Source organism: Cervus elaphus, chromosome 20 (genome assembly GCF_910594005.1).
Source record: "Cervus elaphus chromosome 20, mCerEla1.1, whole genome shotgun sequence".
Classification (NCBI taxonomy): Eukaryota; Metazoa; Chordata; class Mammalia; order Artiodactyla; family Cervidae; genus Cervus; species Cervus elaphus.
The window spans coordinates 63,358,368-63,430,456 of NC_057834.1; the positions used below are offsets into that span (position 1 = coordinate 63,358,368).

The 72,089-nt window shown below is 35.9% G+C and overlaps 2 long non-coding RNA genes across 3 annotated transcripts; one reads left to right on the plus strand and one right to left on the minus strand.

Moving 5' to 3' along the window:
* Positions 1-31,696: 31,696 nt before the first annotated feature.
* LOC122677970 lies at positions 31,697-44,468 on the minus strand. 2 transcript variants are annotated; one of them, XR_006335971.1, is made up of 3 exons: positions 44,435-44,468; positions 40,888-40,983; positions 31,697-33,010 (listed from the first exon to the last, which is right to left on the minus strand). It is a non-coding gene; the product is annotated as an uncharacterized LOC122677970 (long non-coding RNA). The 2 variants fall into 2 exon arrangements; XR_006335970.1 differs by lacking the exon at positions 44,435-44,468 and adding an exon at positions 43,085-44,429.
* A 9,969-nt stretch (positions 44,469-54,437) lies between these two features.
* LOC122677969 lies at positions 54,438-55,782 on the plus strand. The gene is made up of 3 exons (XR_006335969.1): positions 54,438-54,762; positions 55,349-55,446; positions 55,724-55,782. It is a non-coding gene; the product is annotated as an uncharacterized LOC122677969 (long non-coding RNA).
* The last annotated feature ends 16,307 nt before the right edge of the window (positions 55,783-72,089 follow it).

Genomic DNA, 72,089 nt, shown 5'->3' on the forward strand with positions numbered 1-72,089 from the left:
TGAGTGCAGAGGGATCAAGTCTGAAAGTTGTCAGTGAACACAAGGCATCAATAACAAAAAGAATGATAGAAAGTGGTAATGGGGATTGCTAGTGGTGATAGCTTGGAACAAAAGAAACCTGACTTTTATGCCCTGGTGAAATCAGAAATAAAATTTTAACAGGTAATTTGTAACAAGAGAATTGTGACTTCTCTGCCTGTATTTTAGCCCGGAAAGAATAAGATGAAGTAATATTCTATGAAGGAATTGTAAATCTAGTAGAAAATAGAGTAGAATGAAATTCTGGGGGTTGGGGCGCAGGGAATTGTGAAGGACTAAGGGAACAGTAGGAGAGTGGTTAAGGAGAAAGGAGAGAGAGTAGTGTAAACATGAAAATGTGGGAAAATGAGAAAATCAGAGGGGCTAACAACCTGGATGATAGCAAGTGTGATATGCATAAGCACAATGTACTGAATGACTGGGTACCAAATAGTCATAAAAATAAAATTATTTTCATGTGGGTGCTGGCTGAATCTTCTCTCGTTGGTGAAAAGTTGGGGATGCTAGAGACATGATCATGCCATATATAAATAACTGAGACCAAGGATACAGAATATGTTAGATATTTTAAAATTGTTTTGGGAATACAAGGATAGCTATACTCAAATAATTAAAATCACAGTTAAAATGTAAATATGAGTTTTTCAAAACTAAGTTTTTATTTAATTGCAGTGATCTCAGAGAAAAGATAATTAAAATGGTGCTGGAAACTTGCTTCTTTGGTAGAATGAAAGATTTGAGATTTCCACTTAGCTGGCTAAATTGTCTTATAAACTTCCATTTACCTTTAAAAAATATTGATCATTTCAAAATCTTGGGCACAAAAAGTTGCATTTTAATTTTAGAATAATATATGAAAAATTGAAAATATTGCAAGCATTAAAATATGAGCTTTTTAGATAGTACTTAAAACTTTAATTAAGAGTATAATCCAGAGCTGATAGGTTTTCTTTGTCATCGCTGAAACAACACGTAGGCAGCAAGTTGCATGTGGCTCATAAACACATCTGGAGACTTGTCATTCACCTGCCTGGTTCAGGGAGTCTTGATGACTGGCAGCTATGCAGGCATCAGAATGAAAGCAATGGACTATCATCCAGATGTGATACTCATTTATTAAAATCTCAGCCATTTGCATTTTTCTTAAAACACATATTTAAGATATTTATTGGCAATTGGAACATGAATTTGTAAGACTTCTAAAAAGATATAAATAAATCTTAAAGATTAAATTATTCATTTGGAATTTTTTTTAACCAAGTAGTTAAAGGCATAAACAAAAGAGATTAGCTCAACATTCAAAAAGCTAAGATCATGGCATCCAGTCCCATCACTTCATGGCAAATAGATATGGAAAATATGGAAACAGTGAGAGGTGGACCATAAAGAAGGCTGAGTACCAAAGAACTGAAGCTTTCAAACTGTGGTGTTGAAGAAGATTCTTGAGAGTCCCTTGGACTGCAAGATCAAACCAGTCAATACTAAAGGAAATCAACCTTGAATATTCATTGGAAGAACTGCCGCTGAAGCTCCAATCTTTTGGCCACCTAATATGAAGAGTCCGCTCATTGGAAAAGACCCTGATGCTGGGAAAGATTGAGGGCAGGATGAGAAGGATAGAGACAGAGGATGGCATGGTGGGATGGCTTCTTCTCTCAGGAGTATGCTTTCCCCAGATGTGGGCATGGCTTCCTTCCTTATCTCCTTCAGATCTTTAATAACATTTTTATGAGCAGTTATTTGAGCACATTGTTTAAAATTGCAGGCTCTTACTCTGAAATTCCTTATCCTACTTAACTTTTCTCCATAGCAAATATTACTGCATTGTCTAACAAAATTCCAGTTTACTTATTTCATTTATTATCTGCCTCTGTAAACTATCATGAAAGTTTCACTAGGAGAAGTGCTTCTTGTTAGTTCACTGTTGTATCTTCACCACCTAGAACAGTGCCTGGCATGTGGATTCTGTCTGATAAATGTTTGTAAAAATTAGAATTCAGAGGCCCATTTTCAGGATGATAATTCTGGGGGAATTTTTCATATGTCAAGAAAATTATTAGAGATGTATTAAGCACTTGCTATTTGTTTATATTTTCATACTTTTTATTCAAAAAGATGATTTTAATAATAATTGTAAGATTTAAGTTGAGCATGAAAGGAGCTGGGTTTTTATGTCTGCTTTAATCTTAAAAATTAGCATGACATGAATTTTATAGAACGGGACAAAAATATAATAAATACTTGCAAGATCAAGTTTAAATAATGTTGCAAGATCAACATTAAATTTTATCAGACCCTGAAAATTTTGCCATATTTGCTCTTCACAACTTGTAAAAAATTACAGATATAGTTGAAACATCTTGAAATATCAGATGATCCCAGTTTTCTCTACTATATTCCCAGACTGACTACTGTCCTGAATTTAGTATTTGAAATTTCTGTGAATTTATATACATATGTATAAGAACATATGGATGTCTCCATCTATTTCTACAATATTGTTTTATGTCTTTTCACACTTTATATATGTGATGCCATAATTCAAGTCATATTCAACTTGCTTTTCCCCTCACCATAATTCTGTTGGTAAGGTATTCATATGATAATACTGATAGCTCAATTAATTTTAATTGCTATGTAGTATTTTACAGTTATGCTAAAATGAATTTATTCATTCTCCTATTGATAAACATTTAGGCTGTCTCTAATTTTTATTGTTATATATTTCTATAGTTACTTTTTTGTATACCCGTCATTGTGAACAAGTGTGAGAATTTCTCTAATGTACCTAAAGGTGTAAATTTTAAATCAAAACTTATATACATTTTTCACCTTCATTAGATACTATTAAATTATCCTTCAAAGTTTATATTGATGAGTACACATAAAAGCAAGTTTAAGCATTTTTGTCCAGATCCTTTCACTAGTTATTATTGTCAAACTTAAAATTTTCTAATTCGACATGTGTGAAGTTCTGGCTAACATTGCTTTATTTGCATGTCCCTGATTAGTCTTGTTGTTGAGAACCTTTTCATTTTTGATGGACTATGTAAGTTATCTCCTCAATGAATTATTTGGTAAATAACCCTAACCATTGACCTCTAGATTAGTCTTTTTCTTATAGATTTATGTGTTCTTCATAAGTTTTGTATATAGCATTTTTGAAAGTTTTGTGGGGTGATCATCCAAACCAGACAGTTTTTTAAGAATGCAAGGATTTACCCTTAATAACTGTATCAGTAATAGAAGAAAATCAGGATGACCCTGGGCAATCTGTGTTCTATGGTTACCTAGTTATAAGCATTGGCAACTAGTGCTTCTCTTTTAACTTTGTTGATAGTGCATTTCACTGAACAGATGACTTTAAAGATAATCAAATTTATCAATTTTTAAGCTAGTCACAAAAATAAGCACTGTATAGTTAAACATATATGAAATACCTAGAATGGTCAAATTCATAAAGACAGAAAGTAGAATGGTGTTTTCTAGGGGATGGGAGGAGAGGGGAATAGGGAGTTTTTTGTTCAGTGGGTTAAGAGTTCCAGATTTTCATTATTAGAAGTGTCCTAGAGATGGATGGTAGTGATGTTTGCATAACAGTGTGAATGCACACAGAGCTCTACACTTAAAAATGATTAAATTTAATTTTATGTATATATTTTACTATAATAAATGTAAAATTAAAATCAATAAATTATTATAAAGAAAAAATTACTAGTTTTTAATTAGTTGATTACATTTATATTACCTCATACATCTTTTTTTCCCCCCTAGGGAGTATCCAAGATATTTTTTAAAATGTAGTTTTGTTTTAATTACTGTGAATCTTCATTTTATTCTCACATTGATGGTAATTTAACTGGACATTAAATGTTTAGTGGATGATATTTTCTTTTGGCAACTTTCTTGTGGTCAGCCTAATGACCAGTTCTTTGTGGAAAATATCTTTTTGATAACGTTGCAGTTTCTTTCAATCTTAGATGGTTTTATTATAATATTAGTTTAGATTTAGATTAATTTAATGGGCTAGGAATTAAATTTTACTTCAATCTGAGGATTGGGTCTTTTTGTAAAAGTCTTGGAAAATATTTTGCTGCTATTACTTTAAAGTTGTTTCTTCATCAGCTTTCTTGTGGAATTTTTGTTCGATAATTTGAATCTTCCTAATTGACCCCACACTTCTCATAGTTGTTTTTTGTTTCTCTAGTCATTCTTTTGAAACCTTCTTCAGAGTGTCTATAAGATTATTTTCATCTGGAACAAGTTCATATTTTTAGCTTTACTTTAATTTTGATTTAACTTTCCATCTCTCTTTCCAATGGAAAATTTTTGGATTTTGTGTTTATTTGTACTTGATCCTTGGGACCTTACTTATGTAATGCTGCTTTGGGTTTTCTGCTTCATTGTAATATGGTAGAATCTCAAGATCTGGTCATATAAATACTGGGTAGTTGATTAAATTCCTGGGTCATAAGGCTAAGTCTTTTTCTTCTCATTATGCTAGATAGAAAGATTTCCTTGAAAATCTAGCCCAAGGCAGTGTAACAGCAACATTTTCCCCCAGGCATCCCATAGTTGTTCTGGTCTCAGGCAGTGAGTTTACCTTTTGTCTTCTATTTTGTATTGAGAATTTTAACCTTCGACACCACCTGGTTACAAACTATTGGGCAGCGCTGCCTGCTTCCAATCTTGAAATCCTCCCAAGCCTATGCTTTCTCCCAGGTCATTATTTTGTATTTCTATATTATCCCCATGTTCCACTGGATTTATCCCTTTGTTTTATTGCTATTGCTATGTGTTTTGAGTGAAAACAGTGTATTTAACCAGGCATTTAACATCTTTACCAGAATCATTTGTTAAGTATAATTAAAAATGGTCATGATACATTATAGATGGAAATGGAAATAAAGATTATGGCCTTATTTCCCAAGGTTGAAAACTATTATAAAACAGTTTAAGAGTTAAATAAACTTTCAAATAAGGGAATCCACTGACACCTTTTCTTGAATATGCATCCCATCTTCTAATCATTATAGGTTTTTTGACTGTTTTATTACTCTCTGAAGCCTTTAGTTAAAGTGGATATTGGGAGTCCTGGGAAATGAGAAATAAAATGAGGCAGGCTTATCAGTAGACAATTTTTATAAAATATTTTTCCATTTAATGTATCGAAAATGTCCCTTAGTATTTGACCCCAGACCTTATGTAAATCCTCACACTACGTTGTGTCCTGTTTGTAACAAGGGAAATGAAATATAAACAGATTTTGAAAAAAAAAATAGGCATTTCTCAGAGACATTCCAAAATTCCCACAAAGTTTAGCTCTTAGGAAATCAAACCGCTGAAACAATGACCCAGTCTATTATTGCTCTAACTGACCCAGTTTTCCTGAAGAAATATTCCTTAAATGATGAAAATAGACTATTCTGCTTGTTAATTAATATGAAGCTCAGTGAAATAATATGGAATATACTATGCAAAACTGTGTAGTTAAAAGTTAAATTATCATTTGTAGGTCTTTAGTGATCCAAACTGCTTATTTTTTTTTTTTTGAGTTTTGTTTATTTTTGTGTGTATGAATAAAAAAAATCTTTGGTACATAATGATTCTGAAAAGTCTGGCATAAAAGATAGATGATGTCAGTTCATAAAGGATGTAGAGGATGTCTAAGTTGCAATTTTCTGCTAACTATGCCATAATTTGCAAGGTTACATAAATAGTTGACATTTATTGAGTATTTAATATCAGGTAATATGCTAATACAGTTCACATGTTATCTTAATCTTCCAAACAATCCAGTGATATTTGTTTCAATTTTTGAAATGAAAATACTGGGACTTAGAGAGAGTAAGTAACTTATCCATGAATGTACACACCTTGTAGATGATAGATTCAGCAATTATTTAGATTTACTCGAGCAGTTATATTTATATTTATTATATTTTATATATTTATATTAATATTATTAATATTATATTATATATTAATTATGTTAATATATAATATATTATATAATATAATATATAATTATATATTTTAATATATATTTTAAAATATATAATAATATATATAGTTATATATTATAATATATAATATATATAATATAATTAATATTAATATATTATATATATTTATATTAATATATTTATATTATAACAGTATAATCAGATTAGAAAAAGAACAAATGTGGTTATATGAATTTTTGTTATTCAAATATTAGAATAATATTAAGAAAATAAAACTTGAGAATAGGAATTTCTTCAAAACTGATAGAAACATGTCTGAAGAACAGAGGAGTCAGCTTAAAGTAGCTCCTATGAACCATACGTGGGGTCACTTGAGCATCAAAAATTATAATTACAGTGAAAGACAAAGAAAAGGGGGAGGAAAAATAAAGGAAAGCTCATAGAAGGATGCCAGTTAATAGATGTTGAAGGAATGATAGAAAATCATCATTTGCAAGTGTTATCAGTTCAGTTCAGTCGCTCAGTCGTGTTCGAATCTTTGCGCCCCCATGAATCGCAGCATGCCAGGCCTCCCTGTCCGCCACCAACTCTCGGAGTTTACTCAAACTCATGCCCATCGAGTCGGTGATGCCATCCAGCCATCTCATCCTCTGTCGTCCCCTTCTCCTCCTGCCCCCAGTCCCTCCCAGCATCAGGGTCTTTTCCAATGAGTCAACTCTTCACATGAAGTGGCCAAAGTATTGGAGTTTCAGCTTCAGCATCAGTCCTTCCAATGAATATTCAGGACTGATTTCCTTTAGGATGGACTGGTTGGATCTCCTTGCAGTCCAAGGGACTCTCAAGAGTCTTCTCCAACACCACAGTTCAAAAGCATCAATTCTTCAGCGCTCAGCTTTCCTCACAGTCCAACTCTCACATCCATACATGATCACTGGAAAAACCATAGCCTTGACTAGATGGACCTTTGTTGGCAAAGTAATGTCTCTGCTTTTTAATACACTATCTAGGTTGGTCACAACTTTCCTTCCAAGGAGTAAGCACCTTTTAATTTCATGGCTGCAATCACCATCTGCAGGGATTTTGGAGACCCAAAAATAAAGTCAGCCACTGTTTCCACTGTTTCCCCATCTATTTGCCATGAAGTGATGGGACCAGATGCCATGATCTTAGTTTTCTGAATGTTGAGCTTTAAGCGAACATTTTCACTCTCCTCTTTCACTTTCATCAAGAGGCTTTTTAGTTCCTCTTCACTTTCTGCCATAAGGGTGGTATCATCTGCATATCTGAGGTTATTGATATTTCTCCCAGCAATTTTGGTTCCAGCTGGTGCTTTTTCCAGCCCAGCGTTTCTCATGATGTACTCTGCATATAAGTTAAATAAGCAGGGTGACAACATACAGCCTTGACATACTCCTTTTCCTATTTGGAACCAGTCTGTTCTTCCATGTCCAGTTCCAACTGTTACTTCCTGACCTGCATACAGGTTTCTCAAGAGGCAGGTCAGGTGGTCTGGTATTCCCATCTCTTTCAGAATTTTCCACAGTTTATTGTGATCCACACAGTCAAAAGCTTTGGCATAAAGTGTCATGCTGCTGCTGCTAAGTCATGTCAATTGTGTCCAACTCTGTGCGACACCACAGATGGCAGCCCACCAGGCTCCCCCGTCCCTGGGATTCTCCAGGCAAGAATACTGGAGTGAGTTGCCGTTTCCTTCTCCAATGCATGATAGTGAAAAGTGAAAGTGAAGTCGCTCAGTCACGTCCAACTGTTAGCAATCCCATGGACTGTAGCCTACCAGGCTCCTCCATCCATGGGATTCTCCAGGCAAGAGTACTGGAGTGGGTTGCCATTGCCTTCTCCATAAAGTGTCATAGTAATAATCATTTCAGGTAAGGTTTATCAATGAACACTAAAAATAATTGGGTGAAAAATTTTGGGAACAGAATATTCATACAGGGTCAGAGTATTACTCCAGAGATTACTTGTTAATTAAAAACAGAAAAGAATCATTTTCAATGGAGAGATTTTAAGCATATCACCTTAACCAAATGATTGAAAGGAGTATCATCAATGGTGAGAAAATATGATAGTAGGTATATTATGGTATGATTATACGGAAGTACACAATATCAGTTAAGAGATTTTTTGGAAAAACTATTTAATGTGTATATAATCAAGAAAAAATGATTAGTCTAGCCTGCAAGATTATCTACTAAATGACTTGGTCAGATTTTAAAAGGCCAATATCTAGGTAAGGAATATGTGTGCTCCTTCTACTGTATTTTTTTAAGATTTGTTTATTTCTTGGCTGTGGTAGGTCTTTGTTGCTGCAAACATCATACTTCATCCTTAAAAATACAGTAGAAAGAGCACACATATTCCTTACCTAGATGCATCTTTTTTGATCCATTAAAAGGTAATTGCCTGATATATATATAGCATATACCATTTATGTGCTTCTTCTGAAACATTTTATCTAATATTTCCTGAGACCTTGGAAATGTGTTCCGTCCCACCTTCTACTGCGGCCACCGACTCTGTACAGACTCTTACTGCTTCATGTGGGCCCAGCATGACAGTTTCCTCAAAAGATCTGTTTGGAACTCATATCTGTACTTCCCAGTGGTCTGGGGAAGTTAAAGCCCCCTGGGGTAAACTTTCACTAATATGGCATGCAACCATAAATAAATGCTGGGAATGACTCTAGAACACAGAATCTCAGAATGGGATTTTGGAGCTAGATCACTCAACACTGTGTAAACAGTAAGAATCCTGCTGCGGGTGGGAAGCGGAGTGGCTCTAACCCATGGGCTGCACTGCCTCCACACCCGTTAAGGATTTCATCCGTGGTTAATTGGTGAAAGGTGACATTGGGACAGGCAATATCTAGTGGGCTAAATACTAGAGAGGCAATGAAAATTGTAAAGATTGTAGCTTCTGTTACAAAAACTATGGGGGGAGAGGGAGTTGAGGAGAGAGAAAGAGTAGCAGAGATTATGCCAAAAATAAGGCCTAACCTCTAACTGTAAAGGTGTCAGAACTGCAAACAGATGTAATGTGCAGCTTCCAAACCTTTTATGTAAAAGTTAGACATTGGTAAGATAAGAGAAAGACCTTGACTCTGGCATGAGGATATTGGAATGAATGACCTTGAGAATATTGTACATATAAATTCCTCTGAAACGACTCTACTACAAAGCCACAGTCATCAAGACAGTATGGTACTGGCACAAAGACAGAAATATAGATCAATGGAACAGAATAGAAAGCCCAGAGACAAATCCACGAACCTATGGACACCTTATCTTCGACAAAGGAGGCAAGGATATACAATGGAAAAAAGACAACCTCTTTAACAAGTGGTGCTGGGAAAACTGGTCAACCACTTGTAAAAGAATGAAACTAGAACACTTTCTAACACCATACACAAAAATAAACTCAAAATGGATTAAAGATCTAAATGTAAGACCAGAAACTATAAAACTCCTAGAGGAGAACATAGGCAAAACACTCTCTGACATAAATCACAGCAAGATCCTCTATGACCCACCTCCCAGAATATTGGAAATAAAAGCAAAACTAAACAAATGGGACCTAATGAAACTTAAAAGCTTTTGCACTACAAAGGAAACTATAAGTAAGGTGAAAAGACAGCCCTCAGATTGGAAGAAAATAATAGCAAATGAAGCAACAGACAAAGGATTAATCTCAAAAATATACAAGCAACTCTTGAAGCTCAATTCCAGAAAAATAAATGACCCAATCAAAAAATGGGCCAAAGAACTAAACAGACATTTCTCCAAAGAAGACATACAGATGGCTAACAAACACATGAAAAGATGCTCAACATCACTCATTATCAGAGAAATGCAAATCAAAACCACAATGAGGTACCATTACACGCCAGTCAGGATGGCTGCTATCCAAAAGTCTACAAGCAATAAATGCTGGAGAGGGTGTGGAGAAAAGGGAACTCTCTTACACTGTTGGTGGGAATGCAAACTAGTACAGCCACTATGGAGAACAGTGTGGAGATTTCTTAAAAAACTGGAAATAGAACTGCCATATGACCCAGCAATCCCACTTCTGGGCATACACACTGAAGAAACCAGATCTGAAAGAGACACGTGAACCCCAGTGTTCATCACAGCACTGTTTATAATAGCCAGGACATGGAAGCAACCTAGATGCCCATCAGCAGATGAATGGATAAGGAAGCTGTGGTACATATACACCATGGAATATTACTCAGCCGTTAAAAAGAATTCATTTGAATCAGTTCTAATGAGATGGATGAAGCTGGAGCCCATTATACAGAGTGAAGTAAGCCAGAAAGATAAAGAACATTACAGCATACTAACACATATATATGGAATTTAGAAAGATGGTAACGATAACCCTATATACAAAACAGAAAAAGAGACACAGAAGTACAGAACAGACTTTTGAACTCTGTGGGAGAAGGTGAGGGTGGGATGTTTCGAAAGAACAGCATGTATATTATCTATGGTGAAACAGGTCACCAGCCCAGGTGGGATGCATGAGACAAGTGCTCGGGCCTGGTGCACTGGGAAGACCCAGAGGAATCGGGTGGAGAGGGAGGTGGCGGGGGGGGGGGGGTCGGGATGGGGAATACGTGTAAATCTATGGCTGATTCATATCAATGTATGACAAAACCCCCTGAAATGTTGTGAAGTAATTAGCCTCCAACTAAAAAAAAAAAAAAATTCCTCTGAAACTTGTAGGCCAGCAGAAGAATCTTCCTCCTGCTCACCAGAAGAGAACTGTCTTTTTCTTGCCTGGAGGTCCTGTGATGACTTTACCTGAAAGCAACTGCTTGTTTAGTTCAGTTCAGTTGCTCAGTCGTGTCCAACTCTTTGTGACCCCATGGACTTCAGAACGCCAGGGTTCCCTGTCCATCACCAACTCCTGGAGCCTACCCAAACTCATGTCCATCACATCTGTGGTGCCATCCAACCATCTCATTCTCTTTCAGCCCCTTCCCCTCCTGCCTTCAATCTTCCCCAGCATCAGGATCTTTTCAAATGAGTCAGTTCTTCGTATCAGGTGGACAAAGTATTGGAGTTTCAGTTTCAGCATCAATCCTTCCAATGAATATTCAGGACTAATTTCCTTTAGGATTGACTGGTTGATCTCCTTGCAGTCTGAGTGACTCTCAAGAGCCTCCTCCAACACCACAGTACAAAAGTATCAATTCTTCAGCGCTCAGGTTTCTTTATAGTCCAACTCTCATATCCATACATGACTACTGGAAAAGCCATAGCTTTGATTAGACAGACCTTTGTTGGTAAAGTAATGTCTCTGCTTTTTAATATGCTGTTTAGGTTGGTCATACCTTTTCTCCCAAGAAGCAAGCATCTTTTAATTTCATGGCTGCAGTTAGATGATGCTTATAATTCACAACCCTTATTGCTTCTGGGCTGATAGCAAGGAGCAGATCTCAGCACAGTCTGAGTAGGAAAGTACAGTCCCAGCTCCACTCCAAGAGAAGTATTCTATGCATCAAGTTGAAGGGCCTGGTTAATGGTATGCTGGTAAAGGGTCCTGCTGGTATGCCAGCAAGGACCAGAGAAAAATATCTGGGGAAGGATACTGAGGAGGTTGAGTCAAGGGGGTAGATTTTTAGGATTGTCAAAGCAGGGTTTAATAATTGTGGTCCACTCATCTGTGATCCAGAATTCAGTGTTTTGGCAAGACTATCTGGATTTAGTCATAATAATGCGTTGAGATGTTTCCTTGAAGCTTGGGCATATATTAGCCGTATACTTCTCACTCCCAAGTCCTTGCACTACCTGATAAAGTGGAGGCACATAATTTTTTAAAAACTATTTTTTTTTCATCAGGTTTGCTTTCTAGGATAACCAGGCTAAGATAAGTTGTTTGATGCTTTTTCATGGATTTATGAAAATACTTTTCATTATGGATTTATATTTTATATTTATATTACACGTATGGGTTATAGTGTATGTAACATACATACTATATGTTTTTATCTATTTTAATGTATAAAATATTTATTTAATATATCCGTTTTCACTTTTGCTTTTTAAAAAAGTGCAAATATTTCTTTCTTCTTAAAAAACTTTATTTTTTGTGTCATTGAACAAATATGTCAGTCATCACTATACGGATGAATCATGCCATTTTAAAAAATAAATTTTGAGATGTCCTTTCCACCCTTGGAATTCTGGTTCCTTGTACCTGAGTATAGCACTTCTTGAAGCACATAGATTTTGATAAAGTAATATTTTTCTTTATAAATCTACTAGAATAATATGTTATATATTGTTACTTTTGGTTTTTAGAAGTGTTTCTTAACCTGTAGACCTTCTTAATTTTGCACATAACGGCTTAATTTTTCCACATATGGTATAAGCTAGAGGTTTACATAATGTCATTCTTGCACTTTTGGAAGATTTTTTAGTGGCATGTTGTACAATATATTTTCTATATGTTCTATGATTACTTGAAAAGAAGTTTTTTTTTCTTTAATAAAACTCTTTTATGAGTTTTGTTTTAAATTATTGACCTTAGACTGATAACGGAACTAGAGAAGTGTCTACTGCAAAAGTTAAGTTTTCCTTGTATTTATATTTTTTATTTTTAATTTAAATTTTATTTTTAATTTAAAAATGTTTTATATTTTTACAATATGAAAATTCAAAATTTTTATAGCTTTGATATAAAACTAATTTTTATTAATACACAAAAGTTTCTTTTCCTTATTTAGTGTTTTTGGTTTGATTTCTGTTGAATCAGCTATTAATTTGTTTAGTTTTGATTTTTTTCCCTTAAATTTGTTTAAATAGGTGCTATAATAGTTAGCTATGAACAGGATAGAGGTATGTTTGGTAGGGGCTTCCCCAGTGACTTAGCAGTAAGGACTCCACCTGCAATGCAAGAGACACAAGAAATATGAATTTGACCCCTGGGTTGGGAAGATCCCCTGGAGGAGAAAATGGCAACCCACTCCAGTATTTTAGCCTGGAAAATCCCATGGACAAAAGGAGCTTGGCAGGCTACAGTCCATGAGGTCACAAAGAGTCAGACATAATTGAGCACAGAGGAATGATACGCATGATAAAAAAGAAATTAGACATAATACCTTTAATATCTCACTTAAGAGAATTCAAATTAACATCACCAAATAGTATAAACAGACTTATTTCATAATAATTACTGCTAATAAAGTAAACCCATGTGGTCTGAAGAGTTTTGAAACAGGTATGTGGTTTTTAAACTGTATGTTAGGTGAATTTTCCAACAATATTCTTAGAATATTTACAGCTAATTTCTGAATGCATATTCTGGTAGACTGCCTCTAAGTTTAAAGTAACAGCTTTAATTGCTAACCTGAAAAAAGAGCAATAAATACAACAAAGAGTCCAAAAAGGTTGGTAACTCAGGGAAATGAGTCAATTTTAGTTCAAATACTTTTATGTAGGGAGACTTTAAAAATGATAATTCATAGTTCAAGCAGGTAGATGGCTAAACTCTCCTTATTATAAGTTGGCTGTAACTCAATCTCAATGTTGATTATGCCCACTATACATATAATTATATATTCCCTAGTTTTATAGCTTTGTTTTCTCCCTTAGGCAGATGATCTGCCTCTTATTCAGTAGTTTTAGAATCTTTATTTTTTGGGTCAGCAGTAAAGGCTTGAATTTGGATTTCACAACAGTTTTGAATTAACTTGGAGTGCCTACTTGCTGCCAAGACAAATCACTTGGAATGAAAAGCAGATGTCTTCATTGGTTCTGTCACCTCAAAACCCCAAACTCTCAATTTAATAATGAAGAAATTGATGTTACTTTTGACTTCAAATCTCTCATCAATAAGTAAAAGTGGAAGATACTGTTGTTAACCTCAACTTGCTGTTTCCCAACATTAGTGGCTCCCACTGGTTATTATGCCCTTAAATTACCTTTCTATGATTCAGTTCAGTTCAGTCACTCAGTCGTGTCTGACTCTTTGTGACCCCATGGACTGCAGCACGCCAGGCTTCCCTGTCCATCACCAACTCCTGGAGTTTACCCAAACTCATGTCCATTGAGTAGGTGATGCCATCCAACCATCTCATTCTCTGTCATCTATAATTCTATGTTTCTATGATTATATAGTCGTTATTTTCAATTCTGCCTTCATATACTCTATCTACTAAGGAGCTACTTGCCACATCCTGGCAAATAAATGGCTAGTGAACTTTTGCTTTTGAAAACTTTGATATCTCCAAACTATATCATAGGAGACACGTCCAGTTTTACTTTCAGGATCTTAAATATGGCCTTATGGTCAAAAGTAGACATGAATTGGGCCTGAATTCAATTGAATGTCATTTAAATTATCCCAAGATGTTGGACTTGACAGATAGGAGGGATTTGAAAAGTGTCAGGAGAAAACAAAACAGTAAGTAGTAAATCCAACCAAGCAGTGAAATACCCTGAAGAAGGGCTTAGGAGTTGATGATTTAAATTAGATGGAAGTTATGCATTTATAACTTGAATCTATGGGATGTCAGCTGTGAGATCATCCTTTTTCTCAGTAAGGTATAAAGCTATTAAAAAAAAAAAAAGATCAGAGGAATAATTAAAATCGTATTTCCTGGTAAAATTTTCTTGGTCAAAATTTCATTTTATTCAGCTAAAACCATAATTCCTTAGAATGAAGTGATTGGCTCTTTAGTGTATAAGCATTCACAAGGTCAGGAAGAACCCCTGGAGAAGGAAATGGCATCCCACTACATTATTCTTGCCTGGGGAGTCCCATGAACTTAGGGGCAAGACAGGTAGGCTTCAGTCCATGAGGTCACAAAAGAGTCAGACATAACTTAATGATTAAACAACAACTCATAGCCCTTGGAAGTTAGAAAGAAGTATAGAGGGGATGAAGTAATTAAACCCTTCAGGATGGCTGTTTTCTAGTGTTTGCATTGCTTTAGAGAATGTGGCAATTAGAATATCTAATTACTGGCCAAATGACTCTGATACTCTAATTGAATATTTCATTTTAAACGTGATTATAAATTTAGCATTGTAAAAGAACATGGCAAAGTTTCTAATGATATTCTAATATTTGAGAAAGTGTAATATTCACCATGCTTTTATTGGCCATAATATGTTACATGAATGATCTTCATTGGCAAGAATGTATTCACTTGTTAAATAATTTAAGTAGTGAAAAATATGATATTTTGGATTTATAAGTGTGATTGCACTTATTTATGAGTGTTTCATTAACTAGGTTTGAAAATGGATGATTTCAAATTTTCCATTGGATTAGTCAAGTGTTCTCTTGAAAATTATACTTAAAATTTTCCAGATTAATATTTTCAAGTTAACATATTTTCTGCTGCTAGTATAGTGAATTACTGCAAATTCAGTGCCTTAAAAGAACACAAATTTATTATCTTTCAGTTCTTGAGGCCAGAAGTACATGTATTTTAGGGACTAAACGCATGGTGTTGGCAAAGCTGTGTTATTTCTGGAAGTTCTAGGGAGAATCTATTTCCTTGAGATTTCCAGCTTCTGGAAGCCACCTGCATTCCTTGGACAATGCCCCCTATCTCCAGCTTCAAGCCAGTAGCACAGCATCTTCAAATCTCAGTCAAACTACAATCCCTTTTCCTATTTTCACATCTCATTCTCTGACTCTGACCCTCCTGCCTCCCTTTCTTCAGGATCATCTGATTACATTGGGCTCATTAGATAATATAGGACAATCTTTTCATTTTAGATTTCCAATTTAATCAACATGGGAAAGTCGTCTTTGCCATTTAATATAGCATACTCATAGATTCTGGGGATTAAGATGTGGGTATCTTTGAGGTTATCTAACTTATAAAGGACAGAAATGACAGGGACCTAAGAGAAGCAGAAGATATTAAGAAGAGGTGGCAAGAATACACAGAACTGTACAAAAAAGATCTTCACAACCCAGATAATCATGATGGTGTGATCACACACCTAGAGCAAGACATCCTGGAATGTGAAGTCAAGTGGGCCTTAGGAAGCATCACTATGAACAAAGCTAGTGGAGGCGATGGAATTCCAGTTGAGCTATTTCAAATCCTGAAAGATGATACTGTGAAAGTGCTGCACTCAATATGCCAGCAAATTTGGAAAGCTCAGCAGTGGCCACAGGACTGGAAAAGGTCAGTTTTCATTCCAATCCCAAAGAAAGGCAATGCAAAGAATGCTCAGACTACCGCACAATTGCTCTCATCTCACACGCTAATGAAGTAATGCTCAAAATTCTCCAAGCCAGGCTTCAGCAATATGTGAACTGTGAACTTCCAGATGTTCAAGTTGGTTTTAGAAAAGGCAGAGGAACCAGAGGTCAAATTGCCAACATCCGATGGATCATCAAAAAAGCAAGAGAATTCCAGAAAAACATCTATTTCTGCTTTATTGACTATGCCAAAGCCTTTGACTGTGTGGTTTACAACAATCTGTGGAAAATTCTTAAAGAGATGGGAATACCAGACCACCCGACCTGCCCCTTGAGAAACCTGTATGCAGGACAGGAAGCAACAGTTAGAATTGGACATGGAACAACAGACTGGTTCCAAACAGGAAAAGGAGTACGTCAAGGCTGTATATTGTCACCTTGCTTATTTAACTTATGTGCAGAGTACATCTTGAGAAACGCTGACCTAGAGGAAGCACAAGCTGGAATCAAGATTTCTGGGAGAAATATCAATAACCTCAGATGTGCAGATGACACCACCCTTATGGCAGAAGGTGAAGAAGGACTAAAGAGCCTCTTGATGAAAGTGAAAAAGGAGAATGAAAAAGTTGGCTTACAGCTCAACATTCAGAAAACTAAGATCACGGCCTCCGGTCCCTTCACTTCATGGAAAATAGATGGGGAGACAGTGGAAACAGTGGCTGACTTTATTTTTCTGGGCTCCAAAGCACTGCAGATGGTGATTGCAGCCATGAAATTAAAAGACACTTACTCCTTGGAAGAAAAGTTTTGACCAACCTAGACAGCATATTAAAAAGCAGAGACATTACTTTGCCAACAAAGGTCCAAATAGTCAAGGCTATGGTTTTTCCAGTGGTCATGTATGGAGGTAAGAGTTGGACTATAAAGAAAGCTGAGCGCCGAAGAACAGATGCTTTTGAACTGTGGTGTTGGAAGAGACTCTTGAGAGTCCCTTGGACTGCAAGGAGATCCAAGGAGTCAATGCTAAAGGAGATCAGTCCTGGGTGTTCATTGGAAGGACTGATGTTGAAGCTGAAACTCCAGTAGTTTGGCCACCTCATGCAAAGAGCTGCCTCATTTGAAAAGCCCTGATGCTGGGAAAGATTGAGGGCAGGAGGAGAAGGAGATGACAGAGAATGAGATGGTTGGATGGCATCTCTGACTTGATGGGCATGGGTTTGGGTGGACTCCGGGAATTGGTGATGGACAGGGAGGCCTGGCATGCTGCAGTTCATGAGGTTGCAAAGATTCGGACATGACTGAGTGACTGAACTGAACTGAACCTATTACAATCTTGGACATATGAGAAGGAAAGGCTTTCAAGTTTATAACTTCGATAAATTTCAATGAATTATAATAACTCAACTAACTGCCAATTTTCTTTCTGTGTACAAAATCCATTTTCAAAATCACCATAAATTCACCTTAGTGGCTCTTAGTTCACCAGACACTTGCCTTTCATTTGACTAATATCTCTAATTATTTTCTTTTTCTGGTGCTAGCTTTTTATACTATTCTTTATGTTAGTAGTCACCAATCTTTGGCACCAGGGACCAGTTTCATGGAAGACAATTTTTTCCATGGACACTGTGTGGGGGATGGTTTTGAGATGATTCGAGTGCATTACATGTGTTGGGCACTTAATTTCTATTCTTATTACATCAGCTCCACCACAGGTCATCAGACATTAGATCTCGGAGGTTGGAAACCCTGCTTTATATCCCTCCTCTCTGAGTTCTATGGACACTGGGAGTATAGGACCATCTCCCCAAGGTGCTCATCAGAGTGGATGATTACTCTTGATGCTCACTGACCTTTTCAAAAATATATACCTTATAGGAGGATTCCAAGCGTCTGTGAGCACTGAATTTAAATTTATTCATATTTTTTAACCCTTTGGCTACATTTTGGTGATTCTAATAGCAGTAAGATAATTGAATTAAATTACCTCATTTTTAAAATATGAGTGAGGTATAAATTTAAAAAAAAAACTAATAGTGTGAGTTCTATAAAGCATGACTTGAGAATTTAATCATTCAGGTACATTAAAAGCAGGGCTTGCCTGGTGGTTCAGTGGTCAATCAGCTTTCTTTATAGTCCAACTCTGACATCCATACATAATTACTGGAAAAACCATAGCCTTGACTAGACGGACCTTTGTTTGCAAAGTAATGTCTCTGCTTTTTAATATGCTGTCTAGGCTGGTCACAACTTTCCTTCCAAGGAGTAAGCATCTTTTACATGGCTGCTGTCACCATCTGCAGTGATTTTGGAGCTCTCCAGTATAAAACCAGCCACTGTTTCCACTGTTTCCCCATCTATTTACCATGAAGTGATGGAATTGGATGCCATGATCTTAGTTTTCTGAATGTTGAGTTTTAAGCCAACTTTTTCACTATCCTCTTTTACTTTCATCAAGAGGCTCTTTAGTTCATCTTCACTTTCTGCCATAAGGATGGTGTCATCTGCATATCTGAGGTTTTTGTTATTTCTCCTGGCAATCTTTATTCCAGCTTGTGCTTCATCCAGCCCAGCGTTTTTCATTATGTACTCTGCATAAAAGTTAAATAAGCAGGGTGACAAGCCTTGATGTACTCCTTTGCCTATTTGGAACTAGTCCGTTATTCCATGTCTAGTTCTAACTGTTGCTTCCTGACCTACATACGGATTTCTCAAAAGGCAGGTCAGGTGGTCTGGTATTCCCATCTCTTCAAGAATTTTCCAAAGTTCATTGTGGTCCACACAGTGAAAGGGTTTGTCATAGTCAATAAAGCAGAAGTAGATATTTTTCAGGAACTCTCTTGCTTTTTCGATGATCCAGTGGATGTTGGCAATTTGATCTCTGGTTCCCCTGCCTTTTCTAAATCCAGCTGGAATATCTGGCAGTTCATGGTTCATGTACTATTGAAGACTGGCTTGGAGAATTTTGAGCATTACTTTATTAGCTTGTGCTGCTGCTGCTGCTAAGTCGCTTCAGTCGTGTCCGACTCTGTGCAACCCCATAGATGGCAGCCCACCAGACTCCGCCATCCCTGGCATTCTCCAGGCAAGAACACTGGAGAATATAATCAATCTGATTTCGGTATTGACCATCTGGTGACGTCTATGTGCAGAGTCTTCTCCTGTGTTATTGGAAGAGGGTGTTTGCAATGACCAGTACATTCTCTTGGCAAAACTCTATTAGCATTTTCCCTGCTTCATTCTGTGCTCCAAGGCCAAATTTGCCAGTTACTCCAGGTATTTCTTGACCCCCTACTTTTGCATTCCAGTTCCTATGATGAAAGGACATCTTTTTTGAGTGTTAGTTCTAGGACTTGTAGGTCTTCATAGGAGAGGTCAACTTCAACTTCTTCAGCATTTCTGGTGGAGCATAGACTTGAATTACTGTGTTATTGAGAGTACATCATGCAAAGTGCCAGACTGGATAAAGCACAAACTGGAATCAAGATTGCTGGAGGCATATCAGTAACCTTATATAAGCAGATGAAATCATCCTTATGACAGAAAGCAAAGAAGTACTAAAGAGCCTCTTGATGAAAGTCAAAGAGGAGAGTGAAAAAGCTGGCTTAAAACTCAACATTCAGAAAACTAAGATTGTGGCATCTGCTCCTATCACTCGTGGCAAATAGATGGGGAAATAGTGGAAACAGTGACAGACATATTTTGTTCTCCAAAATCACTGCAGATCGTGACTGCAGCCATGAAATTAAAAGATGCTTCCTCCTTAGAAAAAAAGCTATGACAAACCTAGACAGTGTATGAAAATGCAGAAACATTACTTTGCTGACAAAGATCAGAATAGTCCAGACTATAATTTTTCTTGTAGTCATGTACAGATGTGATAGTTGGACCATAAAGAAGGCTGAGTGCTGACGAATTGATGCTTTTGAACTGTGGTGTTTGATAAGACTCTTGAGAATGTTTTGGACTGCAAGGAGATCTAGCTAGTCAGTCCTAAAGAAAATCAACTCAAGCTCCAGTACTTGGCCACCTGACGCGGCAAGCCAACTCACTAGAAAAGACCCTAATGCTGGGAAAGATTAAAGGCAGGAGGAGAAGGTGATGACAGAGGATGGGATAGTTGGATGGCATCATTGACTCAATGGACATGAGTTTTATCTAGCTCTTGGAGATGGTGAAGGATAGGGAAAGACTGGCATGCTGCAGTTCATGGGGTCCAAATAGACCGATGAGACTGAGTGACTGAACAACATGTGCTCTCTACTTTTGCCTTCAATAGTTATTTGGAATTTAAGTGGTCTATTTTAAATCCTACTGGTACTTATCTTTTAGCTTGTTAAATGCCTACTTAGACACATATTTCTCTAATTATTAGAGTACAATAAATTTGCCTTCCTAAGGCACAATAAGAAGTTTAAAATATGTCTGCCTTTCCTTCAAGATGCTTTACTCCTTTTGTATTAATATGAGATCATAGAGACAGTTATTATTATGACCTTGTAATTGGTCTCCTTAACATCTTATAGTCTATTACCTATCAAACTGCAAGTTCAGTTCAGTTCAATTTCTCAGCTGTGTTCAACTCTTTGCGACCCCATGAACCACAGCACACCCTCCCTGTCCATCACCAACTCCCAGAGTTTACCCAAACTCATGTCCATTGAGCCGGTGATGCCATCCAATTATCTCATCCCCTGTTGTCCTCTTCTCCTCCTGTCCTCAGTCTTTCCCAGCATCAGAGTATTTTAAATAAGTCAGTCTTCCCCATCAGGTGGCCAAAGGATTGGAGTTTCAGCTTCAACATCAGTCCTTCCAATGAACACCCAGGACTGATCTCCTTTAGGATGGACTGGTTGGATCTTCTTGCAGTCCAAGGGACTCTCAAGAGTCTTCTCCAACACTACAGATCAAAAGTAACAATTCTTCGGTGCTCAACTTTCTTTATAGTCCGACTCTCATATCCATAGATGATTACTAGAAAAGCCATAGCCTTGATTAGATGACCCTTTGTTTGCAAAGTAATGTCTCTGCTTTTTAATGTGCTATCTAGGTTGGTCATAACTTTTCTTCCAAGGAGTAAGCGTCTTTTAATTTCATGGCTGCAATCACCATCTGCAGTGATTTTGGAGCCCCCCAAAATAGTCTGTCACTGTTTCCACTGTTTCCCCATCTATTTGCCATAAACTGATGGGTGGGATGCCATGATCTTAGTTTTCTGAATGTTAAGCTTTAAGCCAACTTTTTCACTCTCCTCTTTCACTTTCATCAAGAGGCTCTTTAGTTCTTCTTCACTTTCTGCCATAAGGGTGGTCTCATCTGCATATCTGAGGTTATGGATATTTCTCCTGGCAATCTTGATTCCAGCTTGTACTTCATTCAGCCCAGCATTTCTCATGATGTACTCTGCGTATAAGTTAAATAAGCAGGGTGACAATATACAGCCTTGACGTACTCCTTTCCCTATTTGGAACCAGTCTGTTCTTCCATGTCCAGTTCTAACTGTTGCTTCCTGGCCTTCATACAGGTTTCTCAAGAGGCAAGTCAGGTGGTCTGGTATTCCCATCTCTTTCAGAATTTCCGACAGTTTACTGTGATCCACACAGTCAAAGGCTTTGGCATAGTCAATAAAGCAGAAATAGATGTTTTTTTTGGAGCTCTCTTGCTTTTTTGATGATCCAGCTAATGTGGGCAGTTTGATCTCTGGTTCCTGTACCTTTTCTAAACTGCAAAGTAATCCTTTTTTCTGGCTTTATTGAGATGTAATTGATATATAACATTTTATAAGTTTAAGGTGTGCAACATAATGGCTTGATATATATTGTGAAATGAATACCACAGTAACACCTCTTCACCTCACAAAATTATTGTTTCCTTTGTGAGATAAAAACTTTTAAAATCGACTCTCCAAGAACTTGCAAGTATATAATGCAATATGGTTTACTATAGTCACCATGAAATGATTCATTTTATGAATGGAAGTTTGTATGCTTTGATTCACATCTCACCGTTTCTCCCACCCGCAGCCATTGGCAACCACCATTCTACTCGCAATCCTTTTCAAATCTAAGTTTGATTATACCAGTACCAAGCTCACATCTCTGCATTTGTTTCCAACTGTCATAGACTGCAATCTAAAGGGGTGTACCCAGGGATTGCCTAGTGCTATGCTGACTCTGAGCACCTCACCGACAGACCTCTAGAATTCTTCCTCTCTCTGCATTGCTGTTACACTTGCCTCCTTGCTGGAATATGGCAAGCTCTCCCCCACCTTCAGTATTTGGAACTTTGCAAAAAATTCTTCTTAAGACTTTTAAAAGCTTTCTTATCACATTTCAGCCAGGACCTCGCTCCTTAGAAAGGTTTTATTGAGCCCACTTGTCTAAAATCGCGGCTCTGTCTTATCTCTGGACCCTCTTCTATGTTCTTAGAGTGCTGGTCACTATCTAAAACTCTTTGGTTAGCACCTCACTCCTCTGTTCGAATGTAGCTCTAACAAGGCAGGTACAGACTCTCTTGTTTACTCTTATTTCTCTGACACTTAAAAGTGTTGAACATAGTAGGTCCTCAGAAAATTTTTGTTGAGGTTTCATTCATTTATGTTAATCCAATGTTTTTAAGTAGTATCAGTGCTCAGAAGTAGTATTTTCATTTTGATTTATATTTTTATCACTTGAATTGTGTCACTAATTTTTTTCTTTTCCAAGAAGAGTGCTTGGCTGCAATATATTCCAAGTCCTTCTAATGTGGGAATGTCTTCAGTTGCTTTCATGTTAGAACAATAAATTGGTTGATGTGGAATTCTCAGTTCACAAAACTTTTCCACTAAAATTATTTGTTGTCTTCTGGCATTCAGTTATGTAGAAGAGAAATTTGAGGACAGCCCAACTTTTGTTCTTTCATAGGTTTCTGCCTAGTGCTAATACTTTATTTTGGGCCACTTTTTTCATTGCTTTTCTTAAATTCATAAAGTTATTCCTTTTGATTCATATACTTGAATAATATTCCGGTTCAGAAAATGTTTTCTTTTATTTTTACCTTTTTAATAGTGAAAACTATTTTTTTTTTTGTGAGATTACATCAATAAAAATTTTAGGAAAACATTTGGTTGATTCTGAATGTCAGGGTAGACTGAGAATGCAGATAAAAGGCCAGGATTTTTATTAAAATTTTAGCTTCATGAAATCTTAGAGCCAGTTGACATAAATTTGCAACTGGAGCAGTCAGCCCCATACAAGAAGATGATGTAGTATGCATACGTAGGTTGTAGGTGGGTTGTAGGTTGTGATACACTCACTCAGAGCCAGCCTCACCTTGGCTGCCAGTCTGTAGGTGCTGCTCACCTGGCCGACTCCTCTAATTGCTGGAATCTTGACTGAAATAGCTGAGAGATTCATTTTCCTGGGGACTTTAAGCAGACCTCAAGAATACAACACAGAATTTTTATATTCACCTTGCTCTACATTAGATCCTCAGAACTTATTCAGCTCATAACTAAAAGTTTGTACCTTTTGAACAATATCTCCCCACCTCCATTCTTCCCATACTCAACCCTTTTCTACTCACTACTTCCTTTTTTGAATTTGACCTTTTAAAAAAAGATCCTCATATAAGCAGTTGCATAAACTATTTGTGTTTATCTAGTGTATTTCACATAGCATACACCCCTCCAAGTTTATCCAGGTTGTCACAAATGGTAGGGTTTTCTTTTTTTTTTTAAACAACGCTTCATTGTATATATGCCATGTTTTCTTGATTCATTCATATGCCAGTGAGCAGTTTGTTTCCATATCTTGGTTATTGTGAATGCACTGAGCATAAGGGTATAGATATTTCTTCCTGATAGTGATTTCCTTTGGGTTTGTACCTTAAAAGGAAGACTGTTGGATCGTATGGTAGCTCTATCTTTACTTTGTTGAGGAATCCCCATACTGTTTTCCATTAAGGTTATAACAGCAGTGTACAAGGATTCACTTTGCAACACACCCTTGCCAACGTCTATTCTGTTTTGTCTTTCTAATAGATATCCTAAAATATATGAGATAATATATAATTATGCTTTAATTTGTATTTCACTGATGATTAGTGATAATGAGCATTTTTTAATATGCATGTTGGGCATTTGTATATCTTCTTTGTGAAAATATTTATCAGGTTCTTTGCCCATTTTAAAATCAGGTTATTTTTTGCTATTGAGTTATAAGAACTCCTTATATATTTTAGATATTTTCTTATCAGATATATGCAAAGATTTTCTCACATTCCAATAGTTGCCTTTTTATTTTGTTGATTGTTTCATTTATAGTGCAGAAATCTTTTCGTTTGATGAACTTGCTTATTTTCATTTTTATTGCCTGTGTTTTTGGTATTATAGCTGAAAAGACCAATGTCGAGGAGCTTTTTAGTAACGTTTTCTTTTAGGAGTTTTATGGCTTCAGGTCTAGTGGTTAAGTCTTTAATCCAGTTTAGTTGATTTTTGTGTATGGTGTAAGATAAAAGTTCAATTGCATTCTTTTTCATGAGGATATTTAGTTTTCCCAACATCACTTATTGAATGACAATCCTTCCCCAGTATGTATTTTTTTTTGCCTTTGTCAAAAGTTGATTGTATATGCATGAGTTTATTTTTGTTCTCTCTATTCTGTTCTGTTGATCTATATGTCTGTTTTAATGCCAGTACTGTCTTGCTTTGATTACTAAAACTTTGTAATACAGTTTGAAATCAAGATATATGACACCTCTAGCTTTGCTAGTCTTGTTAAAAATTAGGGATCTTCTGTGGTTCCAAACAAATTCTAGGATTTTTTTCATTTCTGTGGAAAATTTCATTGGAATTTTCCTAAAGATTATTATACTGAACCTCTTTGGGTAGTATGGATATTTTAACAATATTAATTCATCTATTCCATGCATATGATATCTCTATCCATTATTTATTTCTGTCTTCTATGTCTTTCATCAATCAATGTCTAATAGTCTTCGGTGTATGGATTTACCTCCTTGATTAAAATTATTCTTAAATATTTTATTCTTTTCAATGCTATTATAAATGGATTATTTTCTTTATTTCATTATTAGTATATAGAAACACACCTGATTTTTTATGTTAATTTCTAGCTCTAACAATTTTCTAACAATTAGTTTCAGCAATTTTTTAGTAGAGTGTTCAAGATTTTCTGTATAAAGATCATGTTATCTGCCAGCAATTTTACTTATTCCTTTTTTATATGGATAATTTTTCTTTTTTTTCTTTCTTTATTGCTCTAGCTATGTTTTCAGAAATATGTTAAATGGAGTGACTAGAGTGAGCAACCTTCTCTTGTTTCTGATCTTAGAGAAAGAATTTTCAGTGTTTCATTGTTAAGTATGATGTTAGCTATGGATTTGTTATGTATGGTCTTTATTGTATTGAGGTACAGGTCTTCTGTATCTAAATAATTGAGAGTTTTTAATCATGAAAGGATGTTAAATTTTATTAAATGCTCAAAAGAGCATTAGACCCCTTAATAAAATCTCTATTGTGATGATCATGTAATTTTAATCTTAATATCATTATGTGGTGTATCTCATTTATTGATTTGGTCACCTTGAACCATCCTTGCATCCCAGGGATAAACCCTACTTTTTCACAGTGTATAATCATTTTACTTTGCTGCTGAATTCAGTTCAGTTTGCTAATATTTTGTTGAGGGATTTTACATGTACATTTATCTACACATAAATAGTAGATATTTCTAAAATGGGATATTTCTATTCTTATAGTATCTTTGTCTGGCTTTGGTATCAGTTAAGGACTGAACTTTTCAAGTGAGTTTGGAAATATTCCTTCTTCCTCAATATTTTGAAAGATTTTGAGAATTAATATTAATTCTTTTAGGCGTGGTAGGGTTTACCAGTGAAGCCATCTGGTCCTGGGTTTTTCTTTGTTGGGAGATTTTTGATTACTAATTCAATCTTTTTATTAGTTATTGACCTGCTAAGATTTTCTATTTCTTCATAATTCAGTCTTGGTGGGTTGTATCTTTAGGAATGTAATAATTTCTTCTAGGTTACCCAACTTGTTGACATATAGTTGTTCATAGCGATTTCTTATGATACTTTGTATTTCTGTGGTATCAGCTAAAACTTTTAGTTAAACCAACTAATAAAAGAGAGAGAGAAGACTAAAAAAAGGTCAGAAAATTTTTTCCTGTTTAGCTTTTTTTTTTTTTTTTTTTGCTTACTCTCAGTTTTTCAAATTTCTTACCAAGGTATACTCATAATTTTAAGATTTAGTAACTAATCTGTCAGTTACATTACTTTTATAAATTTATTCTTTTTAAAATTCCCTTTAGAAGAAAACACTAACTGACTTTTCCACAGTGTCAATTCTACTTCTCTTATTTCCACATGGATGTTAATTTAGCAAGGTAGTTAAAATGTGATTTTAATTAGCTATTTAATTTAATTTTCCACTAATTTGGTCAATTCCACTTTCTCTCCTTGTCTAAATTAATTTTTCCCTATGAATCCCAATATCTCACAGAGGCATATTCTTTGCATATTTTTCAATGGATGAATGAACACTTTCTAGAATAATTTTTATTTCCTATAGGTTATGGATTTCAGAAATATGCATTTATTTAGAATGTTTAGGATGATATATTTTCCATTATGCTACAAAAACTTATAAAAGGTCTTGCTTTTTTTCTTTATTTTAATTCAGATTTTTATCAAGAAAGATACATCCAGAAAAATAAGCCTATTTATTCAATGTAATATGACCTAACATGCCCACTTCAATAACTAATTTATATCATGGATTTTTCTAGGTGACTTTTCTTCATTGAGGTGAATGGTTACTTTTGTTAAATATAGAGTTCCTTACTTATGATACAATTTCACATAGAATAGTAGTTCTTCATGTAAGTGTTGTATATAACAAATACAACTGATATATATGTTTTGACACTTCATACATTTCCCCATCCCTACTCATTTCAATAAATGACCATTGCCTGAGCCAACAATCTTGGAGCTGTCAATGATTCTTTCCTTTACCTCACAGTCTATCTACTTTCCTCTTCATTCATTCTGCCAGAGCTTCTTTGCCTCTGTTTCTTTCTGTATCCTAATTTGGCTAAGGCTATTACTTAGAACTTTAGGGATGGAATACTAATGTCTTGCCACAAAAGTAGATTTTAAGAAATGTAGTTATATCACAAACACAGAACAATCTGAAAGACAAGATTTGAGAAAAAAAATGTAACATCTTTATTATTTAATGGATATTAAATTATATTAATTATTACATTTAAAATTACATAGCAAAAGACAGGGGGAATAGCAGGCCAATAATTAGCAAGCCAATTTACTATTATCACATAGCAGTAATTTTCAAACCAATGAAAGCATAAAACTATGAAACCATATGGTATGTATATTATAAGGTAACCTGTTCCATTCTTTTGAGTTGCTACTATGGCTTTTGAAACAGCCACAGGAAATAAAAAGGCTACTGGAATGCAGACTAGGAAAAAGTATTCCCACTAGGCTTTGCAAAATGAAAGTTAGAATCCCTAAGTAGAAACATATTTCTAAAAAATAAGTGTTCTGTTCTCCATAGCCAAGATAATTCTGTGAAGAACGAAAAATATTTTATACATTTGATGACATTTTGTGTTATGTTTAAAAATATGCTAGAGAAAATGAACATTGGCACAGAAATTATAATCACTACCTGAAGTTCAATGTAAAAATCAATACTATTATAACAACATAGTGTTTTTGGCCCTTGAGATTGAACTGTGCAATTATATGGCTCTTGAGGTACACCATACTAGCTTCCCCCATTATAAAGGGGGAAAAATCTGTTTATCCTGGTTATCTATTGCTGTGTGACAGACTACCCCAAAATGTAATGGCTTGAAACAAAAGCTGTTTTATTTGTACAAGTTTCTGTGAGACCCAGAATTCAGACCTAGCATAGTAGAGAAAGTGTGTTTTTGCATGTGTTATCGATAGGAGTTAGAAGATCAAAGATAGCTTCTCCAGTCACATGTCTTAATTTCACCTAGGAAAGATTAAACTGGCCTGGCTGGAACAGTTCAACTAAGGGTTAAATGTCTAGGGTCTCTGTATTTGCTGTCATCTGGATTTCTTGGTTCATTCCTATGTAATTTTGAGGCCCCTTCCTTTCCACATGGCCTCTCTATGACCCCATTATCTCTCCAGCATGTTGACTAAAATTTTTCCATGGCAGCTCAGGATAAATGCAAAAGCAAAACCTACAATGCATAAGGTTAGGCATGAAACTGACACAGTATCACTTTCACTGAATTACATTGGCTTAAGCAATAAAAAAGTCAATAGGTAGGAAACTACACAAGGCTATGAATCCCAAGAGGTATGAAATTTTCGGAGGACAATCAAAGGAATGAGTGAGTGGGTGAAAGTCACTCAGTCATGTCCAACTCTTTGCAACCCCATTGACATACAGTCCATGGAATTCTCCAGACCAGAATACTGGAGTGGGTAACCATTCCCTTATCCAGGGGATCTTCCCAACCCAAAGATCGAACCCAGGTCTTCTGCATTACAGGTGGATTCTTTACCAGCTGAGCCACCAGGGAAGCTCAAGAATACTGGAGTGGGTAGCCCATCTCTTCTCCAGCAGATCTTCCAGACCCAGTAATCAAACTGGGGTCTTGTGTATTGCAGGCAGATTCTTTATCAGCTGAGTTATCAAAGGAATAGTCTTCTACAATTCATCCTCTCGTTTCTAATAGCTTACAGTCAACACACAACCAAAATACACTCTCCCAAGATACCCAGAGACTTACCCAATTATGGCATCAGGTTCAGTTTTATAGTCCAAGATCTTGTCTTCTAAACCAGGTCCAGATGTGAATGAAAGGTCTCTGTTATAACTTTGCTCACTCTGAAGACCTGTGAATTGAAAAGACAAGTTATCTCTCTCTTCCAAGCAATTGGAATGCCTCACTCCCAATAGACTGTGAGGAGTTTGGGGTTGTAAATTGAAAATCCACTCTGATTTGAAACATTGGTTAAATAGATTTAAATTTATAAGAATAATTAAGACTGTAGTGGATGCTAAAGGTGCTTCTTTGAGATCCTTTTTACTGGGCTAGTACCTCTATCAATAAGCTGCTTGTGAATGTTGACTTAGAGCTATCCAACAGTATTTGGACTGGCATCTCCAGATGGTCCAATATGTATCAGTAGATCTACAGTCATGTGAGTTTTTGGAATTAGTGCTTCCCATCCCTGAGACTATAGGATTTATGATTTTAGGCTCAGTTCCTTTAAGAGGGACAGTTTTGTCAGGGGACACAGTAAGAATGCCACTGTACTTAAAACTATGGCATTTGCCAGTGACTTTATGGACTCCTGATACTAATAGAATGAAAGAAACAAAAAGCAATTATTACTGTCAGGAGTAACTGAAGCTGATATATATTATAAAGGGGAGGAGTAGCACTTTTACAAAGTAACAGGGGCAGTGAGGAATGCATTTGACATTCAGGTAATCTGTTTGTCATCTACCCCCAGTTGTAATTATTAATAGATGAATATAGCAACAAAGATCTAACAAGGGCATGTATTAATAGGTGAATATAGAAATCAAAGTCTAAGATCCCTCAGAATGGAGGGAGGGTCAGTGTCACTATTGTTGTTCTCTCAGTTGTGTCCAACTCTTTGCAACCCCATGGACTATAGCCTGCCAGGCTCCCCTGTCCATAGAATTTCCCAGCAAGAATACTGGAGTGGGTTGCCATTTCCTTCTCCAGGGGATCTTCCTGGGTCAGGGATCAGCCTGTCTTGCGTCTCCGTATGGGCAGGCAGATTCCCTACCACTGAGCCAGCAGGGAAACCCCAGTGTTGCTGTAGTAGATGCTATTATTGTGTCTACCAGATTCTGCTCTCTTCATCTCCCTTCTTCTATAAGCATCCCATTCTCAGGCTCTATTTTTAAGGTAAAAAAGAAAGAGGCAGGCAACTCTTAGTTGAAGACCAGTTTTACCCTTTATTAGTTGGATATTTTGTATAATTCACTAGATTTCTTTAAGTCTGTTTTGTCCTCAATTTCAGAAGTAATTTTCTCATACAGCTTTTGTGAATATTAAGAAAATTAATTAAAATAATTTTACTGGAAAAATGGTATAGTTGGGAAATGGCATACAGAATAATTATTCAAAAATTTTGACTAACGTCATCCTTTTTTTTTCTTTTTCTCTTGGGAGTTACATATCAGTTATTAATTTCACAAAAAATTGTTTCTGTAAGGACATTAGCTGAAGTTGATTCTCTTTCTATACACAACCAAAATACTAACTGACAAATGGAAGCCGTATTTCTTCTTGAGAAATATATTGTTGTTACAGATATATGTATCTGTCTTTTTCATCAGCCCTTTTGTGAAGGGCCCATTGTTATTGACACATGTTATTTAGCTTTAATGTGTGTATTTGAAATAAAATGCTTCATATAAGTTATATTTATTATTTTTATTTTCATGTATGCCTCTCCAGATATATGTTTCTATGTAGTTGTAGATTCTATAGATTAGCTTGCTTGCTGAATGATATGATTATTTTTACATTATTTTATCAGAAATTTAGGTATCTGAGCTTGAATCAGTCTATCCATTTGATATCTATGTCAAAGAAAACTCATACTTTTAAATCTCAACAGTCTCCTTATTCTTGAAAAACTTGACAGTAATGATTTGACATGTGTCTCATATGAAACATTACTACTTAGGTAGCTTCCGGGAGTAAATAGCTTTGTAGATCACTATGAAATCAAGCGAAATATTAAAAACAGAAATTCTTAGCTAAATAATGGAAACATGACATAACCATATTCAGCTCATACCCACTACAAGGCAGAATTTGAACAAATTTTATAGTAATTAATTTAGCCTCTACTCCCACATTCCAGTTTAACCAAAATATTTTTTAAAAGAAATAGGTAAATCTTGTGCTTATAACATGCTGAATGAATCACAAGCTATTAAAACTACCTACTAGAAATATAGTAGTTTATATAGAATGGTCACTTTTTCCCAGTGTCTAAGCCAGTTCTTGGGAGTGTCATTAGATTGTTTTGGAAGCTGTAGTAGACTTAATATTAAGTCATCACTTTACTGCAGCAAATGGCATTTACTGTGGAAATTTTAAAAAGTACATCAAAAAATCACATCTCATTTATTTGTAAAGAAGTGGCACATAAACAAGAAGAAACTGTTCAGTAAATAATATTCATTTATTAGGTATAATGTACAGTGTTACATACAATGTATTATATTTGCTCATAATTCATTTGTTGAATAAATACACATGAATACAATTAAATAAAATTTTATGTATCAGAAACTAAATATATATTTTGACAATTTGCAGATAATAGAATATTCAAAATAAAATTGAATGCTTTGTTATAAAGCAACTGAAATCCTGAAAATGGATATTAAAAAGGTAAACTCAATATAAAATGGACAAAGTGTATACACAGTAATAACAGAGTATTGTTAAAGGGTAACCAAAAAAAGATATTTCAGTTGTTAGGGAAATATAACTAGAATAAAGTAACATTTTAGCATATTGATCTTGTAAAAATTAAAAGGACAAATTATCTTTGTGACTAGAAAATTTTTAGAAACATAAATACTTTCATACATTGCTGATGGGAATATGAGTTGCTTTACTTTGGACTAAATTAAAGATAGCATCCATTAAAACTAAAATCACAATCACTGAGCTTTGACTCCCAACTAATACAGTAATAGTACAGGCCTAGACCCCCACCGTAAATTATAAACTGGACATATATATTAAGCAAAGATTTATAGACATTGTGAAACAGAGAACTTAGCACTTTGTTCTCTGAAGAAGAGAAACACACAGGCTATGCAGATATAATTTCTGTCTAGCAGTAGTTTTTAGACTATGATATACAATAGTGGAGCCCAGGAAAACACAGAGGTCTTATGGAACAGAGATTGTATTTCTGAGTTTCTGAGCAGTTGGAATTTGTGGGGTAGAAAGAAGAAATCTTTAAAGAGAAGAATTTCCAAAAGTACTACATAAGTATTTGACTGAATACAAAAACGGACATTATGATGACAGCGATGTTGAAACACACATAGAGTTTAAAACATATATTAAAAATATGGTTAAGGCTTAAGGAAAAAGGGACATACTCTGTGGAAAGTTGAGAAATACTAGTAAAAATATGGTATCTACCAAAAAAAAAAAAAAAGAATGGCATTCTGGAAATGAAAATATAGGATATCTGAAATGAAAAAAACCATGAGTGGGTTAAGAACACTTTGGAGTTTGCAAAAACCAAAACCAAAACAGTGACTTTAAAATCAGTTAGCTTCAATGACATGGGACAATAACAAGTGGTCTAAGTTACATGAGTTCTGGGTTCCAAAAAAAAGATACAAATAATCCAGAGTAGGTATCAATTACTTACAAGAAATCTTACCTGAAAAATTAATTACATTTACATTCTAGAAAAGTAGGAGGATAAAATGTGTCTTAGTTGTGTGGAAAATAAAATAGTTTATGAAACTGAATCCCACTTTTTCATGTACCAGGACTCCAATCACACAAAATACTTGTGGTTTCAAAATACCCTCTCTATTTTTATTTATTTTACCATTTCACGTTTCCCCTTGTTTTCTCCGAGTAACTTACTTGTGCTTCAAGATACAGTTCTAAATATTGGGCTTCCTGGTGGCTCAAAAGATAAAGAATCCGGTTGCAGTGCAAGAGACCTGGGTTTGGTCTCTGGGTCAGGAAGATTCTCTGGAAAAAAGAACAGTAACCCACTCAATTTTCTTGCCCAGAGAATTTCGTGGACAGAGGAGTCTGGCAGGCTACAGTCCATGGGTTGTAAAGAGTAAAGCATGACTGAGAGACTTAGCAGGCACAATGTTTGGCAAATAAATATGCTTTGATCAGCTGCATTATGGAGATGAAATGTGTTAAAATATGATCATAATTGTCCATTAAGATCAATAATTGGCATTTTTGTAGATGAAACACTAGATGGTCATTAACACAAGAGGTTTGAAAGGTTAAAAAAAAAAGTGGCTGTAGTGGGATGGGCAAAGTCATGGACCCTTTGGAAGCAATTAGCTCTAAATTTTTAAACCCAGCATACCTGGATTGTTTATTTGCTTTGCTAAAGGTTAACTGTTCACATATCAAAATGGGTTAAAAAAAAAAAACCAGAAAGTGATAAATAAAATAAAGTTAAATGTAGGGAAAATACCCCAGCCTAAAGCATTCATTTCCTTAAGTAAGAGTCCCTTTAAAAAAAAAAGTTACTTTGGTCTTAAAATAATTTGAAAACACATACTGAATTTATTCAGCCTTTTTAGAAAAAAACAATTGTGAGAATCTTGCAGAATTATTGTACTATTGCATATGACATTCCTCCCCGTTTTGCAAAAATTCCAAAATATTGACAACAAATGAATTTTCACCAGAAAGATAACCCAGACCAGTTTTAAGAGTCTGAAATCCACGTAATTCAAATGAATGAATTATGAATTCAAGTGTCAGTTCAACTCTTTCAATTGCTGCTTTTAGTTGTCTGGGAGTGTGCTGACTGTGGTGTTTATTTTAGTATGAGTGTAGCAAGCTAAATATTCAAATTGCTATCATTTCCCAGAAAAAAATGAATATGGAATGGTGAATAATAAATGAGTCTAAATGCAGTAAACCTTAAGACAGAAACATTTGCTCTCCACAAATAAAGATGGTAAATGTGGTAGAGTTTGTATATATGGAACAACAGTTCTTTCAAAGTTTGCACAGGTCCCTCTCTCTATTTCCATGAATAGTTCCATTCATTTCAGTGTGACCCGTTTATATGTGTGCATGTGTGTGTGTGTGAGTTCTGGAAAGCTAGGCTGTTCTACCCGAGTCCAGCTGCATGTAGCAAATGTTTGGAGATGTCTAAATTTGTATAATTCTGTTCAGTACTTTGTAATGAAATAATTCAGCCCAATGTGTGAAAACAGAAATAGAGGGGGGAAAAGAGCAAATAAATCATGATAGGATTTCTGTTCAAAGTAAAATACAAAATGGCAAGTTAGAGACACATTGATTAGTGTTTTGTTCTCGTCTTAATGAAAAACTTAAAATATCACATTTTAACACTTTAGACAAGAAAGTCTGTAGAGAAGTGAACAGATAAATCAGCTATTTCTCAGCTCAGATAGTTCTATCATGAAACTGAAGCTCATGTTTTAGCTTTAACAAACTGATTTTTTTCTTCTTTATACTGGATACCATTAGTCATCATATTAAGCTTTGAAATTACACTTTAATTTTATAATTTTGTGAAAACTACATAAAAATTAACAGCAAAATAGATTAGATAAACTGTGTGGTTTAGTGTAAATAATATTTTACCTATGTATAATTTTATTGGATTACATGACAATAATAATTTTAGAAACTAAAATCTATAAGCAAGAATTATTTTTGAATTATCAGAAATTTGAAGCGGAAATGGGTAGAACTAGGAGTCAGGTCCCAAATATTCTAATCATAACAACTACTTATTGTCATAGTGGTCTTTTGTGAGGCACTTCTCGTAGTTAGAACTAAGTTTCTTACTTATAAATTGAAGTTACTGGCCCACATTATTTAAAGATTATTTTGTCTCTGATATTTAGGTACCACAGTTTATTTCTAATTATTTTAAGAGAAATGTGCAAAAATAATCAGAAAATAGACTTTCAAAAGAAAAGGTCAAAGTTCCAAGTACTTAATTCATTTAAATTATGTTTACAGTATTTTAACCAGATTTTTTTCCCACAAAATCATAAAGATAATTCTGTTCTTCCAGATGTTCCAAATTATCTTATGAAGTTTTTGTCTCATGCTTAACTTGGATGATAATTTGAGAAAACAGAAACACAAAATTGAATGGATAAGGCAAATTAGGAAGTGCATATAGCATTAAAGTTAATGCCTTAAAGATATTCTCTGAAATTTTTACACAACTTATCTGTATAGGTTTGGTGAGATATGTAGATGTCAAACTTTATGGGGAATTAATAGTATAAAGCTGTTAGAACTTATTGTAAGGGAAGCAAAATTAGGGTCAGAGGGGATGCTTTCAATTTTTTTTTTTAACTTGGAGCCATAGTTAGAAATATGTTTACATTACAATGTAGCTTACACATGTTGTATGTGTATTTATGTTTGTGTGTCTCTTTCCCTATCTATCTATGAAGTACCTATTTCCATTAATTCTAATATGTACTTTTAAAAAATATTTTTTAACAGCTCTGAAATCAGGATAGCCTTTACAGGATAGGCCATGCAACCTAGATATTGTTGTCATTGCCAAATAATGAGTATCAAAGCTTGCCAATTGTCTATATACACACATATAGATATATGTAACCAAATCACTTTGCTGTGCACTTGAAACTAAGACAATATTTTAAATCAACCATACTACAATTAAAAAAAAAAAACCTTGCTGATTATATATCAGTGGCATGGAAGAGCATCCTAGAGATAATACTGGAGAGTTCTTAACGTAATATTCCATTAACAATTGTCTTGAAGGTGTACAGGATGACGTGTGTGTGGGAAAATAGAAACATGGATTATTCTCAGTTGAGAACTAATTCAGAATAATAGGAGCTTGCAGTCAGATGTGGTAATCCTTAGAACATAAAGAAAATGCAATAAATAGGGTGGCCAGTAGCCACATGTAACTTGAGCTCTTGAAATATGGTTAACATGAATTAAGATGTGCTCTAAGTGTAAACTATAAGCTGAGTTCCAAAACTTAGCATTATTTTCAAAACTAGTACTTTAACACAGTATTTCATTAACTTTAAAATATGATTTCATATTAAAATTAATGCCAATTCCATTTAATTATTCAAATGAGGCTACTATAATTGTTTTTAGATTGCATATATAGCTTGCCTTACATTGCTTTGTATGGTGCCTGCTTAGATGTTTGCATTACAACAGTCAGAGATTCATAGACTGTATGTGCTTTTCAATATGTCTGCTCCTTCCCTGTGATAACTACAGGTGTGAATATACTTTTGGTGGGAAAAGAACAGGAAAATAATAGACTAATTATCTCAGTCATCTTTCCCTCCTAATATTCACATATTGGTGTCCAGTGTTAACGTGACACTTGCGACAACAAAAGCAGGCCTATGGAGAGAGGTTGCATGAAGAGCGAATGAGCCTAGAATCTTGGAGGGCAGTGCTCACTTGAAAGTTGATATTGGAAATGAATAATAAACTTGGGCAGGCAAATCCACAGACAGTAGGGAAACAGATAAATTGGATAGGCTATGTGGGTGCTCAGATCTAATTGGTCCCATTTTATGCAGGAGTTTAGAAACAGTTTTTGAAATTCGTACTTCATGGAATAATTATAATCCTAAAGAAGTATTAAATGAGTAACTCTTACAAAATAATTGTTCTTTATGATTCTAAAGTGTTAAATTTTAGAAGCTATTTCAGAGCATAGAAGGAAATAGACTCCAGAAAAGAGTGATATAGATAATTCCTTCAGAGGAAAACGTATACTTCAGTTTTAGGAAAACGAAACCTTCAAAACTGATACCCTAGTTATTCCTGAGGGTTTGTGTATGTTGACATATGTCTAAACAATGATAAGAAACCCAAATTGCACTGTATAGACCCACAATTAAGATAAATGGACGTAAGTGACTTAGTTGCTAATCTTTGTGTCATAATCATGAAATAGAACAAAACTAGGGAAGGGGCTGCCCAGGTGGTATCAGTGGTAAAGAACTCACGTGCCAATGCAGAAGATGCAAAAGACACAGGTTTGATCCCCAGGTCTGGAAGATCCCCTGGAGGATGAAATGGCACCCACTCCAGTAATCTTGCCTGCAGAATCCTTTGGACAGAGGAGCCTGGCAGGCTACAGTCCATAGGATCACAAAGAGTTGGACACGACGAGAGCAACTGAGCACACACGTAGAAAGCAACAATACAGAGAAACAGCTCCATCAACGTCCCATTCTCTTCTGCAAAATCAAAGCCTAGTCCATGAAATTTTAATTTGAAAAACTGCTTCAATGATTTAAATTTTAATAATTATTGTGACATATTTTTTTCCTAGTGTACATGGAAGTTTTTAAAAATAAATTAACTTAGTGGAGTTGTTGCATTCATGGGTGGAATCACTCACACCACACTGTACTTCTTTATTTCACATCTACTCCATAAAACTCTCTTTCACAGAAAGTGCAAAGCTTTCTCTTTCCCTACAGTTAAAATAACAAAGTCTTCTCTCCTTAGAAATGTCGACTTCCCTGAATCAGATAAATATCTAACATATCCAGAGGAGAAGAGACTATTGGGACAAAATGTAAAACTGTTCCAATATTATTTTTATATCTAATGAACACTGGCATACATTTTGCTATCTTTAATTTCCTTGGCAAGTTATTTAAATATTTCTTCTAAAAAGAAAGCATTAGGTTTTATTACTCCACTGAATGCAAAATTATATTCACACTCTAGAGAAAGAGCTGTACTTTAAAAGTTCAGCAAGTCTAAAAAGTAATAGAAACATTTTGATATTTTCTACAGCATATATACATTCCACTTTAATGGAATAATGATAAATCAAAGCATGGTAATTATTTGTTAAAATAATACATACTTTAAAATATGAAAATCTAGAAACTTTATGATAGAACCTAGACTTTATGTATAACCTATAACTTACTATTTAATAAAATAGTTATCCCTCATATTTGCCTTTTGTAAGACAGAATTGTCATATTGTACATAAAAGGTTGAAACCTAGATGAGAGCTCATTATACATTATACAGTGGCTTATGGAAAAATCAAGACTGCAATGTACTGTTCTACTTTGGCACTGAGATTTTTTCAGTGTATATTACAAAATGTTGCTTTACGTATCTTTAAACTGTATGACTATCAAAATAACTCTCACAGAAATAAAAACTAATCACCTTTAATTAAATAATCATTTTATGAAATTTGATAGCCTATTTAGCTTACAGTCTGGAAGTTAGAGTACCTAACACTGAGCATACAAATATCCGTAACTATTAGAAAATACAGACTTGCTGAATCTGTAGAAGATATATTCTTACCAGTGATGTAAGTCAGTCACAATGAAATTAACTGTATTATATTGTAAATAACATCTAAACTACTAAAAATAAAATCAGATAATGTTTATGAATTATTTAAAGTTTTGAGGCCATTTTCAGAAAACTGGAGTTTAACTGTGAAAAGAAAGTTTCATTTCAAGTAAGATAAAGGTTAGAAAATTATTTTCACAGTTAATAACTATGGATCCCTTTTTAAAAATTCACTAAGGCCATTTATGTAACTATTGATAAAGACAATGCCAAGACTTTACTGAAAGATATTCAGTTCAGTATAGTCACTCAGTCATGTCCAACTCTTTGCAACCCCATTGACTGTAGCACGCCAGGCCTCCCTGTCCGTCACCAACTCCCGAAGTCCACCCAAATTCATGTCCATTGAGTTGGTGATGCTATCCAAGCATCTCATCCTCTGTCGTCCCCTTCTCCTCCTGTCCTCAATCTTTCCCAGCATCAGGGTCTTTTCAAATGAGTCATCTCTTCTCATCAGGTGGCCAAAGTATTGGAGTTACAGCTTCAACATCAGTCCTTCCAATGAACACCCAGGACTGATCTCCTTTAGGATGGACTGGTTGGATCTCCTTGCAGTCCAACGGACTCTCAAGAGTCTTCTCCCACACCACGGTTCAAAAGCATCAATTCTTCAGTGGTCAGCTTTCTTTATAGTCCAACTCTCACATCCATACATGACCGCTGGAAAAACCATAGCCTTGACTAGACGGACCTTTGTTGACAAAGTAATGTCTCTGCTTTTTAATATGCTGTCTAGGTTGGTCATAACTTTCCTTCTAAGGAGTAGGCGTCTTTTAATTTCATGGCTGCAGTCACCATCTGCAGTGATTTTGGAGCCCAAAAAAATAAAGTCAGCCACTGTTTCCACTGTTTCCCCATCTATTTGCCATGAAGTGATGCGACCAGATGCCATGATCTTGGTTTACTGAATATTGAGCCTTAAGCCAACTTTTTCACTCTCCTTTTTCACTTTCATCAAGAGGCTCTTTAGTTCTTCTTCACTTTCTGCCGTAAGGATGGTGTCATCTGCATATCTGAGGTTATTGATACTGCTCCCGGCAATCTTGATTCCAGCTTGTGCTTCATTCAGCCCAGCATTTCTCATGATGTACTCTGCATAGAAGTTAAATAAGCAGGGTGACAATATACAGGCTTGATGTACTCCTTTTCCTAGTTGGAACTAGTCTGTTGTTCCATGTCCAGTTCTAGCTGTTGCTTTCTGACCTGCATACAGGTTTCTCAAGAGGCAGGTCAGGTGGTCTGGTATTCCCATCTCTTTCAGAATTTTCCACAGTTTATTGTGATCCACACAGTCAAAGCTTTGGCATAGTCAATAAAGCAGAAATAGATCTTTTTCTGGAACTCTCTTGCTTTTTCAATGATCCAGCAGATGTTGGCAATTAGATCTCTTGTTCCTCTGCCTTTTCTAAAACCAGCTTGAACATCTGGAAGTTCATGGTTCACATATTGCTGAAGAGTTGCTTGGAGAATTTTGAGCATTACTTTGCTAACGTGTGAGACGAGTGCGATTGTGTAGTAGTTTGAGCATCCTTTGGCACTGACCTTTTCCAGTCCTGTGGCCACTGCTGAGTTTTCCAAATTTGCTGGCATATTGAGTGCAGCACTTTCACAGCATCATCTTTCAGGATTTGAAATAGCGCAACTGGAATTCCATCACCTCCACTAGCTTTGTTCTTGGTGATGCTTCCTAAGGCCCACTTGACTTCACATTCCAGGATGTCTGGTTCTAGGTGAGTGATCACACCATTGTGATTATTGTGTTGTGTAGATCTTTTTTTACAGATCGTCTGTGTATTCTTGCCACCTCTCCATAATATCTTCTGTTTCTGATTTCCTCAAAGATATTAGTTCCTCAAAAATGTACAGTGATGGAAATAATCTCTTCAACTCCCATTTCATTTTCCCCAGTCTATTATGGACCAGTTTTTCCACAAAATAATTTAAAAAAAGCAGTAATTCTAGTTATTCACTAATCGGAATTAAAATTAGAAAGTATGTTAGGAAACGTCATACATGTCTCAGTTCATTTCTATCTCGTAGCATAGATATGCAACTTAAAGGAAAAAAAAATAGGCCAAGGAGACCAACACCCTCTGTGTACATAGTCAAATGTTTAATAAACATTTTTTTCTTCCCTTGTTACTTCATTCAATACTGTAAAATAATTAAGAATAATTTATTATACAAGTTAGTTTATTAGGTTTTAGGAATGAAATATAATATGGCATAAATTCCAGTATATCAAAGATTTTTTTTCCTTCAATTGCACTATATTCTCAAAGCCCAGCAAAGTACCTGGGATATGGTAGAAGCTCAATAGTAATTTACTAAATGAATAAGGAAAGAAATAATTAAATGTATAGAAGAGATATAAAAGAATGTTTCTAATATTAAATGAGATAATCTACTAAAAAGGATTAGATGAGTGCCTGCAATAACATAAATATGTTATAATTGTTAAAAATTATGATTACTCTTACTTTTATTCTCCTGTGTAAATGACCCTCCTTCACATTTTCCTTTGAGTACCTTCTACTTAGTGGCTTCTTTGGTGGCTCAGCCGGTAAAGAATCCGCCTGCAATGTAGGAGATGTGGGTTCAATCCCTGAATGGGAAAGATCCACTGGAGAAGGAAATGGCAACCCACTCCAGCATTCCTGCCTGGGAAATCTCATGGACAGAGGAACCTGGGGGGCTACAGTCTCTGGGGCTGCAAAACAGTTGGAGATGACTTAGCATCTATACAACAAACAACAGCTTTGTACTTACTGCTTAGTTTCTGTTTACGTAGTTACTGTTTACAATTTCTTTCCTATTTTTATAACCCTAGTTGCCTCCCTAACCATCTGTGTAGTCTTGCAGCCCTAGCTCCTTTAATGATTTATGTTTATCCTTTTATATTTTCTAAAGCAAATTCTTGCAAAGTGACTATTACTGGCTAGGCAGTTTGGCCAAACCTCTCCATTGCAGGCCATCTCAAGATTGAGTATCCTTAAGACAGAAGACCATCCTTATCTAATCAGCAAAACTTGGGAATTATGTGCGTTGTGTGATACAGAATATTCTGTCTTTATCTGTTACACAGATTTCCCCTGTGTCATTTATACTTTATGGAATGCATGTAGCAGCAGAAATATTCCCAGAAAACTCTGAGTTTATATGATCCTCATAGCGCCCAAAACTCACAGCTAGAAATGTTAGTGAAAGAAAGCTTTTTTTCTCATATGTCCAGCTGAAATCCCAGGGAGTATTTGATTGAACAAGATTGAGTCTTGGCTTTTCTTGATTCAATGAGTAATTGAGACTTGAGTGGGGGGAGGGGATAAAGTACCTAATTAGAACCTATCTTCAGGGCAGCAATGGGAGACACAGACAAAAAGAACAGACTTGTGGACACAGGAGGGGAAGGAGAGGGTGGGACAAATTGAGAGAGTAGCATGGAAACATACATTGCAATATGTAAAATTAGATAGTCAGTGGCAATTTGCCGTATGATGCAGGGAGCTTAAATCTGGTGCTCTGTGACAACCTAGAGGAGTGGGATGGGGTGGGAGGTGTGAAGGGGATTCAAGAGGGAGGGGATATATATATATATATATGTGTGTGTGTGTGTGTGTGTGTGTGTGTGTGTGTGTATATACTTATGACTGATTTATGTTGACATATGGCAGAAACCAACACAATATTGTAAAGCTATTATCCTCCAATTAAAAAATAAATAAAATTTTAAAAAGAAAGACCTGGGTCTTGTACTCAATGTTTGAGTTAGGAAATTGAATCAGATCTACTTGACCCACATAGATTGGAATGGAATAGGAGCTGTCCTTCAAGGAGCAACTGGCAAGATTAATACTTGACTTAGTAAATTTCACATAGAAAATCATACTCTTGTTAGAGAAATATCATTTGTCACACTTTACATCATAATCTTACTGACACTTGGTTTATTGGTCTTTTTTTATAGCTTACAAAGTAACTCCTCAATTGTTTATCATATTAAGCAACCTTCCTGAGGTAATTTGAATTTAACAAACTTTCAGCAAAAGCTACTAAATGATTTAAACATGACTGCTTATGTTATGAAGAATATAAAAATGAGTAGTATATAAGCTGAGACTTCAAGCAGTGTACAGACTAAGAGAAATATAGAATTACAAGATAAATTTAATACAGTGTGGTGAATTCAGTTATAGAGGTCCATTTACATTTGGGGAGGGAGGCAGTACTATGCATTGCATGGAACAGATACAGAGACAGATCTAGAGAGATCTGTAGGTGGGGACATTGAAATTAGGTCAGGGAAGGGTTCAAGACAAAAATAACCCTGTGATCTAGGGAGGCAGTGATGCATTCTATACAAAAGAAGTTATATTTTATTCACATACGTTATTGAAATAGTTTAAAGTGTGTTTCACAGGGCAGTATAACTTCTTTAATTCACTTGAGCTGAAAAACAGCTATGATGATCAAGGAAATTAGTTTCTTAGGGTTTGTTGGAGAAGAGAAATTTGAGGAGAAAATTTTATCATATTAAAAACTACCAGGTCAATTATAGACTATTAGACTCTTCAGTGTTATATGAACTTACCATGTAATAAAAAGAGAGATAAACATACAACATACAAAGTAGAGGGTTCTAGACAGTGGTATAAGGCAAATCCTGAACTCTGAACTCACCTCCTCCAATGGACACAACAGATTTGCAATTATGGAATAATTCTCTTGAAAAGGCACCTGAACGCCAGATGAACAGAGCCCCACAACAAAAGGTAAAAGGACAGCATTGAGCATTTAGATAAGAAAGGCAGAGATATGATCTTGTCTCATATCTTGCCAAGGAAACAAACCACACCCCAGCCACAGTGATCCACAATTGGGAGAGATCACAAGAGAATAGATCTTTTCCATGAAGAGCAAGGAATTTGAACTCCACATCAGGCACTTTGATCTCTAGGTCCTAAATAGGAAAGACAAGACTCTAAAATTAGTGTTTTTGAAAACCAATGAAGAATATAGCCAGGAAAACTAAAAAAAAACAACAACAAAAAAACATGGAGAGAATGCAAAAGTCACCCTTAAAAGTCTCATGCTCAAAAAAAAAAAAAAAAAGTCTCATGCTCCAACTGAACTTGACCTGAAAAGAAGCACAAAAATATCAGATTGAAAGGCAGATGGACTGTATGTGGAAGGGATCCATTTACTAATCTTGAAGCATCTACTGGAAAGCAAGGAATGAGTTGGGATGCTCCCCAGGGACTGAGACCCTAGTGGGAGACATTTTTGTAGTCCCAGGCTTCCTCGCTAACGCCAGTACTGGTAGGTGCCATTTTGGGATTTTCCTCCTAACTTGTCAGCGCCAGTAGGCATACCCACTGAGATCCCGCTCAACCTTGGGCTTGAGCTGAGCCTCACAGCCAGGCAAGCGGCAGTCCTGCCTACCAGCGTGCTGTGGCCACAGACGTGGCCCCACCGCCACAGGAGGGTGCATGCAGCGGACACAGGGAACACTTCTTCAGTGCCTGGCTCTGGTGCCAAAGAGAGACTGCGCGTCCGAGACCCACAGGACATCTAAATAAGGTCATTCTTTCATGCCTGGGAGATAAAACTGATTTACTTTATATATAAATATATATATAAACTTGGGATGGGGGGAGAGGGAGAGAAAACTAGGCCAAGTGAGGAGACAAAGGAATATGTTCCCAAGGAAAGAACAGGACAAAATCCCAGAAGAAGAACTAAATAAAACCAACACGAGCTGTCTATCTGATAAAAGATTCAAAGTAATGGTCATAAAAATGTTCACTAAACTCAGATGAACACAATGAGAACTTCAAAAAATAAACAGAAAATGTAACAAAGCACCAAACAGAAGTTACAGCTGAACTGAAAACACTAAAGGGGTTCAATAGCATATTAGATAAACGGGCTTCCCTGATGGCTCAGAGAGGAAAGAAGCTGCCTGCAATGCAGGAGACCTGGGTTCCATCCCTGGGTTGGAAAGATCTCCTGGAGAAGAGGATGGCTTACCCACTCCAGTATTCTTTCCTGAAGACAATCTATTCTTCCATGGACTGAGGAGCCTGGAAGGATACCATAAGGTCACAAATATGATTGAGAAATGACTAAGAGTAACACTTTAACTTTTCAAGAATGCATTTGCAAGTTGGCGAGCAAAACAATGGAAGTCACCCAGAGATACAAAATGAAAAATGAATTTTAAACAATGAAGATTCCATATATATGTGTTAGTATGCTGTAATGTTCTTTATCTTTCTGGCTTACTTCACTCTATATAATGGGCTCCAGTTTCATCCATCTCATTAGAACTGATTCAAATGAATTCTTTTTAACAGTTGAGTAATATTCCATGGTGTATATGTACCACAGCTTTCTTATCCATTCATCTGCTGATGGGCATCTAGGTTGCTTCCATGTCCTGGCTATTATAAACAGTGCTGCAATGAACATTGGGGTGCACATGTCTCTTTCAGATCTGGTTTCCTTGGTGTGTATACCCAGGAGCGGGATTGCTGGGTCATATGGCAGTTGTATTTCCAGTTTTTTAAGGAATATCCACACTGTTCTCCATAGTGGCTGTACTAGTTTGCATTCCCACCAACAGTGTAGGAGGGTTCCCTTTTCTCCACACCCTCTCCAGCATTTATTGCTTGTAGACTTTTGGATAGCAGCCATCCTGACTGGCGTGTAATGGTACCTCATTGTGGTTTTGATTTGCATTTCTCTGATAGTGAGTGACGTTGAGCATCTTTTCATGTGTTTGTTAGCCATCTGTATGTCTTCTTTGGAGAAATGTCTGTTTAGTTCTTTGGCCCATTTTTTGATTGGGTCATTAAAGATGATAACGATAACCCTATATGCAAAACAGAAAAAGAGACACAGATGTACAGAACAGACTTTTGGACTCTGTGGGAGAAGGCGAGGGTGGGATGTTCTGAGAGAATAGCATTGAAACAAGTATACTATCAAGGGTGAAACAGATCACCAGTCCAGGTTGGATGCTTGAGACAAGTGCTCAGGGCTGGTGTACTGGGAAGACCCAGAGGGACGGGATGGGGAGGGAGGTGGGAAGGGGGATCGGGATGGGGAACTCATGTAAATTCATGGCTGATTCATGTCAATGTATGACAAAAACCACTACAATATTGTAAAGTAATTAGCCTCCAACTAATAAAAATAAATGAAAAAATTAAAATAAAAAAATAAAAAATGAAGAGATGAGATCAAGATAGCAGAGTAGGAAGACCACGAGCCCACTTCCTCTTAAGGACACACCCAAACTGCAACTGTATATTGAACAACTCTCTCCGAGAATGACATGACATGAAAACTAGCAGAACAGCCCTTCAACAATTAAGGACATAGAGAAAACCACACACACACACACACACACACACACACACACACACACACCCTGAGATGGGTAGGAGGGGAAGAGAGCAATCTAGTCAGTCCACAAATCAGCAGGCAACCCAAAAGAGGAAGAGGCTATCACAAACTCAGAGATCCTCCCTAAGGATCAAGGCACCCCAGCCCAGAAGACTAGCCCCAGGAAGATGAGACTCCTTATCCGATTATGATTGGGAGAGCTACAGGACTCTAAGAAACTGTAAGAAACTCACTTAAAAAGTGGGCACACAGACTTATTCACTCTAAGTCCCAATGCAGAGGCAGAACATTGAAAGGTATCTGGTCCTCTAACTGGCCTTCTAAGGCCACACCCCAGCACAACCCCCAGCCCACACCCAGGTCCAGCTCCAACCTTCCCCCACACAACCTTTACCCCTACCTAGGTAGTGGTCCCTGGTGCATCACAGAAGACATCCCAGCCTTCACTAAGCTCCTGATCTCACATCTCCAGTTACAGCCCTAACCTATCAATGCTGTGGACCCCAGCATGCCCTGGGAGAAGCGCTGGCACCAGGCTCCAGGTGTAGACACTCAAGCTCTAGTCCCCTTCTTCCCCAAGGTGTGCCCAGGAGAATCCTTAGTCCACTCTGTGCTCTGACTCCAGCCCCTACTCCCCCCCCCCCCAGGAGACAATTTCCCAAGGGCCACAGGAGAAGCCCTGGCATGCCCTAGGTTCCAGCTTCACTGTCCCTCATCCCAGCCAAGACAGCAGCTCCTGGCTCACTCCCAACTCCAACTTCAACCCACACCACCAAGGCAGTAGCCCCAGAGTGCCCTGGAAAAAATTCTGACCTGGGCTTACTTTAGCTCCAACCCTCCCACCAAAGCCACCAGACACTTACAGTCTATATAAAGAAGATGCTCCAACACAAGGACACACCTTTAAGACTAAGAAAGGAAACTGTTTCACCTAATTAATAGAGACAAACACAGAAAGTCAAACAAAACGAGAATACAGAGGAATATGTTCCAAATAAAGGAACAAAATAAAATTCCAGGGAAAATCCCTAATGACATGGAGGTAAGTGATTTATTGATAAAAAGTTCCAAGTAACAGTCATAAAAATGCTCATAACTCAGGAGATGAACAGAGGAATTGAGTAAGAATTTCAGTGAAGAATTAGAAAATATTTTTTTAAATGAACCAATCAGCGTTGAAGAATATGATACCAGCAATGAAAAATACACTAGAGGGAATCAACAAAAAATTAGGTGACACAAAAGAATTCATATGTGTCCTAGAAGAGAGAATAATAGAAAACACCCAATCGAGGCACAAAAAAATTATTTTTTAAATTGAGGGTAGTTTAAGGGACCTCTGGAACAACATCAAGCATAATAACATTCACAGTGTAGGAGTTGCAGGAGGAGAAGAAAGAAAGACAGAGGCAGAAAATGTATTTGATAAAAGAGTGACTAAAAACTTCTCCAACCTTGGGAGAAAAAATTAAAACCAAAAGAAAGTTCAAATAAGAACACTGTCTCAGTGAAGACTCAATGTTGCAGTGAATTCTGATATGTCAAGCAATTTCTAAGACTTGTTTTATCTTTCTCATATTAAATACTTAGCATATAATATTTGTCATTGTTAATTTAGTTTCTAGTTTGTCTCCAGTAAGACTGTAAACTCCTTGGAGATGTAAACTTATACTTCTTTCTATTATGCTAGGTTTACAAATAGAAACAATTATCTTTTTAAACAATGTATTACATAAAATAAGTTATAAGGCAAGTATGAAAGTTAGATTCATCACTTTTATTCTTTTTAAGATAGTTGGATTTATGGATATTAGACAAAACATAGACGTTAGACATATAGTCAAACTGAATTAGTCATTTAGTTTAGGATGTACAGAAGAGAAGGAAAACTTGAGGCAAGAAGACTCAGTAAGATACTGAACAAATCCTGAAGTGATATGGAAGAAGGGATCCTCCAGGGGCTTTGGTAGTCAGTAGGAAGTTGAGGCAGATGAGGATAATGTCATAGAAGGAAGACGCCAAAATTCCAGAAACTAGTTCCTTGAGAAATAATGCTACAGTTAGTTAAAAACAAAGAACAAAACAGCTCTGAGATGCTATGCCTTTTCCAAACAGGGAAACTTTTTTTTTTTTAGCCACACACTGAGCAGCTTCCATAGTATGCTTTATATATTTACAGACTACTGCACACTGTTGTGACAATTCCCTTTGAAGTTACTCTCAGTGGTATACGGGTGGATGAAAGAAAGTCCTGTAATCTTTCTGAGCAGGGCTGGGATATGGTAAAGCAAAAAGGAACCATGGGGACTAGACCTGACCAGGTCTTCAAAAGACCTTTTCTCTCCCTGTTAAAAAGTGTTCATTCTTAGTTGCCACCCTCTCAGAAAAAACTGTGACCCTCAGGAGTTTTATTTGGAACAACATGAATAGTTTTACTTTCAATAGTTACAGGGCAAATGACAGGTTATATTTAATTTTTTATGTATCTTTATTTACATAGACTTTAGCGATATCCCTGCTTGCTGTATAATTTGATTTATTTTGGGACATCAGAAAGAATCCATTGAAACTGCATATGGGCAACTGCCTACTTGGGCAGCAAAACATGTAGCACAGAACAGAATAGTAAAAAAAAAAATTCAGTTTAAAAATCACAGAGTACTTTAAAAGTGAATTGTGAGCATTTTTATAAAAGCATGCTTTATCTGAAAACAAAACTACTAGCTGAAGAATAAACAAGTCAGTGTTTGAGAATGTCTTATGCCTAATTTACATAAAAGACCTACAAAATGTGCAATGGATTTAAAATCTTCAAATCTTCTGATGATAGATACAGAAATGTATGAACGTGAGATGAATCATACAAATTATTTTAAAATATAAGCATAGAATTTAGAAATAGAATATAGCCTTTTATTTTGATTTTTGTTTTGCTAATTTTCTTAAATCAAGGTTTAAAATACTTAAAATAATACATTAATACAAATATATTAAATAAGAATGCATTTAAAACATATACATTACCACATGTAAAATAGATAGCCAATGGGAAGTTGCTATGTGACCCAGGGAGCTCAACCTGATGCTCTGTGACAACCTCTGGGCGGCGGGGGCGGGGGGCGCAGGGTGGTGTTAAGAGTTGACAGGGAGTTTCAAGAGGGAGGAGACCTATATAGACCTATGACTGATTCATGTTAATGTGTGGCAGAAACTAACACAGTTAGTTAAATTTATTTAAAAAATATTTTTTTCTAATTTTTTTTTCTAATATTAGGCTTATGACAAAATGTATTAAACACAACAGACTTGAGTTCAAATTCTGGTTCTATCACCTTCATATCATCTCTAAGCTTCAGACTGGGGCTTTGCAGGTGGCACTCCTGGCAAAGAACAAGTTTGCCAATGAAAAAGACATAAGAGGTGTCTGTTTGCTCCCTGGATTGGGAAGATTCTCTGGAGAAGGGTACAGCAACCCACTCCAGTTTTCTTGCCTGGAGAATCTCATGGACAAAGGAGCCTTGCAGGCTACATAAGGCTGCAAAAAGTCGGACGTGTTTGAAGCGACTTAGCATACATGCAAGCACAAGCCTCAGGTTGCTGATCTAAAGAATGAGGATACTAATAGCAATAAGGATACATATTCAACATAGCAGTTAAAGCTTGGATTCTGAATCCTGAATTCTGATCCAGATATTACACTCTACCTGTGAGACCACAGAGAAGTTACTAAGCTGCAGTTTCCTCAACTGTAGAATGAAAGTGATAATACTAGTCCCTGTTTCATAGAGTTGTGAAACTTAATGCTTTAGTTTGTGTAGAAAGCTCCTAGATGAGCGTTTAGCAAATACTAATTGTTATGTGCCTTACTATTATTTTCTGTCTGCAGCGATTTCTGTGAGAATAATGCGACAATTGTAAATGCTATAGACAGTGCCTGAAATATTCTAAGTGCCTAAAAATTAATAGTTTAAAATATAGAAATAAAAGTATCTAATAATTTACTAAGGAGAAATTTCTGTCCTCACCAATTAAAACAAATCATCAATTATTTTACTTTAAATGACTTTTATTATTTCCATAGATAATTTTAATAGTGACTAAAGACTGCTCTTTATTGTTTTCTCAAAAAGAGTCTAATAAAAAATAGACCTGTAACTAATGATATATGATCAAATCATGACTTATTATATACTGTCTCCATGACTATTTTGTGTTTATACATACAGCTTTAAAGAGTATTTTACTTCATAGTTGTGATTGAAAAGAACTGCTAAATAAAATATCCAAATGATAACAGTTATATTCTCAATTTTATCTTTCTTAAGTTACATGTAGTAGTGGTTTAAGTAATTTAAGCTGGTGATAATAATTAAATTAATAGCAATGTAATATATATATGCAAAGTCACTCAGTTGTGTCCGACTCTGTGAATCCATGGACTATACAGTCCATGAAATTCTCCAGGACAGAATACTGAATTGGGTAGCTGTTTCCCTTCTCCAGGGGATCTTCCCAACACAGGGTCAAACTTAGGACTCCCACAGCATTGTAGTATAGTCTTAATAACTGAGCCACCAGGGAAGCCCAGCAATGTAATAGTATTTCTTTTAAAAATAGAAACTGACTGTCACATTTCAATCTAATTCAATCTAATTCAACACAGCCATGAAAAGACTAACATTTATATAAACGCTTTGTTAGTTAATACAAGGGAGGCAAATATAAGTTACATAGCCTCAAAATTTAAGCAGCTTAGAGTGAGATGAATATGCAAAAATGATAAAGTAGACACAGTGAGAGTTAGTGAGACTCACAGGAAGAAGAGATTCCATGTGGATGAGGATCAGGGGAAAAATGAAAAGCATAGAGACTGGCTTTGAAGGATTGCTAGAATTTCAACAGATGGACATAGAGAAGAATGATTTCATGATAGTGATGGAGGGCATCATTGAGTTGGGCAAATAATCTAGTGTGGTTGCATAATAGGGTAGATTATTTTTGAAACGGTGGTAGATATGATTGGAAACATAGACTGAGACACTTTTTAAGGACTAGTATCAAGCTAAAGCATTTTCTCTCTATTAAACAGGTATTTTTTCCTTCTTATCCTTCAAAACTCTTTGGAATCCTATGATCCCCCAAAACTTTGACATTGCTCCTTCACTCTTCTTAATTAAAACAATTTTAATTTAAGTAGTATACTTGAATTGTTACCTCAGATATGCTGATAACACTCTAATGGCAGAAAGTGAAGAGGCACTAAGGACCCTCTTGATGAGGGTGAAAGAAGAGTGAAAAAGCTGACAAACTCAGCATTCAAAATTCTAAGATTGTAGCATCTGGTCCCATCACTTAATGAGAAAAAGTGGAAGCAATGACAGATTTTATTTTTTTTGGCTCCAAAATTACGGCAGGTGGTGACTGCAGCCATGAAATTAAAAGATGCTTGCTCTTTGGAAAGAAAGCTCTGATAAACCTAGAGAGCATATTAAAAACCCTAGACAGCATGTATGGCTCATAGGCTGAGCCCTATAGAATTGATGCTTTTGAACTGTGATGTTGGTGAAGACTCTTGAGAGTCCCTTGTACTGCAAGGAGATCCAACCAGTCCATCCTAAAGGAAATCAGTCTTGAATATTCACTGCAAGGGCTGATGCTGAAGCTAACTCCAATACTTTGGCCACCTGATGCAAAGGGCTGACTCATTTGAAAAGACCCTGATGCTGGGAAAGATTGAGGGCAGGAGGAGAAGGGGACAACAGAGGATGAGATGGTTGGATGGCATCATCAACTCAATGAACATGAATCTGAGCAAACTCTAGGATATAGTGAAGGACAGGGGAGCCTGGCGTGCTGCAGTCTGTGGGGTTGCAAAGAGTCGGAAATGCCTTAGCAACTGAGCCACAAAAACAACATGGCAGCTAATGGCTATAATAAAAAGAGTAATCTCTGTTATATCTATAGCCTAATCCCTAGTCCCACTTGACAAAACCTCTTAAGTTACTGAGACTAGAATTTATTTTAATTATATATGCATATTTATTGCAAAGATGAATATTTAGCTGTCCAAAACATGCTGATAAGCTGCCCCGTCTTTTATTTTTCTCACCCTGCTCTCTCTTTCCTTATCTATCTCTTACATCCACACACATGCAGGTGCACACACTTCCTCTCCACTATGCACTCAATATGATTTATTAAAGTTTTTCTTTAAGTAAATATTCACTGTTTATATGCCTATGAATATGTAAATATTATTTAAGCTGAACCACTTAATAAACCATAGAGACATTTTCTCTAAATAGTTTATATTTTTTCTAGAATTTATAATTACTTCATTATAACATTTGCTTGGTCTTCAATGTACTAGCTAGTCATTTTCCTCCAACTCTGAGAGAAGTATAAAACATGAATAAATGATCAAACACATTAAATAATCAGTGTATCTATGTATCTTACTATCTATATTTCTTTCTTGCTATCTGTCTATCATCTACTTTTTTTAATCTACAAGGTCAATGCTCCTAGAGACCCTAATCCTCCTATTCTACCCAGATTGATTTCTCCCTAAAACCATGCACTAATATCCTGAGATTTCCCTTCATCATAATTCTAAGAATCTTGTCCACCAGTCTCCTATGATACAATTACTTCCTTGATCACTTTACACTTTTCATTCTATTTGCTCTTTCATTAAAAATGACTTTTATTCCTATAAAGGAATTTTAGTGGGACTTTTGTAAGGAAGAAATATTGAACTCCTGGGTTCTATTCACCATGTTTAACTGAAAGTCCCTCTTTATTATAACAGGTGATCTTCTAATTCACAGAGAAAACAGATGCTATTTGGCTTAAACTTTATCAACTAATTGTTTCCATATCTTAAGGCTCATGTATATTGGGACCAAATCTCTCTTATTCCTTCAAATTTGGAAGCTGACTAATTCCCATCTTGATTCCCTGCCTTCCCTGTCTAATTTCTGCTTCCTCCACAGTGATGCTTATTGAAAATTTGCTGCCTTTGCTAGCTCTGTCTCCACAGCTCATTCCCTATTTCTGACAACCAGTTTTTCAGCGCTATCACCTCCTTGGAATGGTTTGCATTTTGGTTACTCATGGCTGAAAATGACACATTTTTAAACATGTTGTCTTCTTTTTTCCATCCATACTGCTTTTGATACATTTAGTCTCTTCTTTTTATAGACCCTCACCTTGTGTTGCTTTATGAGCACTCTCACATTTGGGGATTGCATATTTCTGATTTGCATAAATCAGAAATTTAATTAATGTCATTAAATTTAGAAAAGCAAAGGATTACTTTGCTTGTATATTATAAGTAATAAGGATAACTGATTACTTATATTATACTTATATTACTTATTACTTATATTACCTTTATTATATAATATATAGTATATAAATTTTATATATAAAATTTATAAATGTATATGTATAAATTTATAAAATATATAAAATTTATATATGTAAATAATTATATAATTATTATATTACTTATATTACTTATTACTGATACTTATATTACTTATATAAGTAATAAGGATTACTTATTACTTATATTACTTATTACTTATAAGTAATAAGGATCACTTATTTACTTAGCTTTTACCATTGTTGATATTTTTGTTCTCTTATTGTTGTTTAATGAGAAATTTATTTTGTATGATGAGAAAACAGAAGGGCAATTGCCCCAATGCTTATTTTTCTCTAAGCATAAGTCAGAAAGGGCTGGCCATTTTCTCTCATTACATTCACTTGTGGTGGATAAAATTTGTGATGAACTTGGCTGCAGTTTTTACAACGGTAAATTTAATTCTATTTCTAGATGACATGGGTTTATTAAATTAAAGTTATCTTATGGCATTTCTTTCAGAGAAGCCTGTTGTCATTTTATGGTTCATTACTACCCTTCTGCATATCTGCATTGAGTTTCCTGTATGTTTTATATAAGTTATCTGAAAATTGCTCCACATTTTTCATAACTAAAAATTATTTATTTCTTCTATATAACCCTCAGGCATTTTGTGTGATTCACTATATTTTTTATGTAAAAAGTGAGGCTTGCCTCTTCTAATTATTCTACTTCTTAAGCTGGGGATTTGTACTTTAAATTGTTAGTTACTAAGTATTAAGTCTGGAACAAGATATGACACTTCAGATATAGCAAAGGTAAATTATGGCATGCAGCACTATTATAAGGTGTGCTACTATTTTTGTAGTAACTTTATCCACTGTATAACCACAAATAACTATTTGTCTAGTATGTGTGTCGTTTTAAGGAAATTATGTTGCAGCTTGTAATTACTTGCACTGACATCCATCCTCTCAAACTAGGACCTTGCACTGCCTCAAATGTACTTGAGGCAGGGGGAGGAGAAGAGAGCCTGGGATGTTTTCTTAGAGCTGATTAAAACCATGGTATTTATTTTAGTCCTTTAAGAATAAATTTGCTTTACTGTGGGATCAATGAGTCTAGTTGTGTTTCCTTAAAGAGTAATTTAGAGAGAGAAGAGAAAAAATGTCAGCAAGTTCTTGGGTTTCCCTCAGGGATGATTGCAAGTGTATAATGACTGCTAACTCTGCATATAATGCACATGAACACACACACACACAAACAAATACACACACACACATTCATAAAATAGGATTAATTGCCTGGACAGTTAGGAAGGTTTTTTCCCCTTCATTTATTTTTCTCATTAAACAGATTTCTCAGTAACTTAACAGGACTTAACGATCACCCTATTAAAACTCTATCTTTTTGTACATACTCCTCATTTTTACCCTTTGTACTCTGCACTCATTTCTGCTTTTCAGCCAATTGCTCTTTCACAGACCTTGTGTGTGCTAAGTCACTTCAGTCCTACCCGACTCTTTGTGACCCTCTGGACTGTAACCTGTCAGGCTCCTCTGTCCATGGGATTCTTCAGGTAACAATACTAGAGTGGGTTGCCATGCCCTCCTTCAGGGGATCTTCCTGACTCAGGGATCAAACCCGCCTTTCTCATGTCTTCTGCATTGGCAGTCAGGTTCTTTACCACTAGCACCACCTGGGAAGCCCCTTTGTAGATCATGCCCTCAGATTATTTCTCTGCTTGGCATACCTGTAATTTTGTCTTTACTACTCAGAATCCTGATTATTCCTCATATTCATGTATTATCTACTTTGTAAAATATTATCTATCCCACTAAAAAGTAAACCTTCCCTTTCTCTTTGCTTCCAAACATTTATTTTTTTATAATATTTGTCACAATTGGTATATACATAATGATTAAATGTCTCCTTGTCTTTCCATCTAGGCTGTAAAATCTGTAAACTCCTTTCTATGAGGAACCATACCTTGCTTATATATTTGGAATGCACAAGGCTGCAGGTGCCCGTCACTAAGTATTAAATGCATGTTTATTAGCTCACAGAGTCAATGCTGTTATTCTTTTGGGAGTGCTTTCATCTTGTTTCTCTGTTTATCGAAATGTCCTGTCTTTCGGAAATCAGCTCTTTCTTATCATTTTTAGCGACCTCCACTCTCAGTAATGTCCCAAACTGGAGAGCTGTTTGGGGGATCCGAGGAGCTAACATACAGGGAGAGTGTCTGGTACAGCATTAGCACTATGTGAGTATTAGCTCTATGGGTTTCATTTATAGAAACTGATAAGGTGATGTGCTTAGCAGTACCTGTTTGGGTAAATGACAAAGTGGAATGGAGATTTGGAGTCTTTAACTCTTAATTCTGATGAATCAGAATTTTAACAGAGCTCTCTAAATGGTTGCAACTGTCCCAGTGTCCCTGGGACCCTGGCTTCACGGCTAAGGAAATATGCTAGATAACATTCTAAAAAAACAAAACAAAACAAAACAACAAAAAAAAACAAACCACCATTTGTTATTAGCAGGAGGAGAAGGGGATGACAGAGGACGAGATGGCTGGATGGCATAACCAACTCAACGGACATGAGTTCAAGTAAACTCCAGGAGTTGGTGATGGACAGGGAGGCCTGCTGTGCTGCAATTCATGGGGTCGAAAGAGTCGGACATGACTGAGCAACTGAACTGACTGAACTGACTGAGAGGTTAGTTCTGCCTTTTGAGGAAAAAAATACTTTCTAGCATAAGTTCTAAATTAAAATTAGGTAAGCCAATTTCTTGGTCCTTTACATTGATTCCCCAATCTACTGCATTCCCACATGTCTTTTAAAAGGGCAGAGACATATCCCATAAGGATTGAACTTGCTTGAGATATCTCTTATTGCAACTATCATGTGAGAAGGACTAAAATATTATTTTCATTTGATTTGCTTATTATTTGCCAAGAAAATCTTTTTCATTATTTCTCAGGAAAATATTACAAATATTTCCAGTATTACAATTATTTGTCAGGCAAATGATACAAATATTATCTCTGCTTCTTACCATAATAATGCATTGAAAACATTGATATCCCCTGTATCTGATGACAGAAAAGAATCTCATAGACTGCAAATGACTTGCTCAAAAGTACTCAATAAAAGGAACATTGTAGAGTATTAGAAATCTCTGGCACTGGTCTTAAGATGGGCTTAAATTCTGGGTTTATTAGTTATCAATTATGTGATTTTGCTGAATTTTCTTTTGTCATGTGTAAATGGAATGATAATATTATAAAAAATGTATTATTGCTGTTAAAGTGTTTAAACTTCTGATTTTAAATGAGAGGTAAGATAATTTGGTTCCAGATCTATGGTTTAGCTTCTACAGGCGTTATGCAATATTCATCCAATTCATTCAAAAATATTTATTGAGCATCTGTTCATAGTTCTTAGAATAAGTCAAAGAAAAAAAAAAAAACAGTCAAGGCTTCTTACTCTTGTGGAGCTTATGTTAGAGCAAGAAGAGAGCATCAATAAACATAATACACGGGTAGATCAGGTGACAAGTGCAATGGAAAAATAAAATATAGGGAAACGTGGGTTGAAAATATCTGGAGGTGCCATTTTAAATTGATGATCAGAGTAGAGTTTACTAAATAGATCACAACTGGGAAAAGAGGTGGAGAAAATGAGGGAGATTGGGAACTTTTCAGGAAGAGAAGCTTTGCACAAAGATCCTAAGATTAATTGTTATCTGATATGTTTGAGCAACAGCAAAGTGGCAACTCTGGTCAGGGAGAGAGTACAGAGCAGGTGAGGTCAAAGTAGAACCTTATAAGCACTCTTGAGGACTTTGATTTTTACTGTGCAGAGAAGTGAATTTATTTGATGTGTTTTAAAAGGATAACTCTGGCTACCACATTGAGAATAGACCATAAGGAAATGATGGAAGAGACAAAATGACCAGTTAGGAGGTGACTTCATTGATAAATATGAAGGATGTGACAGCTCAGACCACAGTGGGAGTAAGAGTGGTGAGGGGTGATTAAAGTCTGGAGACAATTTGAGCAATTTTCTTTAAGATCAGTTGTGGATGTGTGAGAAAAAAATGAGTTAAAAATCAAATAAATATATTTGATGGCAAATAAATACTTAAACAAGAAAAAAACTTAAAAAAAAAAAACTAATTAGAAGAATACCAATAATTTATAGAAAATGAAAGAGCAGATCAGTTTTTGGAAAGGACAAGAACCAGTCATTTTAGTAAAACAAATGTAGAGTTTGGTTTTACTTTTTAAAGAAATCATGAAATAAAGCATACCATATGTGCTGAGGATATCAGTTACCAAGCAGTCATCTTCTTCCTCTTGATTCCGGGGTTTCATTCTCTGGAATTCTAATGGAAAAGGCAGGGCACAAATGAAGACATGACAGTCTTTGTAAATGCCAAAACTCCAAAGATGGAATATACTATTACCTTTCCAGTAGTAATTTGTGGGTTTATGAAAGATACATGTCAAAGAAGGACTTGCTTATGGATTCAGAGGTAGATTACAATATAAAATAAATGTAATGATATAGTTTAGTACATGCACATGCCCACGGAACTATGACATGTACTTAAAGAGATGAGAAAAATTGAAAAAAAACACTCAACAGATGTTCACCTTAAAAAAAAGAGCAAATATGTATTTTTCTTCCCATAAAAGATAAGAGTTCCAAGATTCTCTTATTTTCTTCCTTTATTTCCCTTTCCTTCCATTTTCCTCTATTTCTCTCTTTCTTTCTATTTTTCTTCCTCTCTTTCTCTTTCACTCCATAATTTGTTTTAAAGGTAATGACTTCCATTTTGATATATTGCTTTTGTAGAGCAATTTTCATGGCTTTTTTAATCATCAAACATCTCTACCCAACCTGTTTAAGGCTAAAGAGTATTTGTTGTCTCAAGTACTGAACATGTAGAAGAGTTGAACTAGGGTCAAGGAGGTCATCAGGAGCCAAGCTCACTCTATTTATGGCTTACCTTCCTTCTCACCATCCACACCACGCTAACTGCTGAGGAAACAAGTGTTTTTTCCAAGAAAACACTTGTTTCTCTCCCAACTATTATAGCAAGTCTTGTTTTGTAATTTTTCTTCCAGCTGGGTCATGTGTGCCTCTGAATTAATCACTGGATCCAAGAAAGTGCAATGTTTTCCTTTTTAAGACTGGAGGCCCATCCTGAGGCTGGAAGAGGAGTCAGCTGAGAATGAAGGAGTAGTATTTCACAAAAGAATAGTGTGTGTGCTGTTACCAGGTAAACGGCAAACGAAAGCAGAACAACAGATTCCCAGTTCAGAAATAGTTAATGTGTTGAAGATGAAACATGCATAATTCCTTCTCAGGAAACTTCAACATATTTACTTTTCTTTTAAATTTTTCATTCTGGTTGTAGTATGTATCACTATTCTCCAGAGCCATAACCTCAAAATAGTTTTTACATATTCCCTTTCTCTTGGCTCAATCAAATTCTGTGAATTTATCATCCATAATGTCTTTTGCATCTGCAGTTTTGTTTCCATTTTCACTGCCACAATCCAAATTTGGGTTATTATTAATTCTTGTCTAGATAGTTGCTTTAGCTTCCTAACTGATCTTCCAGTCTTCAATTTCACATTTTTTTTCTTATATACACCAACTTTATTTCATTTTATTTTTCAGGTTTCTATGATTACTAATATTTTAATTTTATTTTCAATGCTATAACGTTAAAATCACCAACCTTCCCAATTTCTATCTAGCATCCAACAATTTTACTTTAAGCTATTTTTCTGATTATTAATTATTTGTGAGTAAAGATTATCTGAAACTGAGTTGAATTCAGTGCAAGCTCTGTAAGCTTCCCCACAGTTCTAAAATTCTGTTGGTAAATAAAAATTATCCTATTGAAATTTTGGAACTATAGTGTATTTTTTATTAAGAAAACCAATATGGTACAAAGTTATTTTAGAAAAATAAGTCTGACTGGGTGTTAGTTGAAGGAAACACTGGAGGCAGAAAAACAAATTGCAAGGCTACTTACTACTGTAATATAAGCATGATATGATAAGATCTGGAGCAAAAGGAGGGGGCATGGAAATTTAAAAAAAATAAAAAAAGGCAGTTTGAAATGCAGAACTTTATGTTGGGTTGGCCAAAAAGTTCATTCAGATTTTTCCAAAAGATGTTATGGAAAAACCAGAATGATTTTTTTTTTTTTTTTGTCAATCCAATACTTACTTCTCAATTTAACTATAAAGCTCTTAAAGGTTAGAATTGTGTATTCATCTTTCTCCCTGAATTGACTGACAACTGTTTACTTTTAGTAAAGTCTATGAATGTTATTGAGCAAAATTTTGTGACTGATGATATGTTGGAGAAGTTTCAGTCTGAGTAATTTACAAGTATAGGAATTAAGTCTGAAACATTTATCTTTTCTTTATTCTTTTGTCTTCCCTTTTCCTGTCTTCCCTCCCTCTTCCTTTCATTCTCCTTTCTCTTCATTTTTTTTTCAGAAGTAAATAATTATTCCTATGGCTTGCTATGCATTTTTTAAATACACTATGCCTGCTTATTAGTTGATGCGCTGATGATTTTTCTACACACCAGGATAATATGCCTAGCACTTTTTGTAAAAATAATGATGAGAATAGTTGTTCCCTCCTGTTCCTACATTAAAGATTCACCTGTCTTAAAAAGAAGACTGGATGCTACCAAGATTTACTCTTCTCAATTTGTCAGGGAAAGTAAACACGGGTTTTATAAACAAAATCTACTATGGGAGATTCTAGGGTCTTGCTTGCTTCATAGTTCACCATCTCGTGCATGTGTGCGTGCTAAGTCACTTCAGATGTGTCCAACTTCGTGCGACCTTATAGACTGTAGCCTGCCAGGCTCCTCTGTCCATAGGATTCTCCTAACAAGAATACTGGAGTACGTTGCCCTGCCCTCCTCTAGCACCCTTTTGTACTTATTCATAATATAAAAACATATTTTAGATGAACAGGTATCAGATAATATTCAACATTCTATGTGACTGGCTTCTAATGCTCACTAACAAAACTTTGATATTATCATATGTAGTAATACTTGAAATAATTTTGTGAAACAAATGTAACACATATTTTGAACTACATTTTATTAATGAATAAACTAAAGTCCATGTGACATATAAAAGTCCATGTTATGTTCAGCTTACCTTATTTTTTCTGGACTTGACCTTTTACTTCTAGGAAATTCTTCTTTGCTGTAACATACTGTCCAAATCATAACTGCCATAATCTGACACGATCTCATCTAACTGGACACAAAGATCCCTCTAAGATGGTTTCATGTGCTTCACTGGACCAATATAATACCTTGTTCTCCAGCTATTAATACAGTAATTCTATAACCAGTATATATCAAGCCTGGCCAATTATAGTCCTTCCTTCTCTGCAGTTTAAAATTATTAATGGAATCATGGGAAAAGGAGGGTAAAATTGTGAGGAGCATCGTCAAGAGTCAACAGAAGTTTGCCACCTATTGTATGGAAGAATACATACATTTTTTTCCAGCAGTCATGTATGGATGTGAGAGTTGGACTGTAAAGAAAGCTGAGCACCGAAGAATTGATACTTTTGATTTGTGGTGTTGGAGAAGACTCTTTAGAGTCCCTTGGACTACAAGGAGATCCAACCAGTCCATCCTCGAGGAGATCAGTCCTAGGTGTTCATTGGAGGGACTGATGTTGAAGCTGAAACTCCAATACTTTGGCCACCTGATGCAAAGAGCTGACCCACTGGAAAAGACCCTGATGCTGGGAAAGATTGAAGGCGGGAGGAGAAGGGGCTGACAAAGGATGAAATGGTTGGATGGCATCACTGACTCAATGGACATGAGTTTGAGTAAGCTCCAGGAGTTCGAGATGGACAGGGAAGCCTGGAGTGCTGCAGTCCATGGGGTCGCAAAGAGTCAGACAGACTGACCAACAGAACCGAACTGAGCTGTGTGGAAGAAAGCAAGTCTGGCACACAAAGAAAAGTAGAGCTAAGAGAGTACTGATTAATATCTGAGTACTTGTTCTTCTGATTCATAAGGCAAAATTCTATCCTCAACTAATACAGTGGTTTAATTAAAGGAACTGATAAACTACCTGTTTGGGAGCTTATCTGGTTCATGATGGCTTTCTGTCTTAATAAGAAGAGTTCTAATACAATTGGGAATATAAATATAATGTCCAATGTTACTTAATTAAACTACAAATGCTTGAATAGGTCTTGATTTTCTGAGGGTCCAAAACATATTTTTATGCTTTGTCCAATGCATATTTAATACTTTACAGCGATTAGTTCTATGATATAGATACTGTCAACACTCACCCCATGCCCCCTTGAGTCCCTTTGCTACTTTCATGTGCACAGGCTCCCAGGTGGGCTTCCCTCCCAGCAGCCAGCATCAGTATCTCTGCTTTAGATGACTCTCCTCATATTCTCAGAACCAGCTCAGCCTGTGCTGCAGGAAAACCATAATTGCCTGGGAATTACCACCCCCTGGGAACAGCCCTTAAAAGGACTGGCAAGTAGTAGGTCTTTATTCTCCATCCCTAGTAAGGATAACTCTAAGATGGAATTGATTTATGCTGTTTCTGGAGGTTCCCTGAAATATGAGTCAAATATACCTTCCATAGGACTTTTTTGATAGTGTACCTTTACATGGCTTCCTTCCATTTTCATTCCTCTAGAGGGTTTTTGTTTTTCTCTTTTTAAACCTCTGCCCATTGGAATCTTCTCAGGATATCATTCTAGGGAACCCAACCTAAGACAACAGACTACCTTAACTCAATAGCAACCCAGGAATTTAAGGATGAAGAATGAGAGGCCTCAGGTCAAGAACCTGGGTGTGAGATATCAAAGAGAGGTAGGAGAGAATTGTTTGGAACAGAGACAAGAAAGAACAGGTACTAATATAAACAGCGATAGTTGTGTTATTCCTCACCTGGAAATGGGAGTTAATCAGAAAATGAGCTAAAAATATGCTTCAGCTATATTTCCAGTGAGTTGAAAGAGTACACCTTCTTTACATGAGCCAAACATTACAGAGCAATATTTTACACTGGTGTGTACTTTGGCTTACAATTAAGGTTATAATTTATTCTTCTTGGTTTATTTCCCAGTGTTCACAGCAAATGTCCAGCATACCTGACTGAAGAATATTGTTGGCCAGAATTTTAGAAAGAAATCTTTACTGAAACTTTTATAAAAAGTTATGACCTTTTCCAAAAGTTGATTTGTTGATTCTCTGAGAAGTGTTCAATCTCTTCTCCCCAAAACAAATACACAGACAAAAACCCTTTCTGCATTTACCAGCTAACACCTACCCTAGTTGCCTGTTGAAGCCTTATTCAAGTGAATAGAGAATAGAAATATGGATAATTCATTGATGTGAAAGTCACCATAATTCTGAGATCTGAACTAGAAATGTGGGTTTAAGGAAAGTAACCTTGAATCAATTATTTAGACATTTCAGTCATATATTTTGTTTTTAAAATATTTCTGAAACTCTGGTCCAAACGTTTTCTAATTCATCTTCAAAATTTATTATAAAGATAAATATTTATTCATCACTAATTATACTGGTTTATTTTATTTTCTATAAGTCACATATTTTATAGAATAGATCTAAATCATTCAGATGCTTTAAATAAAAGATTTCATGAGCATAAGCTTCTGACTCCTCAGTGTATTTTTTGTTTCCTGCATTTGCTCTCATACTGAATGTAGGCTTAAAGGTGCTGTGTCTGTGTATATGTGTCTATTTGTACATTACTAATTCTTACTGTTCTCTTCATAGCATTTCCATGCCCCTGGTTCTAATAGATAGATGTGCCTCTGTCTTGACAGTTCTAGAGCAATGCTCTACTTCAAAGAGTACTGTAGATAATAGTCAAAGAAACAACTCAAAAATAATAGTTTTATAACTTTTTTCTGTTAGACTGTGAGCTCCTTGATGGCAGGAACTGTGACTTATTCATCTTTGTATTTCTGGCTAGCATGTGGGCATGTAAAAGATACTCAACAAATATTTGTAGAATGAACGAATAAACAGCTTATGTGTAGAAAGTCCCAAATAGCTAGTCTTTTCCCCCACAACCAATGACACTCCCAGGAGAAAAGAAAGTTGGGTCAGGACAGTGGGTTCTAAGACATCAACTTCTCAGTGTTGGACTTGTCTCCTCCCTGAGGATATAGCAATATATCTTAGAGGGAGAAAAAAGACTGTGGCTTTTTTTTTCTGCTTTTTCTGTCTGTGGTGCAGACTGTGTCCAAATAAAAGATGTGGAACAGTAACTTTTCAAGATGTGACTGACTCCATTTTTATTCTTTTTCAGAACTTCTTGGTAATTAAAAATCATTGCTTTTATTTATATTTCATGTTTTAAAAGGTTAGTTTATTTCTTTTTTGATGCTTTTTAAAAAATTTATTGGAGTATATAGTTGATTTAAAATGTTGTATTAATTTCAGGTGCACAACAAAGTGAATCAGTTACACATATACATATATTCACTCTTTTTTAGATTCTTTTCTCATACAGGCCATTAGAGTATTGAGTAGAGTTTCTTGTGCTATGCAGTACATCCTTATTAGTCATATATTTGATAGATAGTAGTGTGTATATGTCGATCCCAATCTTCTATTTTATCCATTCCCTGGTAACCATAAATTTGTTTTCTACATCTGTAACTCTATTTCTGTTTTGCAGATAAGTTTATTTGCACCTTTTTTTTTTTTTAAGATTCCACATATAAGTGATATCATATGATATTTTTCCTCCTCTGTCTGACTTACTTCACTTTAGTATGATAATCTCTAGGTCCATCTATGTTGATTTAAATGGCATTACTTCATTCTTTTTTCTGAATAGTTTTCCTTTGTATATTTGTACCACATCTCCTTTATCCATTCATCTGTCAGCAGACATTTAGGTTGCTTATCTGTCATGGTTATTGTGAATAGTGCTGCAATGAACATGTGATGCATTTATCTTTTTGAATTAGGGTTTTCTTCAGATATATGACCAGAAATGGAATTGCTAGTAGCTCTATTTTTAGTTTTTTGTTTTTTTTTTTTTTTTTTTAGTGGAGTGCAGTTTATTACACCGGCGGGCCCAAGGCAGAGTCTCCTCTTAGCCAAGGACCCTGACCAGCATTTGTGAAAATCTTTTATACCCCATGTGTCCAAACCCACTACCCCAATTCCCTTGAGACTTACATAAACAAAGGAAGGGTAAATACAACTACAATAACCCCATCATTCACGTGTTATGTGTTCAAACAGTCAATAATCAATAAGTCCGCAGTTACATTCCAAATAGTTAATAACTGATAAGCCTGTGCTTACATTCTGATAGATAGTGTCCGGAGGCAGGGGTGATTAGTGTCTGTTTTCTCTTCTTCAAGATTCCCCTGCCCAGAGGGGGGGTCTTATCCTTCCATTGTCATTCCCACAGGCGCTAAGCACAGAGTTCAGAGTCCACTGGAGAGGTGGCCGCGCACGATCAGCACAGACAGGCCTGAGATGGAGTCCAGGCCCTATGAATTCCTTCTTCATTCCCCCCTCTTGATGCTCTTGGTTTCCATAACGAGCATCATTTATTGAGATATATTGTACCTTAGCCCTCCTGCCACCCACATGAGAGAATGCTATCAATCTCTGGGTTACAAAATTCACAAGGCATTGTAGGAAGCAGGCCCCACAAAGCAGTATGATCAAGATTACTATAACAACAGTTCATTAGACATGGCTTTCACTTGATTTTGCATATCCTCCAAGGCAGCAGATACATCTTCAGACAGGTCAGGGATGTACACACCATTCACCAAAGTCCCTCCTTTGGCTGCTGTGAGTATGTCTAATGCCATCCTAATTTGAATTACTGCCTTCCTCATCTGAATCTGTTCTTCGTTCAAAGCTTGAATGGCTTTAGTACTGTCTAAGAGGGCCTGTTTAATGAAATTAGTTAAGGCCTCTACCTTAACCATGATATCCGTTGTCCCTACAGAGGGTATAAACAAGGCAGCAAGATAGTCATACCATTGGAACACAGATCGTGTCCATCTTGCATGCAGATAAGGCAGGTTTACTGGAGGCTGGTGTAGGCTAGGCTTAATTCTTCCATGGGTGAAAGCAAATCCTAATGTGCAACGCCGCACCCAGCCAACTGGTAACCATGGCCATAAGTTAAGCCCACAGAGCCACTGGGTCCCATTGGGGGCTACCCAGCGGATTCCAGGATTATATTTCCAGTCGGAACCGGGCCACTGAGCCGACTGATTGGGGTGATAGGTAACTTCCAAGATTTGTTTACTTTGTTCAGGGGACAAATAACAATTCTTTTGGGTCTAGGGGATGGTCTCCAAATCCAACTTTCTGTTCTTTTTGTTCCCAGCAAATAGTAGCAGGGGCAATCAACTGTCCTTTCTCAGGAGTCATCCAGAAATATTCATCCCAGACCTGGTAGTATTGCTCAAGGCACCGGGAGGCCTGTCCCCCTTTTGTAAGGGAGCCCTTTTCCTCTTTAATTCTCATATATGAGGTATAAGCCTTTGTTATCTCCGTAAGGCTGGTGTTCATGTTAACTGTAACCCTATGTCCCTGGCCCATTGAGGGCTTCTTCTAACACCAGAGGGCAAAGAAAGGTTATGGTTGGTGAGAGAGAGGAAAGTTCCTTTCTGTTGTTAAAGTCCCCATAACGGAGTGACGATACCCACCAGGGGAGTCTGTCTATTACTGACAGGGGCATAGCCCCACATACCCAAGTTCAGAATTGCATTGGTGAGGCCGAGCAGCAGGAGTCGTTTACCCAGCTCCATCCTGTAGAGGGCTCGTCTGGGACCTAGTTTTCTTCTTCCTCCTCAGAATGATCTTGGTTTCCCGTGGGTCGGTGGGGTCCTTCTGGGTGGTCCACTCGGCGTCCTCTGGGTCAGCGTGGTATGTCTTCTTTGCTCTGGTGTGATGGATCAAGGAACAATACCTGCAACTTTAACTGCAGTAGGGGTAGTTAGAATAACATAAGGGCCCTTTCACCAAAGGGCTAGCAAATCATGTTTCTAATCTTTGACCCATACTTGGTCACCAAGTGTAAACTCATGAATCTGTTCCCCAAGGGGGAACAGCACCCTTTCTTGTACAAACTTAGTTACCTGATTTATTACCTTACCCAGTTCCATCTGCTGTGAAATCCTATCCCCCCTTACCTGAGGCAAATTTGTTGACACCTGTCTTCTTATGAGAGAAGGCCTCCCATACACAATTTCGTGTGGAGAATAGCCTTGGGACTGTGGGGTCATCCTGAGTCTGAGCAGAGCCATTGGGAGCAAGTCCACTCAGGAGCAGTCCGTCTCTCTGATCCACTTGGAGAGTCTCTTTAAGTGTCCAGTTGGTTCATTCCACCATCTCAGAACTCTGGGCCTCCTCTTTGTAGATCTGTGCTTTCTTCTTTGACACCCGGTAACCTGCTTCCATCAACAGCTGGAGCAGTGCATTTGTCCCTTTCCAGCATTTTTCCTTGGTCTCAGGCAGCGAGCAGGTCATCCCCCTATTGTAGGAGCTGACATCCATACTCTTCCGGATGGAATGAGTCCAGATCAGAAGCCAAGGCTTCCCCAAAGATGGCTGGGAAGTTTAGTTTTTTAAGGAACCTCCATGCTGTTCTCCATAGTACCTGTACCAGTTTACGTTCCCACTGACAGTGTACGATGGTTCCTTTTTCTCCACACCCTCATCAGCATTTATTGTTTGTAGATTCTTTAATTGTCATTCTGATTGGTGTGAGGTGATACGTTATTGTAGTTTTGATTTGCATTATTATTTCTCTAATAATTAGCAATGTTGAGCAATCTTTTCATGTGCTTTTTAGCCATCTGTCTTCTTTGGAGAAATGTCTATTTAGATCTTCTGCCCATTTTTAAAATTTTATTTTTTTATATCAAGCTGCATGAACTGTTTGTATATTTTAGAGATTAATCCCTTGTCAGTTGCTTAGTTTTGCAAATATTTTCTCCTATTCTGAGGACTGACTCTTTGTTTTGTCTATGGTTTCCTTTGCTGTGCAAGTTTTTATGTTTAATTAGGTGCTATTTGCTTATTTTTACTTTTATTTTCATTACTTTAGGAGATGGATTGAGAGAGATCTTGCTGCCATTTATTTCAAAGAGTGTTCTGCCTGTGTTTTCCTTCGAGAGTAAATAGAGGTGATAAGCAAGTAAACGTAGAAAGTGAATGTAAAACTGCAAAGAAATGATTGTGAAAGATTAAAGAAATCAGTCTGGTAAGTCAAACAGAATTTTGAACAACTGCATTTACTTCAAGTTTCTTGGATTAGTTGTAGCAACATATAAAACAATATTCTGCTCTATGCTAGTTTCCATATTAATTTGTAAGAAATTATAATATATAGATTGCAGAATTTTATCCAGTCTCAAAAAAGTCATAAATTTATCTTGAAGTACCAATAGCAGTACTAAAATATGTACAGTAAAAGTAACTTTAATGCATACAGGAATACTAATATTCATTACTTACATGAAAGAGTGATTATTATGATCATGCAAACTATTCTTCAGGTAAAACAATACCACAATATTATTATTATAATGAATATATTGGAATATTTTTAGGTTAGGAAAAATATTCTATGCATAAGATTACTAATTCAGACAAATAGAAGTCTACTTTAAGTTGAGCCATTGAGGAAAATGATAGAAATATATAGCAGGTGTCTCTTTTTAAAAAGCCCAAATTTAACAGGAAATTATACAAACAATTTTTAAAGTCAAACATCTAACAAACTGTGTTAACAGATTGCTTGTCTCTTATCCTATCACATCCTTAGTGCACAAGCTTTGCTTTGCTTACTAATGTATTCTCAGCTCTCTGCATATTATCTGCATATGACAGAAACTCAATGGGTATTTGTTGAATAAATTCAACTTATAAATATATTACTTTGGTGCACATATTATTGTATTATATGTAGCAATACAATGTAACTATATTATCAATATTACATATATGTCCTAGGTTTAATTCAGCCAATAAGGCAAAATCTGGAGGCATGTATTACTAATGCAGTTTTTCCATTTGTGTAGGTCACTAAATCATCTAACAAAAATTAACTTAACACTCACTGTGTCTACAGCTCTGTTCTAGGTGTTGGATGGGCAATCTAGTGATTGATACAAAGCCAGAGAACAATGCAACCTGTTTTAAAGCAATTTATGATTATCCTTATAAAATATTGTTTACTAAAGATAATTTTAAATTATTTAACTACATTAAGGAGAAATATCTTGTTTATCAGATGCAAAGTGCAAATTATAAAGTCAGTTTTAAAATTAATCTTAGAAAATTCTATTTCTTTCATAAAAGCTAATATGATTAGAATATAAATACAAAACGCTTTGATTAAAGCAGAAATAATATAAAAAATCAGGAAATTTCAACACAATAAAAGATACTATTTGCCATTTTGAGAACCTTGAAGATGCCATGAAAATTGTACATTATACAAATACTAGTTCTTTTGCTTAGGGAGTTAGAGAATGTCCCTCTGGGTAGAAATATAATATATTTAGTTAATTCTTGTGCCCCATGAATAAGGAGATTTTGATAGAACTGAAACAGATTTCAGAATGCTTTACCAACTTTTAGAACTTTGAGCTTTTCTCAGACTCTCCATATTAGTAGCTAAGGTGTCAAAAATCATTTCAGGCTTAGTTTAAAATGTTATGTCTTCCTAATAGAGAAACAATGCCAATTAAAGGCTTTTTTGTCCTAAGGGATTGCTGGGCATGTTTATGAAGTTAGGCATACTGCAAGTACTTTTTAAACCAAAATAATGCCCAGTGCCCCACCCTAAGCTTCTTAAATGCCTCCAGCCCTACATTTGATAATCACTGAATTAATTAAACTTAATCACTCACTAAATTTTCACTTTGTCTACCTCATTTCTATTCCTACTTGGGAAAAAAAAATCTTCATTATTATTATACCACTAAATTTCAGTATAGGCCTTAGGCTCAGGTTTTCTAGAATGTATGCAAGTGCATATTTGGACAATTTTCCTGTCTGTGATCATTCTGTGATATGAGTCCTATTGCTTCCATTCATTTATGACTATTACCATTAGTTTACTGCTTCCTTTTTATTATCCACCTCTTTGGTCCAACCAAGTGAACTTTATGCCAAGTTCAAGATATTTTTCTACTTTGATACATGTTATTATTTTAAAATTTTGAGAGCATGACATTCACTTGCACTCTCTCTCAATTATCCCCTTTTCAGGAAGACATGGAAACAGATAAGAGGGTCCTCTTTCTTAAATTTGACAAGCACAGGAGCTGAAAATTTTATTGCTACTGTTATTGCTGCTATTTATCACACAAAATTCCAGTTATAAAAATTACATACAAAAATAACATAATGCCTATATATTGAGGTGCTCCTACATTTGATGCATAAATATTTATAATTGTTTTATTCTTCTTGGATTGATCCATTGATCATTATGTAGTATCCTTCCTTATCACTTACAATAGTTATTATTTTAAAGTCTATTTTGTCTGATATGAGTATTGTTACTCCAGTTTTCTTTTGATTTCCATTTGCATGGAATATCTTTTTCCATCCCCTCACTTTCAGTCTGCCTGTGTCCCTAGGTCTGAAGTGGGTCTCTTTTAGATAGCATATAATCTGTTATATAGAGTGAAGTAAGTCAGAAAGAGAACAATAACCATCATATATTAATACATATATATGATACATATATTACTATGATACATATTAATACATATACAAGAAAATGTACTGATGAACCTATTAGCAGGGCAGGAATAGAGACACTGAGATAGAGAGCAGACTTGTGGACACAGCAGGGGAAAGAGAGGGTGGGATGGATTGCATTGAAATGTATACATTACCATGTGTAAAATAGATCTCTAGTGGGAATGGATGTATAGTACAGATAGCTCAACCTGGTGCTCTGTGACAACCTAGACAGGTGGAATGGGGGTGGTGGTGGGAGGGAGGCTTAAGAGAGAGAGAATATATGTACATTTATGGCTGATTCACATTGCAGAAACAACACAACATTATAAAGCAATTATCCTTCAATTAAAAAATAGCATAATGCATTTAAAGCAGGTTTTAACACTTTTTTTAAGAAGAAGAAAAAGTCTATAAGATATTAAAAATATAAAAACTAAATAATTGATTTTGTTATAAAAGCTCTCAATATTGGATTTAGGGTACAGGATGGTGTATATTTAGAAATTCAGGCAGGTTCAAATATTCCTGTCATATGCTAGCTATTTGGTCTAGTGTGGTGGCTCTTTGTTAATTGGATTGTTAATTGTTCATCTCCTCCGTTTTTCTGTCAAAGCTCATAACATTATTTTGGCCTTTTATCTCTCCTCCACTCTCTTCAGACATGTTTGGATTGGGCTCCATTCTTTTCATTTTATTTTTTTAAATTTCTTATTTATTTATTTATTTTAATTGGAGGCTAATTACTTTACAATATTGTGGTGGTTTTTGTCATACATTCACATGAATCAGCCATGGGTGTACATGTGTTCTCCATCCTGAACCTCCCTCCCACCTCCCTCCCCATCCGATCCCTCAGGGTCATCCCAGTGCATCAGCCCTGAGCACCCTGTCTCATGAATCGAACCTGGACTGGTGATCTATTTCACATATGATAATATACATGTTTCAAAGCTATTCTCTCAAATCATCTCACCCTCACCTTCTCCCACAGAGTCCAAAAGTCTGTTCTTTACATCTGTGTCTCTTTTGCTGTCTCGCCTAAAGGGTCATGGTTACCATCTTTCTAAATTCCATATATATGCGTTAATATACTTTATTGGTGTTTTTCTTTCTTACTTCCTTTGCTCTATATAATAGGCTCCAGTTTCATCCACCTCATCAGAACCAATTCAAATGCATTCTTTTTAATAACTGAGTATTATTCCATTGTGTATATGCACCACAGCTTTCTTATCCATTTGTCTGCTGATGGACATCTAGGTTGCTTCCATGTCCCAGGTGTTGTAAATACTGCTGTGATGAACATTGGGGTACACATGTCTCTTTCAATTCTGGTTTCCTTGGTGTGTATGCCCAGCAGTGGGATTCCTGGGTCATATGGAAAAATCACAACAGACAACACAGAAATACAAAGGATCATAAGAGACTACTGTCAGCAACTATATGCCAATAAAATGGACAACTTGGAAGAAATGGACAAATTCTTAGAAAAGTGTAACTTTCCAAAACTGAGCCAGGAAGAAATAGAAAATCTTAACAGACCCAACACAGGCACAGAAATCAAAACTGTAATCAGAAATCTTCCAACAAACAAAAGTCCAGGACTTGATGGCTTCATAGCTGAATTCTACCAAAAATTTAGAGAAGAGCTACCATCTTCCTACTCAAACTCTTCCAGAAAATTGCAGAGGAAGATAAACTTCCAAACTCATTCTATGAGGCCACCATCACCCTAATACCAAAACCAGACAAAGACGCCACACACACAAAAAAGAAAACTACAGGCTAATATCACTGATGAACATAGATGCAAAATTCTAGAAAACATAATCCAACAACATAACAAAAAGGTCATACATCATGACCAAGTGGACTTTATCCCAGGGATGCAAGGATTCTTCAATATTCACAAATCAATCAATGTGATACACCACATTAAAAAATTGAAAGATAAAAGCAATATGATTATCTCAATAGATGCAGAGAAAGCCTTTGACAACATTCAACATCCATTTATGATCAAAACCCTCCAGAAAACAGGCATAGAAGGAACATACTTCAACATAATAAAAGCCATATATGATAA